The following is a 71,169-nucleotide window of genomic DNA, read 5'->3' on the forward strand; positions in this document are numbered from 1 at the left end:
CCTTGGTCAAATCCACCTTTGCTCTTTAAGAAAATAATCAGTCCAGGGGTGCCTGGGTGGCTCAGTCGGTTAAGCTCCGACTTCAGCTCAGGTCGTGATCTCACAGTTTGTGAGTTTGAGCCCCATGTCAGGCTCTGTGCTGACAGCTCAGATCCCGGAGTCTGGTTTGGATTCTGTGTCTCTCCCTGCCCCTCCCCTTCTCATGCTCACTCTCTTTCTGTCTCAAAAAATATATAAATAAACATTTTTTTAAAAAAAAATGCTCATACACATTTATAAAAATAAAATCACTCCAAGGATTGGTTCCATTTCTGATGTCTACCTTCTATGAGAACAATAAAAACCACGGGCTCATTTCTCCTAACATGACGTCATTTCAGAGTCCTCCGTGTAGTGTTCTCCCTCACTGCAGGAGACTCAGTTTGCTTGTGTCATTATAGGTTACTTTTCAGTGAGGAAGCTTCTCATGAGCTATGTTGGATCTGTTTTAATATCTTACACATATTACCAATATCAGGCCTAGAGTCCTCTGAGAAAATTCACATTAGGTATTCTTAGAGCAGAAACACATTTGACTTTCCTTTGGAAAAGAGTTACTTGTATCCTGATAGAGGCCCAGCATGCATGCCCTTGTTCACTCATTAAATGATCCATCTAGTTATTCAACAACCATTTTGGGTACTTGTGATGTGCAAGACCCCATGCTAGGTGGCAGGAATGCCAGCAGTGAGTAGGACAGATGTGAGGCCACTTTTGGGGAGCTCGCAGAGGTGTTTCTTGAAGGCACAGGCAGTATTTGGCTTCCTTCACCGGTTCAGCCGGCTTTGCCCCGCTCATGGCCCAAGGTTGAGGGGAGTCCCAAGGATTACCCAAGGCAGGACAGTTTCCTTGCTATAGAGCAGCTGCAGCGAGTTTGGGTGCCCAGAATGCCTTTCATGTTATATAACTAAAGAGCTGGAAGGGACCTTGGACGTGGTTCCCCGACCTTTTATTATGTAAATTATATACATTATATTTACTACATAAATTAGTAAACTGAGGCCCAGAGATACTGAGAAACTTGTCCAGGATTACAGTGTGTGTGTGTGTGTGTGTGTGTGTGTGTGTTATTGTCTTAAAAAAGGGACATAAACATCATATGTTTAAATAAAATGAGTCAGAATCAAGATCATTTAAAAATGGGCTTTCTGGGGCACCTCAGTCAGTTAAATGGCCGACTTCGGCTCAGGTCATGATCTCACAGTTTGTGGGTTCGAGCCCTGCTTGGGCTCTGTGGTGACAGCTCAGAGCCTGGAACTTGCTTCAGATTCTGTGTCTCCTTCTCTCTCTGACCCTCCCCTGCTCATGCTGTCTCTCTCTCTCTCAGAAATAAATAAAACATTAAGAAAAAAAAAAAAAGCAGCAGGGCTTTCTGTAGGGCGCCTGGGTGGCTCAGTCGGTTGAGCAGCTGACTTCGGCTCGGGTCATGATCTCACAGTTCATGGGTTCGAGCCCTGCTTGGGCTCTGTGCTGACAACTCAGAGCCTGAATCCTGCTTCAGATTCTGTGTCTCCCTTTCTCTCTGACCTTCCCCTGCTCACTGTGTGTGTGTGTGTCTCTCTCTCTCAAAAATAAATAAACATTTAAAAAAAAGGGAGGGGAGCTTTCTGAGAGAAACTTAATTGGTTATGAACTCTAAGAACTTAATTTTAAAAGTAAAAGATTGTTCTGGGGCGCCTAGGTGGCTCAGCTGGTTAAGTGTCTGACTCTTGGTTTCTGCTCAGGTCATGATCTTGCAGTTTGTGGGTTTGAACCTCGAGTCGGGTTCCACGCTGACAGCTCGGAGCTTGCTTGGGATTCTCTCTCTCTCTCTCTGAGCTGTCCCTCCCCTGCTCATGCTCTCTCTCTCTCAAAATAAATAAATGTAAAAAAAAATAAATAAAAGATCATTCTGTTTGAATATTGAAGCATCAGTGTTTCCTTTGCTTTGGAACATTAAGATTTTTAAAACTTCAATTTAAAAATACATTGCTCAAAAATGGCTCATCCACTCTTTACATAAACAGTCCTGTCACTGTGGTATCACTAGAAATGGTACCTTTCAGCCCAAATCTGATTTCTGGGGTCAGGGGAGTAAGACCCTTTTGAGAGACGGCAGGGCTATTTTCCCGGGAAGTCAGGCAGTTCTGAGCCAGAGGGTCACTCAGAGACCCAGGCCCCTCGGCCACCTCTTCTGTGTGGAGTTGGGCCCTGTCCTGCCAGACGTGCTGACCTCAGAGTGACCCTTCCAAATCCACATAATCCTGTAAAGGTCAGCCCGCAAACCCATCACCAGCAGCTCCATCACAGCCTGAAAATGTCCTGGGCTGGGATGAGGGGAAGCCGGGGCCCTTTGAAACTGTCCCCACTCCTTGCCAGTAGAGATGGTCTCTTAGGTCCCGTGTGAGGGTCCGGCAGTGGTGCCTGGGGCCAGATCCTTTCCTTCCCAAGCAGGATCGTTGCAGGAAGAGGGAGTAAATTTAGAACCAGCCTGGACCAAGATTTGCTTTGTTTTCTTCTGGGGTCTACTGTGCTCCGCAAAGACGCTCCGAAGGGGTTGCTGAGCATGGTGCGCGGGGAGCGGGGAGCGCAAAGGGAATGGCAGGGAGCGAGGGGATAAACCCTAGGGGGTCTGAAGCTGGTTCCCAGACAGGAGAGTTGACCGAAGGGGGGATCAACAGAGACAAGCTTAATCCCTGTCCTCAGAGAGATCTGCCCACTGGGCTTTAGCAAAAACCTCTGTGCTTTTTTTTTTTTTTTTTTTTTTCCTGCAGAATTTAGACAAAATAGCCCTGAGCGCCATGAGGCAGGGCAGCAAAGGCCCTCCCTGAGCTGGATTGGGGCCTCCGTGGGTCTGATGAGGTCTGTGTCTGCAGGGACTGAGTGGGGCTGGCAATTGGGAACAGAGCCTAGTGTGGGAGGGAGACTTTAGTGTTTTCAGAGCTGGGGAGACTCTTAGAGATCATCTAATTCAACCTCTTCTTTTGGGGGATGGACAATAAGTAACAGAGAGAGAGCAAGACCTGCCACATTTCAAATGCAGAACTCCAGACTCCTAGATTAACCCTCTTCCCAGATCCCCAGCCTGAATGGGAGTTTAGGATTGATTTGCTTGTTCATTTGTTCATTCATTCATTTATTCATTTACTCATTCATTCATTCAGTTTTGTGCCTTGCCCTGTGTAAGATCTATGGAAGAGTCAGAGGAAACTCACCACGTTATTTTTGCACCCCAGGAACTTGAACTATAAACACACGTGCACATACACATTCGTGCATACATGTGCACATGCATGCACATGCAAACACAAGAACAATTAAATGGTGAAGAGAGCAGTACATGCTCCCGTAATGAACCATATGGACAGAGTTATAGGAGATCAAAGCATGAGGAATCAGTGTGTGCTGAGGTGAGGTCACTCTAATTCTTATTTTTTTAAATGTTTATTTATTTATTTATTTTTTTTGAGAGAGAGAGAGTACCAGCAGAGGAAGGGCAGAGAGAGGGGGAAAGAGAGAATCTGTGCTGTCAGCACAGAACCCGATTCGGGGCTTGATCCCACGGCCCTGGGATCATGACCTGAGCTGAAATCAAGAGTTGGATGCTTAACTAACCAAGCTACTCAGGTACCCTGAGGCCACTCTAATTCTTTTATTTTCTTTTTATTTATGTTTGAGAGAGAGAGAGACAGCATGAGCAGGTGAGGGTCAGAGAGAGAGGGAGAACAGAATCTGAAGCAGGCTCCAGGCTCTGAGCTGTCAGCACAGAGCCCAACGCAGGGCTCGAACCCATGAACCGCGAGATCATGACCTGAGCCAAAGCCAGAAGCTCAACCGACTGAGCCACCCAGACGCCCCTCAAAACTTAAAGAGCACTTCTTACCCTGTACCTCTGTGACTGGGTGCCCATCTTGCCCTGGCATTCACAGTGCCACAGTTGCTGGGATGGAATTGAATTGATTTGAATTGAATTGAAATGGATCTTATTTTGGGCAGAACTTGTTCCCTTGTAAGTAGGGGGTGATGGCAATAGGGGCTGAAGGAGGAAACTCAGGGGCCCTCTCTGCCTTGTGTCCTGGAGTTCAGGTCTGCCCGGAAGGCCTAGGACTTCCTCCAGGCCTTCCGCCCACTGGTGAGCTTCTGGAGGCCCCAAAGGATACAGACACAACACCGCCAGTTTCTGGACCGCCCCCATGATGGCGGGTGTCTCACGATGGGCTGCTCCAGAGCAGAGCAGTGGAAGCAATGGGAAGATACTTCCCAGCCACCTACAAGGTTCCTGTGTCAAGAGAGGAGGAGCACCCTTCGTCCCTCCCCTGCCAAATCCTTCCTGAGCGCCGGGTCAGGCACAGAGCCATGAATGGACAAGACACAGCTCTTTCTCAGTTGAAAAGACAAGGAAGTAGTATCTGGCAGGGAGAGAACAAGTGAGAGATCAATCGTGAAATGAACTTTGGCTCAGGGCAGGGGCTGGGCCGAAGGTCAGCCACAGCTGGACTTTTCTGCCCCAACAAGTCATCTGTTTAGACTGGCCATGGGGGAGCCACGTGTGGCGCTGCCATCTCTCTAAACATTTTGGGACTCATCTTGGAGACTTGCCTTTTGAGGCTCAGCACATTCTCTTAATTAGCCCCAAGGGGCAAAACTCAACCTTTTGTGGATGAGTGGGAGTTTGGGAAATAACCAAACGTCATTCATAGCATAATATAGAGAGAAGTGGAACCCCCATGTTGTACACCTGGAATTAATGTCAGCTATAACCGTTATGTGTCAATGCAAATAAAACCAATGAAAAAGAAAAAAGCCGTTCATAGCCAAAGGCAGGCCATTCGACTCAGTTTCGTTCAATTCAACAAATGTTTCTTGAGTGTCTGCAGTCTGCAAGGCTCTGTACTAGGCTCTGGGAATTAGACAAATTTCAACTCTGTTCTCCTCTACCCTGCCCTTCGTGGGCAAGATAGACACTAAATTTAAGGACAGTGAGTGCATCAAAAAGATGGGTGGGGGGGAGAAGGAGTAGCATCCTAGGCTGAAGGAACAGCATAAAGGATAATAATATTAGCCATCATTTATTGAGCACTGACTACTCATCAGACATTATTCAAAGTAGTTTATATAGATTTTCTCATTTAATTCCTCCCACAAAGATATGTGGTAGGTGCCATTATTATCCCCAAAGTATAGATGTGAAAACAAGTAGATTTCCCAATTAGTAAATAGCAAAATGGGATTTCAAACCCAGGCATTCTGGCTCCAGAGCCTACACTCTGAACCATTAAGCGAGAGAGCTTGTGTGTGCTTAAATGGGCTGGCATCATTTGAATAAAAATAACTACTTCTCAAGAGTATGGGAGGGGAGACCTTTGGAAGTGTAAATGAGTATAATCTCAGCAAAATGATGTGGCAACATGTGTGTAAAGAGTGTTAAGGGTGTGAGTGTCTCTGCACTTTGTCTTCTGGAAACTTATTCAAAGGAAATAATCAGGACTGTGCATAAAGGTACACCAAGGGGAAATGACCGAAATGTTCTTCAATAGGGATCAGTTAAATAAATTATAGCGCGGTTATGGAACAACATATTACACAGCCTTCGAAAATTAAAAATTGTCTTGTTCCTCATGGTCTGTGTCTTCAGGGTGCTTTGAGGAAGCAGCAGGATAGAAGTCTGCCAAAAGAAAGATGGGGTGGGCCCCTCCGTAGCTGGGACCCCCGGGTAGCTGTGGAGGAGGCTGGGAGGCCAGGGTGAGGTGAGGCTTGCAGGGGGGAAGTGAGACTTGGCTCCAAGTAATCCTGACCCAGGGGAGGGGCTGTGGCCAGCCAGTGGCCTGCCTGGGCCCTGGCCCTGGCTCCAGGATCTGGGTTTAAAGAGCTTTAAAAGCTTATTAAAAAGGTTCCTTAGACATCAAATGGCTCTTAAAAATCAATATTTTGGTGATTTAAGTGCAAGAGAATCAGAAACATATGGATTAAATTGCCCTCAAATTATACACATTTAAAAAAAAAAAAGTGTTGGTCTTTAGCAAGCCCCAAATATTTGAAAAACAGATAGAGATGTTTTCCTCATCTTCAGACAGAGCTCTGCTAGGTCAGCTTGAAGAGTCCCAAGAGGAGGTAAGAGGGAATGGGGCAGGGCTCAGAGGCGGACGGAGGGACACTTCTGTAGCTGGAGTCTTCCTGCGGGGGGGTGGGGGGAGGTGTGGGCAACTGTGTGTGCATGCCTGTGTGTGCGTGCCCGTGTGTGGGCATGCATGCAGGGGCACATAGGCATGTAAGGGTGAACACGGGTGCACATTCTGGGTCTGCCTGGGCCTTCCTGAGCCCGCTTCCCACAGCCAGCCTTGTCCCTCTGTGCCCTGGACACATGTATTAGTGTGTCCAGCACTGTACTCAACTTAAGGTTTGAGGTGGGTGTCCTTTTGGTTAGTCCTTCCTTGGCCTGTCCTCTCTCCCCCAGCAGCCTGGGCCCTCCTGCTTCGAATACAGGGCTGCCCATCTCTGGAAAGTTGGAGCTAGGAGGGACCCAGGCATCCCCCAGCCCAGAGGCGATCAAGCTTTTCTGGGCTGTGGGCTTGGTCTGCAGGTGAAATCTTGGGAATAAAGCCCAGTGTAACTGGTAAGACCAAAGCTTCTCTGGCCCTGATTCTCCCCCAGAGGATGCCTGGAGCTCTGAGAGCAGAGTTTGAAGACCACACACCCCATCCCAACCTCTCATTTTGCAGAGATGGAAACTGAGGCCCAAAGCAGTAGGGCTGGTGCCCCAGCAGGAGCAGAGGAAAAGCTGTCACCCACATCAGTTTAGTTTATCCCAATTGAAACCAGTAAACATTTACTGCACCCACCCCTTCTCCAGTCCCGCACGAGGTCCTGCTTGGGGAGGTGGGTGGCAGAGCCCTTGGGGCCTCGGCTTCCCAGATGGCTCTGGCTATGCAGGGCCCCCTCTGTGCTCGGCCCCACCTCTGGGAGAAGGCAGTGCATTTCAGAGTGGGCAGCCCCCACACTTGAACTCTGTGGATGGAGCTTTGAGAAGGAGATGGGCCACACCTGGAGGCCTGGGATGAGGACAGTGTGGCTCCCAAGGGATAGGATGGGGCCAGCTGGTTCCCCACCTCTAGCCCCTCCAGCCTCTATTTAGCTTTAGGCCCTTCAGGCACTGCCCCCCCAGCCCCTCCCCCACAACACTGTCTGTGGCAGAATCTGGGTTTGCTGTGTGTAGGGCAGGGTGAGAGATCAGGGCTTTGGAAGGGATGGTTGTGACTCAGCAGGCCCCTAGGGGCATCCCTTGGGGACCTTACCTCCTTGACTAGACCCAATTCTGGGCTGGGAGTTGACCCCCCACCCCATGCCCTCGTTTCTCTCTCCAAAGAACATGTTGGGTCCCCGTCACCTCTGAAGGACAACGGGCTAGTTCTCTGTTTCAGCCCCAAGAACAGCTTGGGGCTCACTGTTCTCCAGGGGCCTCAATGGTCCATTGGGCAGGCTCTGTTGTCTGTCTCCTGCACCTCTTCATGCCCTCCAGTGTCCTCTAAGGAGGCTTGTTAATTATCACAATGATTTCCACCTCAATGGGCAAGTCTCATTGGCCAGAATCAAGCTCAGGGCCCTCTCCCTCCCCTCCCCCCCCCCCCCCCCCACACACAGGGGCAGGGGAAGGAGTGTCAGAAACAGGAATGAGGGCAGGATGGATGGGGTGGGCAAAGGTCTCAGAGGGAATGGGGCCATCTGCTGGCACCGGAGATTGGGCCCCAAGGGACAGAGTGGACCACTAGTAGCTGGCCACTGGCAATGTCACTGTCATTAGGAGAGCCAAAGGAAATACACTGGCATGTCTGTTGGTCTTAGATATTCTTCACAGCCCTGTCCTCTGGGCCTTCTTCTGTGAGAGTCTGGGCCAGAGTGGGGAGACCAGGTAAAAAGTGGGGATGCACTTGGACCTGGGTAGGGGGAGGAAGCAGGGAGTGAGCTGGGGTCCCAAGGTGTCACCTGACGTCAGGGCAAGGGGTTGAGAGCTAATGATGGATTCCTGAGGACCACAGCCACCTTGGCTGGGATCAGCTGGCAGGCAGCCTGTGAAATGCAAAGCGGAAAATGAGAGGGGAAGTGAAACCCTCTCTTCAACGCCACAGAAAGGAAAGGGAGCGGAAAATGACGCCCAGCTCAAGGTTCCTATTTCCGGACACGCTTCTCCCTGTCACCTCAGCATTTGGCCCCTGGAGACACCATGCAGACAGAAGCAAGAGACTGGAGATCAGCTCCCTGGGTTGGAGCAGGCAGGCCCTGGGCTAACAGCACTCTGGCTGGGGGCTGCCTGCCCTCCACGGCACCTGACCACTGTGTCAGGTTGGGCTGGGGTCTGTCACCCCCAGAACCAAGGGAGACCATTCTAAGCATCCAGCCCATGCACCCAGGACTCCCAGTGGGGTGCTAGCCCTTGGCTGGGCTAGGGCGACCCCTGCAGCTCTGGAACATGGCCCTCACTCACCCTGCCTCCGCACCTTGGCTTCCCTACCATCCATCTTTCCTAATCTCCGCCTTCTCTCTCAGCCTATTCCCCGCCAGCTCTCTCACACACTGGATGGGTGGGAAGATAGGAAGTAGGTCTGGAAGGACACTGAGGTCTGATCTGGCACAGAGGCAGCGGTAAATCTCTCTTTGGTCCTCTTTTCTTATTTAACTCAATCTCCTTGCCTCATCCTCTCCCTGAACTACACTGATGTCTGAGTTCAGAAAGCTCCAGAGCTCTAGGCCAACACCTTCCCCCGGAGAGCCAGTCCCTTCTAGTGGCCAACTGGACATGTGGCCAAGGCCAATACACCATCCTCTCCTTGGATCACTGCCTGCCCCTTCCACTCAGCTGAGCAGACCAGAATCCTGGGGCTCACCCTTGGCAACCCTCATCCTCATCCCCCCAAGTCAGTTCATCATAATCCTCTCCTACTCCCTCCCAAATACCTCTCACATCTGTCCCCTTACCTCCATCCCTGAAGCCACAAGTCCAAGCCACTATTGTTCACCTGGATGGTGGTCACAGCCCCTCGACCTGTTCAGGCTTACTTCCCACCAGCCCTTTCCACCTGTCCAGTAGAGCGAGCTTTCTAAAATGCAAGGCCTCTCATGTCTTTCCCCTCTTAGAAGACCTGGGGGGCTCCCCATTGCCTACCCAGTGAAGCTTTGGCTTCCTGGGCCAGTAGACTTTGCCCTCGGTGACCTGGCCCATTCCTCTCCCAGCCCCTTCTCTGGCTTCTCCCTGCCTGAACCTTCTGATCCAGGCCTAGGGAACTCCTTGCTTGTCCTGGGTCCACTAGGCACTCCCTTACCTCTGTGCCTTTGCAGATGCTGTTCCCTGTGTCTGGTATGCACATCCTGGTCAGCCTGTCTCTCAGCCTCCAGCTGACCTCCTTATAACCTTGTGCCTGACTCTCCAGCACAATTGTGGCTCCCAGGACATCTCACACTACGCTGGGTCTGAGTACCACACACCAGTATTGTTCTTTGACAGTCTGAAAATTCTAGATACTCTGATACATGTGTAAGAACCCAGCTTAGTGCCTGTTAGAAGTCCATGGACCAAATGAGTGAACGAGCATGTCCAAATGGAATGCCACAGCCAACCCCTGTCTGGCCCTCCCTCCAGGAGAGGCCCCATGGGGGACAGGCTTCTGGGACACTCTATGTGCCAGATATCTACATCTGCAGAAGCAACATGTAGCCCAGCTATGGAATCTGATTTTTTTTTTTTTTTTTTAGCTTTAGGCTGTTCTAGCTTAGCCCAGATGTGGAGTGGAGAGGTTTGTGCATCCTGCTCACCTCCAACCTTGAGGGAGTTGGAGAAGAAGAGAGCAGCACCAATCTGAATGCGGGCCTCGAAGTTGATCTGGTTCCACCTATCTGAGCTATGCTGCTACTCATTTCTGTATTCATTCTACAACCATTTATTGAGTACTTACTGTGTGCGCAGCACTTTCCTGGGTGCTGGGAATGCACGGTAAACAAAATAGACCCAGGCCCTCCCTCCAGGGGTTGACAGTCCGGTAAGGGAGACTTCAAGTAGACACACGTGAAACTGACAAGTTCCCCAGGAGGAAGAGACCAGCACAGTGATGAGAAACAAACGACTTCAGACAGGGGGTGAGACAGGCCCTCTCAGAGGGGCAACATTTAAGCAGAAACCTCAGTGGAAATGAGTAACTCAGAGAGCTGAGGAGAAAGAGAGAGATGTAGGGAGGAGGCAGTCAATGTAATGGCTTGAGTGAGGCCCTGAAGCCTTCTTCAAGCCTCAGTTTGGCGGTGGGGGGAACCTGCCTCCTCACAGGGCTTAGGTGGGAATCAAAGGAGAAGGACGTGTTCAGACAGAGTCAGAGGCCATTTGATTCTGTTCCTGTGTTTATGACAAGATGGCTGCCTCCTCCTGTTCTTCCTCAGGGAGGCTCCACCTCCTTCGCCCTCCTTACAAAGCGCATCACACTGGCAAGATCTCCTTCCAGCCTTATCAGCTGCCTACGGCTCAGTATGAATAAGATAATCAGAGTCTACCAGGAGACAGCGTTTTTATAGACAGAAGAGAGGGCTGGGATTGGAGACTGAAATGTCCGTGGGAGACGAGGGCTTCCTGACGACGAATCCCTCAAGTACAAGCCCAGTGCCTGGCATGGTGCTTGGAACGGAGCAGGGACTCCATCCGGGTTTGCTGAGTGAATCAACAAATGTCTCCACAACCTCATCTGCAGAATGGAGCCTCCCGGGGAACGAGTTCTCTGGGTGGCATTCTCTATCCCGTTCCCCTTGCTTTCTCTGATTCTTCTTTCCAGCTTCCCTTGCTTGTCTTGCAGGCTTTGGGGGGTATTAATGTTCTCACTTTCCCAGTGGACATTTGGCAGAGCCAGTGGGACCGCGTGTGCGTGTGTGGGGGCACGCGGGCCGGGAGGGGGCTGGAGACAAAGGCCTTGGAGTGAGATTCAGGGCACAGCTGAACTGCCCTGAACTTTCCTTTTTGTTTTCAAGGAAACGAATAATCCAAGAACCACCCACGGGCCTGGCGGCCCTGCTAAGCAGGGCTGGAATGTGCTGCCTTTCCCGTTAGTGATTGTTTTTTCTGGTTAGCCTGTAACCCTTCCCCTGCCATTCCCCTGCTGCTGGGGCGGGGCCCTGGAGAGCCTCAGCAAGGCTGGGATCGACACCTAGACTGCCCTCCCCAAGGTCTCCCCAAATGTTCCCACACGACTCTGGCAGGGCGTGGCCAGTGGGCTTCAGGGTCTGACCTTGGCTTTGCATCACAGTCTGCCTGAATCATGATTCTTACCCCACTCGGCTGTCTGCCTCTGCTGCCACGAGAGGCACTGGAGGCCGCCGAGGACTCGGGGACCCCAAAAGGCATCCTGGTCTTGCATGGGACCTATAGGTCTTTGTTAGGATGTCCATGTCTGACTGACTGTGTCTGTGATTGTGAATGGGTGTCGGCACCAGTGGACATTAGCGGAATGTGAGCTTGGGTGGGGACACTGAGGACCCGTTTGCGGCCTCAGAGTGTTTGTGTTTGTGTGTGTGTGTGTGTGTGTGTGTGTGCATGCACGGGCACACATACACTAAAGTGTGTCCTGGGAGGGAATGGCTTGATCCTGAGCTGACTCAGCACCTCTCTCTTCCACCCACCCAGCTGAGGGCTTAAGCCTTTGCTCCAGTGAGGAGGCAGCACCCTCTGCCCCCCTGTTTCTGTCATTGGCTGCTCCATCCCCAGCAACAGGAGGGGCCAGCATGGCACCCTGGGCCCCAAGCCAGTTAAAGCTCTTGTCTTTAATCCATCGGGATTCAAGAGGTCAGAGGTTTGTGCCATTTCCTGACCCTCCCAGCTAGGCCCTGTATTCTCTGGTTTTAGGGGAATAGTCTGGAGCCCTCTGGCTACAATTCCTGAGGTGACTGCAGCTCCAGGGCAGGCTTTGGCTCAGAAGGCGGTGACTTCAGCAGAGTAAGAAGAAGCACTGGGAGTGTCTCTCACTGTCCCTCAGCACCACCCTCCCTCCATGTTGACCGCAGCTGCCTCATCCTCAGATAGAGGCCTGATATACGGCCTTTAGTTCTTAGAGTGAGCACTGCCACCCTGATCAGAGAGTGGGTGCTGGGTGGGCCGGGGGCCCCCCGTCTCTGAGGGAAGGGCCAGGAAGTCAGGAGGCAGGGAGAGCCCGGCCCGCTGCACCAGCCTGGGAGGACAAAGCCTCGGGTCCCAGGCCATGGGGCAGAGGCCCGCCCGGGCCCCGAGCAGCTGGCAGAGAAGGCAGTGCCAAGGCCCAGTCCAGTGTGGCCACTAAACATTTGGTGTGAATCAAAGGCTTTTCCAGCCAGGAGAGGAATGCTGCCGAGTGGGGTTTGGGAAGGGGCCTGGCAGCGCAAACACTGCCCTAATTGAGGCCCTTCTAGACTTTTAATTACAAGCAGTGTTTTCCCAAGCTTCCTAAATTGACCGTGGAGACCTGCTGGTGTTATTACCCGTGCCAGGGACAGGGAAAAAAAAATGTTGTTAAAGCCTTTTCAGCAAGGTTTATTTTAGCCATGTTTTGGGGTGGAAGAGCTCACGGTGGAGGCCGGAGCCATTTTCCTCCGAGGGCCTCCCACAGACACAGATGTGATCAGACACTCAGCTCGAACACGCAAACACACAGACAGACAGCTTTAGAGAAAGACACACGTACAATCAGACGTGGTCGTGGACGCGGCTGCAGATGCTGTAAACGCCAGGCTGGAAATCCATCCCAAAGCGCCTGGAGTGTTTCAGAAAGAAAAACATTGCTCCTGGCTCTGCCTTTCCACACCTCCACGGCTGCTGCCCCTGCAGACTGGCTGGGCCTGGGCCTGCTTCGGAGCCCCTGTCCCCTTCGCGAGGCCTGTTTACAAGGCCCAGGACAGATTTCAAACCTCCAGCAGGGTGTTCCTTACGCCAGAAACCTTTGTTCCGTTCTTGTCCTAATCCCTCCGAGACGTGACTCTCCAGGGAAGAAGGCCATGCTCTTGTCTGTGGAGAAACAGGACACCATGTCAGCACCCTAGCCGAATCCTTGGGGTGCTTTCCAAAAGAAACATCCATAGGGTTCTGGCGAGCAGCCCGTCTAGGGTACAGATGCAGAAACCTGAGAAGTCTCTGGACACTCGAGCCCTGAGCCCTGCCGGTACGTGAGAATCACCTGGATTCCAGGAGGCCCTCGGAGTGACAAAATCTGTATCTCCCTGGCTTGGGCCTGGGAGTCTGTATTTTACACCACTGCTCACCGCTGTATTTTGAACACCAGAAGTGCTCAGGACATGTTTGTTGAATCAGTGAACGGTTAATGCTGGGCTCTGGGGGTCCCCTGACACTTCTGAAAGACTGTAGTTTCCCCTGACAAGGGTGACCTGGGAGAGAAGCCCCAGAGGAGCCCCCCCCACCATCTTTTCCTCTTTCTCTTCCCCTCTCGCTCTGTGCCTGGGGGTCCTGACCCACGGTGTCCAGAATCCCTCCCTAGCGTCCATCTGTGATCCCAGAAATGGTGCACAGTGGAAATGGACAGGAGGGAGGCCAGAGGCAACTATGCCTGCTCGGCCATTTTGCCAAGGGTCCCCTGGGTCTGTCCCTGCCCAGACGTGGGACAGGAGGAGAGGCCCAGAGGCCAGGGGCAGAGACAGGCCTTCTAGCCGCAGCTTGGGCAGGGTGTGCTTTGGTGGCTGTTTTAGGCCGTTGCTATCATCCCTTATCTGGGGCTCCTGGCTCTTACACCACGTCCCCAACGGCCCCTGGAATTGGGGCCTCTGCTGCTCCCCTCCCCAAACGGACCGTTACTGGGTTTCCGTTGTGTGGGGAAGGCGTGAGGGGCTGTCTGCTTAATTAATCATTTCAGGCCACCCTGGGAAACTCATTAAGCCACCTCTCTGGGGCTGGGAGCAGGATGCTGCTCTCAAAGTTGGAACTTTCTGGTCTGCCACACTGGGGTCCATTTTCCCCTCCACCCATGCGCGCACACGTGCATGAGAATGTGTGTCTGTGCATGTGTGAGTGTGTGTGTGGGGGAGAGAGAGTGCGCGTCGGTGTGCCCTCATGTCTACGGTTGTGTGTGTGTGTTTGCGTTTCCTAGATTCTGCTAGGAACTTCCCCTGATTCTTCTTAATTACCAGCCTAGAAGAAATTCAAGATGCTCAGAGCAAAGGTCAAACTCCACCTGTTTTCCCTGCACTTCATTTTCTGGCAGTTCCCACAATAGTACAGATAAGTACAAGATTCAGGCAATCTTTTCTAATTAAAGTAATTAAAAACCGGCGATGATTGCACCTTTCATCTGAACGGGGAAAATATTTACTCATCCAAACTGCAGGCCCTTCAAAGCATTCAGGAGGTCTATTTTGACAAACAGAGCCTCCCCTCCCCCAGTCCATTCTCTCTCCTCTGGGACACACACACACACACAAAGGCTGGTTTATTTAGCAAGAGGCAGCTTGACTGACGGGCACCCTGAAAGCTGGGCGGGAGGGTGGGAGTGTGATTCCGGGCAAGTGGACACTCCAGCCCGGTCCCCGGCAGGCCCTGGAGAGAGGGTTTCTGGGGCCGCCGGGATTTTGATTTGACGAATCGATGCTTTCTTTGCTGTTGCTCCTTTGCCTTCCCGCAGGGGCCTGCTTTGCTGGGACAGCCTGCTCTCTTTAGGCCTTGCCCTCTGACCCGGCTGGCACGGAACTTCAAACGAAGAGCCTGTTGGAAGCTCAGATACAGTCTGTCCTGCTGCCCATCTTGTCGTCCTTTTCCCCAACACACACGTATTAAGTTGCGATTGTGCACGAGCCTGTGCGTTTGACACGGCAGTGCTTTGTCGGTGCTGAAGGGCATTCTGGGTGCGTGTGGTACGTTCCTCGCCCTCCAGAAACGCAGTCCCACAACCTGTTGAACGAACTCCCTGGGCTTCCCCGGGAGAATCAAACAGAATGCAGGCGCGGTATTTCACTTTGAGGATTTGAGGCAAGTATGACCACCCAGTTTCCTGGTGAATGGGGTTGAGTCTCACAAACTACAGCTTTTCCCTAACTAGGAAGTTCCTCGGGGAGTGACCCTTTCCAGCGGGGACAGAGGTGCCCTGACATTCCAAGGTCAGGACTCTAGGGGCTGGGGTCTTTTAAGAGTGGGAGGTGCGAAGGGGCAGAAGCACAAATGCCCATTCGCATGGCCTGGGGGTGACCTGATCGCCCCCCTCCCTGTCCCCACTACCAGGAGACAGGACATGCATTGGAGCTGGTGGAGGGAGAGCTTGAAGCGATCTCAATGGGATAATCCCATTTAGAGGCTGTTCCCAAATCCGCAGAATATGACATGAAGGAAAATTCTGGGAAACAGTTCCAGGAACACCATGGCCCAGCTGTCCCCCGAGAAGGGCCTGCTTGCCTCTGCCCGCCCAGGCCAGGCTGGACGGTGTCCTCAGCATGACCCAGAGCCCTCAGCTGTCCTCCCTGCAGAGCTGCAGCTTCAAAGAGCCAGCGTGGGCAGATGGGTTTCTGTAGGAAGGCTACTGTTGAGAAGCGCTGGGTGAGGAAGAGGGACACGTGCCTGGCCTGTCTGTAGATGGGCTTACTTTGCACCCAGAGCAGCCTCATCGGAGACCGGGGTGAAGCCCGTCCACAGGGTTCTCCCGTCCACAGGCTCACTCGGAGTCAACCATCTTTGGACTCTGGACTCTGGCAAAGCCATCCCCAAACCTTGCTCTTTCCCAGCCTTGCCTGGGCTCTTAAAGTGACACCTGTCATTTGGGCCACTTCTCTCCCTCCTCACTCCTGGAAACACACTCACTGGCACACCTAAAGCACACACTGCGGCCCACCTCCCATCTGGGGACTTTGACTCCGGCTTGGCCCCATCTGGACTCTTCCTGCTAGTCCCGAAAACCACAGGAGGCCTGTGCGAAGCCTTGGAAGCTGGGGATTGTCTTCCAGGAATGCGGTCAACTTGTGTGCACACGGGGCCGGTCACACAAAGGTGCAAGCAGCGCCGGGGTCCTGGGGCCCTGGAAGCCCCCACCCAGAGCCCAGCTGGGGAGCTTCTGTCCCCCAGGCCAAGCTTCTGGTTTGTCTCCAGGTCACTCCCACGCTGCCCTCCTTCCAAACTCAGTCTAACCCTCCTGCCCCAGAGGCCTGAGCTGGCAGGTGGCCCTCACCGGGCCTGGGCTCCCTCCTGGTGGACTCAGGGAATTGTGTCTGATCAAACCTAAGCACTGGGTGATTAACTTGCTTGGTGGAAACAGTCCCCAGGGGACTGGAATCCTTGTTGCAAAAATAAAATTTCCCCCTGGACCTAGCTAGTTTTGTAATCTTGCTTTCTCTTGCATTCTGGCTTTTTTTTTTTTTTTTTTTTTTTNCTTTTATCTTCTTCTTTTCCTCCCACCACGACCCAAACAAACCTCCCGGTAAACAAACTTTCTGGCCAGGCTCTTAAAGAGACAGTGCATGCTTATTGTCAGCTGGATGCCCATTCTTGCTTGCCTGGGCTTGGGGGTGTCAAAGATCATTATGGGGCACTCACAGCCTGATGTTGGCTTAACGCAGTTTACCAAAAAATTTCTCTAGGAGACGTGTCTCCTTTCCCACACCTCATTAGAAAACACCTCCTTCCCATTAGGAGGGAACACTGTGAGGTTTCACTATAGCAGAGATCTCTGAGTGGTACCGGTGAGGTTTGCCTATGAGACGATTATTTTCTTTTGTCCGTATAATCCGAAAAGATTCTCTCTTTCCAACTGTGATTCAAAAAAAGCATTTTCCTGTCAAACTTCCTGCTGCCCACCCCCCCTTCCCCACTACTAAGCAAACACATCTCTGAAGTGATAATCTCGAACAAAGGGAAAATATGAGACAGATCGAGTTTGCACACAACTTTCCTGGAACTTGGCGACTCGCGTCTTGGAAAGGCTCTGGTCTTCATTTGTGTTGTTTGTGCCCTGCTGGGATGGCGTGCTGAAGTCACCGTGGGGTGGGGGGAAGAGCGTGCCTGTGTGCGCATGGGCGTGTGTGCGAGTCTGCTGGCGTGCCGGGCTGCTGCCTTGGGGGTTCTCTGCCGTGAACAGGGGTCCCCACAGCACTGAGTACCTGGACAAGATGAGGACACCCGTCACTTCCCACTGAGTCGTCTGGATAGGAAAGATTGACACCCATCGCAGTGGCGGGGGCAGGACGGCCGGTCGGGGGGAGAGGGCTCTGCTCATTTCCATCCACCAAGCGGCCCAGGCCAGCAGGGAAGATGTCCAGGCCAGGATCCCAGGCACCGAGATTCTGCTCCCTGCCTGGCAAGGCTGAGCTGCGGGTCCCAGCCCACGGGAGGGGGCTGTGGTCCTGCCGCCACCATGAAGACAGGGCCCCTTGAGCCCCTTCCTTGTGCCCTGCTTAGAGGGCTGGCCTCCACCCGGCACAGGCACCTCTGCTGACACCCCTAAACCACAGACTGCTGTGGAACAAAGCCTGATTGAGGTGGCTTTTCCCCTTTAAGAGAATACATTCCTCAGCGGGACAGTTGCCCCCAGGGCTCTCTCCCACTCCCACTTGGAAGCCAGGCAGAAAAATTGCCTGGTGGGCAGGATTATGGGATTAGTCAACTTTCCCAAAACAGGCCCAGAGGCTCTGGGTCCGAAATGAGTTTTGGTCTGAGCCTTTCCCTGTGATTAGTGACAGATGTGTCAGTGGGCCCTCCCTCCTCCTCTCCCAGCCTCGCTTCTTCCCTGAGTGCTAGTAACTAACTGTGTTACCCTAATCACGGGCTCCAGAAATTTGGGGAAAGCAGGTTCCAGTGAAAATGAGCCCCATGGCTCTGTGGCTCCGGGGCCCAGGGAGGAAAGGCTCTCTGATTGGACCCATGGTCTGTTTTTGCCAATCCCCGCTGGCGAGCGGCCGTCCTGAGGCCACCCTGTTGCTAGAGGAGCCAAGGGGGCCCGCTTGGGCCATGATGGCCTGTAGCCTGTCCAGCCCCTCCCTCTGATTCCTGCCAGCCCTCTGTCCCCAGCAGGTCTCTGGGGTGGAGACAGGCTGGCCACCCCGGGCCCTCCTTGACCTAGGCCTGCCCTGCAGCCTGTGAGCTGGCCAGTGCTAGTTCCGGAGCTGGTGTTTCCCCGGAAACAGGCTCCTCAAGACCAGTCAGGGGAGGCCACCATGCTGGGATAAGGGGATGTCCAAAGAAGGGTGTTCCTGTGGCAGAAGCAGGGCCTGGGTCTAAGCAGGGAGGGATGCTCATAACTCTCCACATGGGCCCAGTGGCCTTGCTTGCATGTAGAAATTCCTTCCAGAGAAACTATACACTCACAGCTGGTGTCCCTATAAGGGGTGCTCTCCTTGGGGGCTTTTATCTCTGTAAAGGCTGGAAGTAAGGAAATACGATTTTGGTTCTTTCACTGATGCCGACAATCTCTGGAGCCAGCATGGTGCTCTTTTTAGCTTTTCGGCTCCTCAAAAATCTCCTGGTGGCATCAACCTGGTGATCTGGAAGTGAGGTTTTCTGGCCATGTGCCGGCCACAGGGGTGGAGGTGAGGCTGCCTGGACTTGGCCCCTCTGCGCTGCCATCTTCCAGGCCACACCCAGAATCCAGAGTTCTGAGCCTGGGGCAGATTCCAGAATACAAAAGGACCAAGGGCAGAGTTCCAATGGAGCTCAGAGCTTGGGTGATGCCCACCCTCTACCAGATGAGAATGGGAGACAAGTTCCGGCTCTCAACCTTTCTCGAAGGAAAGGCTGGCCTTTCTTTTAAGGGTATAATATAATTTGTGAGGTAAATAGTTCTTACGAGTAAAAGAAGTAAGGCTCATTAAAATGCTAAAACCAGGGGCGCCTGGGTGGTTCAGTCGGTTAAGTGTCCGACTTCGGCTCAGGTCATGATCTTGCGGTTCGGGGGCTCGAGCCCTGCGTTGGGCTCTGTGCTGATAGCTCAGAGTCTGGAGCCTGCTTCAGATTCTGTGTCTCCCTCTCTCTCTGCCTATCCCCTCATGCTCTGTCTTTGTCTCTCTCTCTCTCAAAAAGAAACAAACATTAAAAAAAAAAAATTAGAGGGGCGCCCGGGTGGCTTAGTCGGTTGAGCGTCCGACTTTCGCTCAGGTCATGATCTCGCGGTTTGTGGGTTCGAGCCCCGCGTCGGGTTCTGTGCTGCCAGCTCAGAGCCTGGAGCCTGTTTCAGAGTCTGTGACTCTCTCTCTGACCCTCCCCTGCTCACGCTGTCTCTCTCTCTCTCTCTGCTAAAAACAAATAAAACATTAAAAAAACAAAATTAGAGCCAGACAGACATCTGTAGATCTCCTAACGTTATCTGGGAGCAGATAAACCCAGGGGGTTTGTTAAACACAGATTTCTGGGTCCTACCTGAGAGGTTCTGACCCAGCGGGGTGGGGCCTGACAATTTGTATTTCCAGCAGCTTCTGAAGCGATGCTGTTGCTGGAGGGAACACACTTTCAGAACTGTGGTATTAGTCCTTCTCTTCCATTTTACAGATGGAGAAACCAAGGCCCGTGGGAAGAATCAGCTTGAGGGAGGTCACCAGGGGTGCTGGTGCAGGCGGGGAGTGAGGGTCTCCTGTCTCCCTGGTGGGAAAACTTCCCTGCCCAGCCCTGCCGCCTCATGATTGTAAGCCCAGAGTCACACAACTGGTAGCCAGCCCTCCCAGCTGGCTGCCGTGGCCCACTAGGCATGATTTAGTGCTGGCTGTGACTTAGAAGATGGGTTTGTGCCTGTGGCACCCAGTCGGTGCTGGAATTGGAAGTGGCATGTTTGGGCGTGTCCTGGCCTCCAGGCCGAACACTGTTTATTTGGACTATTAAGAACATGGCTTCGGCTGAACCACAGAATCAGACGGAAACCTTTATCTTGGGTGGCACGCTCTGGGTTGCTTGCCGAGTGGGGCCACACGGGACAAGGGGCATCTGCGAATGATTTCAGTGGCTCTGGCCTCTGCCCTGGAGAGATCAGTCAGGTGTACCGGGAACAGGTCTCGGTCGCCTCTGTGCTGATGAGGGGAATGGGGGTAGTAGGAGGGGACCCAGACTTTTTAATCAGAGACCCTAGGGCATCTGAAGTCTCTTGCGGTGAGAGTGGGGCTTCTTCCACAATTGGCTGAGACAGATCTTCTGGATATTCTTCTGCTACCCCAGTGATCACTGTCCCAAATTCCCTCTTTGTCCTCCTCGAGCCAAGACATGGGTGAGTTGACGTCACCCACACCACTCCAGCACACTGGAGATGTGAGGGGGCCTGGCTCTGGTACCCCCCATCCCTCTTCAGTCCTCACCTCCCTCCCCCCCACCCCCCACTGTTGTTCTTCGGCCTCCACCACAGCGAGGGTCCATAAGTCAGGTGTTTGCTTGTAACCCTCCTTGCAAAACAAAACCCCAAGTCTCAACCTCTTCAAGTAGCTCCAAGAGGAGGCAGCCCACTTGGCCACAGCTGGTCATGTTGGTCACTGTGTTGAGACATATTCTCATGACTGGGTGCTTTGGGGCTCTGTGCCGGGTAACCAAGGTGGCTTCTTTCCTCGTCAAGCTGCTCTCCCTCAGCCGCTCCCTCCCACGGCACTCAAATGTTCCAGGGCTCTACCAGGCACCCACTGGGTCCCTGCAAACAATGATAAGACTAATTTTCTAGAACCTCAGATTTAAAAATTCGACATCTTATTTTGTTTCTAGTTAATTCCCATTGGCAATCTTGTTTCCCTGGCTACGGTAGAAACTTCTTGGGGTAGGAACTGAGACTCCTGCCAATCACCAGCCTCCCACCCCCACCCCTGCCCCTATGACCCACCAGGGGTCTGGGTTGCAGCTGATGAGTGAATTTGGCATTTACTGCGTTGGCTAATGACTTTGTCACAGTGTGTGTGTGTGTGTGTGTGTGTGTGTGTGTGTGTGAGGGCTGGGGGATGAGAGGCACTGGGACATATCTGACCTCTCTTTATCTGCCTTACCAGCTACCTTGGGATGCACCCCTAACCTCAGTGCGCCCCCCAACATGCACTGGAAATGGGATGCAAGGGCCAAATGCCTGGGAGGCAAGAGGGTCTCCCCTTGGGAAGTGCCTTCTCACATTCTGCCTAGCGTGGATTTCAGCAAAGGGGGTAGAGGACCAGAGTGCCAATGGAAACAGTCAAGTACCCAATCTGTTTCTCCAACCTGGCTGCATCCTGATTTTTTTTTTTTTTTAAAGGAGTGCAACAAAGAAAATAAACCTGCCTGGGGCTGAGCTCAGATGGGAGAGGTGGGCAGTTTGGGGAGGTAAAAATTAGGCAAGAGCATGAAGAATTCTGCATTGCTTCACAACTGGTCCATTGCTGCCATATTGGTACAGACTGGGAAGGATGACGTGGGGTTATCACGATACAGAAGTGCAGCAAAACACAGTGTGAACCTGGGAAGGACACCGTGAGTTACCTGTCAGCCTGCCGGGCCAACAGCTCAACAGCCTGTTCCCTCGCAGGCCTGCTGGTCCAGCCCACCTGCCTCCACCTCTCCCTGGAGAGCTGGAAGATTCTGACTGTGAAGGCCGGGCCCTCGCCACACCCCATTTCCTGGAGATGCCGGGGCAGCTTTCTAAGTTGCTAGTTGGAGGGGCTGGGGAAGTGGGGGAGGCCTGCCTGAGAGTGGAGGCTGCAGCTTCGAGGCTGGAGAAGGAGGGCCAGGCGTCTGAGGAAGGAGACAAAGTGGGGGAGGTGGCTTAGCGGTTCCGGTCCTGTGACTTCACCTTCCAGGGACATTCCTTTGCCCTCTTCATGCTTTGGGGCAAGGGACAGACTGCAAGACAGTTGGTGAGAACAATCACTCTGATTTACTGAGTAAGGGCCACTTCCCAGGCTCTGGGCTGCATGCTTCACACAAGTGATTGAATCACCACGACCGCCTGGCAAGGGGAGGATTTTTTTCCCACCTGTGGAAGAGGAAACAATCCCAGACCAAGGAGCTTGGTCAAGGTCACACGGTTCTTATTTGGCAGATCTGGGGCTTGATGCCAACTCCTTGCTCCCCAGTCCTCTGTTACCCCACTTGGCCACAGCCCTCCTGGGGAATGCGGCCTGCCCCACGGAGCTCAGGACAGGCTGGGGCATGGGAATGCCCGAGGCCTTGCTTGCATCTCCTGGGGCAGTGCAGATGGGGTGGCCCTGGCTCCGAAGTCCGCCTAGCCTCCTTTAGGAGGGCAGTGCTGCTTCCCACAAGGCCGAGCCCACACACTAATCATTTGGGCAGGCCCGACTCCTCATCCGAGGTGTGAACATGCCAGGTGTTGGGACCAGAATGAAGCACTTTAACGGACAAGTTGGAATCCGTTTGTGAGCAATAAACTGCCTGAGTCCCCGGGGCCATTTTCCATCATAAATCCGAATGATCTGACTCTGCAGATCCCCAGTGCCAGAGCCATTTCCAGGGCAACACAAAGGCTTGTGGGGGCTCTAATGGGGCAGGGCCAGCAGTGAGCCGAACCCTCAGTGGAGGCCACAAGCCTTCACCTACCTCCTGCCCTCCTCCCCCCACCATTTTTGACACCGGGGGTCCTTCCTTCCTTTTGAGAGCTTGCTCTGGTCTTCTAGGGTGTGCCGCTGCCTGGTCATCCTCAGCTCATGAAGCTAACTGCTTCCTATCTCCTAGCTGCCCGCTGTGCTAGCAGGTTCTGGTCAAGGGTCTCCCCTCGGGGCATTATCTGTGCCCACAGCTTCAGGGAACATGCTGTGTATCTGAGCTGAGAGCCGCGTTTCTAGTCCATACTTCTTTTCTGCGTTTGTGCCTGAAAGATGCCCCACCAGGGTCTCCCACTGGCACCTCAAACTCATGCCATTCAATGAGTATTCACCATCCCCACGATCCCCACTCCACCTTGCCGGTGGGCATAGAATCCCTATGGAATTGCCTTTGGTGCCTCTCTCTCCCTAGTATCCCAGGCACCCCCAAGTTCTGCTCCTTGACCCCAAGAGATTACATCTTCATCTTCTCTTCTCCATCCCTCTTGGAATCCCATATACTGGATTATTTATTATAGGAGCCTCCTGACTGTCGTTCCCCTTTCATCCCGTAGCTCATAGTCCTGAGCACTCATCCCAAAGCCAGGCCCAGAGCGTGTTACTTCCTGACCCCAGCCCTCTCGATGGCTCCCCAGGGCCTCCAAAGTTATCCCCAACTCTTTAGCATAGATGCCCAGCCCCCACCTTGAATTGACTCCCAATCCTGATTTCCAGTCTGGTTGCCTGCTCTTTCTCCTCAGAACCTGTGTGCTGCAGCTGTGCCAGACCTCTCAAATCAGCCTTGCACTTACTGAATCCATGACGTGCCTCCCACATGCCTTTTGCTCGGTGTGGACAGTCCTGCTGCCTCTGTCCAGCACAGTCTTACCCTTTGTTCAAGACTCAGCCCAGACACCAAACACCCAAACCCAAATGATGGTTAAGACCATGGAAACCAGACCCAGACTGACTGGGGGGAAAAAAGACCCATTTCTATTTATTCTATTCTGTGACCTTTTGTTACTTAACATTTCTGTGCCTTGGTTTACTCATCTGTAAAATGAGTATAGTAACAGTAGGACCTGCCTCATTGGGTATTTGAGGATTAAGTGAGACTATGTACAAAGTGGAAGAGTGTCTCTCATGTGGTCAGCACTTTCTGTGTCTAATCGTAGCTGTACTACCCCGGATTACGAAGCTTCCTCTAACCCCCTAGGCCAGACTTCCATATGCCCATAACATTTCTTTGGCACTGATAGCACGCTTACCACATTTGCCTGGTTGTGGGGTACGAATCCTTTGATGGCAGTTGGGTAACTGTCAGGGACCCACTGAGGCAAACAAGAGGGTTTTTATCACAAGCTTATGGGTGGGTGTTATAGCACCCAAGGGCAGGAATGCAGCAGGACCTTAGGTAACCCTGGCACCGGCCGCCGGAAGCACGGCTTGGGCAGCGTTTTCACTCAGAACATCCACTTAATTATTTTCTTTGAAGACTACAGCCCGGAAGACCTGACTGAAATCTGCTGCCCTCAGCACTCGAGAGTGTATGCCACTGTCCAACATGAAGAGAAGGGTCTCTCTCTTAGTCCCAGTCAGGAGCTCTGCGTGGGAGGCTGGGGGCAGGGGACAGGTCATGTTATACAGCGTTACTGCTGGAGCGCCCCACTTTGGGAGAGGGGATGAAATGGGGGAGGTCCATACCACAGACAGCAAATTGGTCCCCCAAATCTGTCTCTCCATCTTTCTTAGTAATAGAACTCGCAGTTTTTGCTGTCCTGAATAAAGACTACATTTCCCAGCCTCCCTTGCAGCTGGATATGACCATGTGACCAAGCCCTGGCACAAGGGTCATTAAAGGGTCGGGGAATGCCCTTCCTTGCTTCTTCTTCTGACTCTGGAGCCAGACTGAGTTGAAATCCTGGCCCTGCCACCTAGTTGGGCAAGTTACTTAATCCTCTTGTGCCATAGGTTTCTTAGCAATAAAATAGGAGGGAAATTAATATTGACCTAATAGGGCTATTGTGAGGACTCTATGAAATAATATTTGAGGAGTGATTAGAACAGTTCCTGGCACCTGGTGTGTGCTCTCTAAGTGTGGCTCTGGTGAAGAAGGGTGATGTTGATGAAGAGGAAGATGGCCAGGCTGGTGCTCAAGTACCAGGAGGGCGGGTTGAGGTAGATCCCTACACCGAGGGTGCCCTTAACACTCGTTGAGTTGCAAAACCTGCCTGGACTGCTTGCCTTCTGACCAGGTTTACAGAAGAGAAAGATAAACTTGTGCCTTGGTGAAGCCACTGTCATTTGGGATAATTTGATTACTCATAGCCTAACTGAATCTTAAATGATATGGGGCCTACACACCTGTCCACTGCATTGTGTTGAAGTCCCTTGACACTGTGACTCATTGTGCTAAGTTTGTACATTCCTTCAAGACAGGGTAGATTTCTGCACTGACCCTTGCGTTGTTTATATTTCTTATAAAATCCTGCTCACAATAGGTGCTCACTAAGGAAGTATTGAATGATGGGGGAAATGACGCTAAAAAGTATCATTCTGGCTAGTCAGACCCTGTCATTGTCTGAAACAGCCAAGAGATTCCTTGTTGGCTCGTTGTAGGAAGATTGGTGATAATAAAGAACAGCATCTACCCAGCATAATGCCTGGTGTTCTAAGTTCAAGTGCATTATATTGCTTAACCCGCACAACTATCCTATGGAATAAGTATTCCCATCAACCTCATTTTACAAACAAGGAAAATGGGCTTCAGAGACATGGGGGTCAAGGTCTTAGATCCAACGGTAGAGCCAGATGCAAACTCAGGGAATCTGACTCCAGAGCCTGGGATCTTAACAATTTTGCTATGAAAGCTTCTCCAGGGCTTTTCTCCTGTGAGCCCTTTGGAAAGAAGGTTGAGATCATAAAGAAGCCCTTGCTTCTCTTTCTACTTTGGAGGTTTGTCTGGAGGGCTGAGCTTCAAGGAGACTGAAAGGAAAATGTCAGGGTTTTCCTAAGGTCAGTGGGGGTGGAGATTCTGATGCCCTGCAAGAACCCAACCTCTCTCTTCCCTGTACTGGCATCACATTTTTGTGGACATGACCAGCAGCTGGTCCGACTGGCTAATATTTGGCAGCTCCTGTTGCTTGGCTTTCAGCATCTTAATTCCTAGTAGGGCCTTCGTATGTTGTGTCAGCAAGAAGGGCTTAAATATTTTTTAATGTTTTATTTCTGAGAGAGACAGCGTGAGCAGGGGAGGGTCAGAGAGAGAGGGAGACACAGAATCTGAAACAGGCTCCAGGCTCTGAGCTAGCTGTCAGCACGGAGCCCGACGTGGGGCTCGAACCCATGAACTGCGAGATCATGACCTGAGCGAAGTCGGACGCTTAGATGACTCAGCCACCCAGGCGCCCCCAGAAGGGCTTCATTTTGAAAGATGAAAATAAAGAATGAAAGACGGTCCTTCCAAATGAAAATTTCCTAGTGAGATTTTAGGCAACAGAGATTCTGTTGCCTTGAATCACTCCTCTTTCACTTTGTCTTCTTTTTAAAGAGTTTTTAAATGTTTATCTATTTTTGAGAGACAGAGCATAAGTAGGGGAGGGGCAGAGAGAGGAGGAGACATAGAATCCAAAGCAGGCTCCAGGCTCTGAACTGTCAGCACAGAGCCTGACGTGGGGCTTGAACTCACAAACTGTGAGATCATGACCTGAGCCAAAGTCGGATGCTTAATAGACTGAGCTGCCCAGGAGCCCCCTTCTTCTCCTTTTCTTTCTTCTACTCTTCCTTCTTCTTCTTCCCCTTCCTAGTCCTCATTTCCCCTCCTCTCCTTTCCTCCTCCTTCTTCTCCTCCATCTCCCTCTTCTAACCATTTTCACATCCCCTTCTCTTTTTCGTGACCCCAGAGCCCCCGTGTCCTTCATGGACACTTGGACACTTCAGGCCCCTTGTCTAGGAGGACCTCTCTCCCTGTTCCCTTGCCCACTGTCCATTCCTGGCTCAGGCTCCCCCATCACTTACAGTCTGGGCTGCACACTTCTTCATGCACTGGGCCAGACTGCCAAAGGCTGCTATGTCTTTTAGCAGAGGACCAAGTCCACATCAAATTGCCAGAAATGTTGCTGCAAGAATTTCTTCTTTGGGGAATCTTTTTTGGCCTCCATGACCTCTTCAATTTCTTCCTGCTCTGAATTTTAAAGATTCCCTACTCTTCCTTGCATTTCCCCCATGTGCCTGGTTCAGTGGTGGGTAACAGGTGCTTAGGAAGGATTTATTGAGCTAAGTCTTCCCTTTTCCTGGAAGCTAACATGAAGGGCCATTGAGCAATGGTAGAAAAGCTCTCCTGTTTTCTTTTTTCTTTCTTAATGTTTTTAATTTATTTCTGAGCGAGAGAGCGAGAGTAGGGGAGGGTCAGAGAGAGAGGGAGACACAGAATCTAAAGCAGGCTCCAGGCTCTGAGCTGTCAGCACAGAGCCCAATGTGGGGCTCAAACCCACAAACCGTGAGATCATGACCTGAGCCAAAGTTGGATGCTTAACTGACTGAGCCACCCAGCCGCCCCAGCTCTCCTGTTTTCAAAGATCTCCCAACAAGGAGGCTTCGCACTTTAGAGTTTGGGGAATCAGTGCCTTTTTTTTGAGATCACCTCTACCAGCTGGGTTGTGCTCCAGTGGGTGCTCTGGCGCCCCCTCTGGCCTGACTGACCTGGACCGACACCCGTCTGGTCCAGTCTCTGGGCTGGCTCTTTCTGAAATGATGGAAAGCATCCATCTTGGACTCAGCTCCAGCGCCCTCCCTGCCGACTCCAGGCAGTCAGTCCCAAAGGACCAGGCCAGGATCACTGGAGGTCCCAGGTTTTCTCAGAAAGAACCCACTGCCAATCAGACAGAGCCATGCTAAAAATTTAGCATAATGCAAGCACATGCACTTTCAAGCCACGGCTTCGTGTTTCCTGTCCCTATGACTCCTTCTGCCACACTTCGTGATGCCCAGACGGAGGGAGTTCATCTCAGACAGAAATACGTGTTTTCCCCCGTGACATTTTCCAGGACTCAGGTCTATAGCCACCAGGAACCTACTTGGAATGGGGCTAAGGGAGGGCACGTCCTACCCTGCTGGAGCCTAGACCCCTGAGTCCAGCCCCCCTGGAAATGTGGCCCCACAACGAGCCTGTTCTAGACGAAGCCAGAGGAGGTGTTCGGGCCTGGGTTTGAGTTTGCACTGCGACCTGGTCTTCAAAGGCCCTCTGGCACCCTTGGACATGGCACCCATGCTCCGGGCATCCTACTCGGTGCCTTCTTGTCTGCCTCTTCCCCTCCCACAACATGGGGCCACAGGGGAGAATGAATGGAGTCGTGACTGACGGCACAAGTGGAAACAACTAGCCGTTCCTTCCCATCTGCTAGAGACTCCCAGACCTTGGCCAAGCCTGACTTATTCCTCCCTTAGGACATTGTCCCCACTCCTGGAATGGTCTCTGTGCCCTCACCCCAGCCACAGACTCCCCAACCTTCAGGGTGTGATTCAGTTCTGCCTTCACCACCTTTCTTCCCACTCCGGAGCCCCGAGGGACCTCTTTTTCTCCTTTGAGCTCTTACCTCTTGACCTCTTGATGTTTGCAGGACTCCCGAGTGCCATTCAACATTGTGACATTGTCTGTTGTCTCCTGTGGCCATGAGTGTTTTGTGTGTTTATTTTCTATCCATTTTCTGCGCACTTTGAACCGGCTCTGTCCAACAGAAATATAATGTGAGCTACATATGTAATTTTAAATTTTCCACTAATCACATTAAAAAAGTACAAAGAAACAGGCAAAACAGTTTTTAATAATGTATTTATTAAATACATTTAATACATTAAATACATGTATGTATTAAATACATTTAATAATGTATTTTATTTAGCCCAACTTATCAAAAATAAGTGTAACCAACATTTTAAAAATATTTATGAGATATTTTACCTTTTCTGGTACAAAATCTCCAAAATCTATGTATGTATTTTACACTTGTAGTACGTGTTCATTTAGCTGCTAAATTTTCACAGAAAACTCTTCATCTGTATGTAGATGTAACGGTAACCTCTCTTTCTCGTCCATCTGCCCAATATGGAACCAGAGCCTCTCCTTGGCAGTTCCAAGATGGAACCATCCGACCAAGGGAATTCTGGGAATTGTGATTCCCAGCCTCTCTTGGTGCCACAGAGGAGAAGGTAGAAAGGGATGGTGGTGATACTGAACTGACAAAGTTAATCTGGCTCATTATTCCCTTGGATGAGCACTCCTAGGAGTAAGTAGGAGGAGTTGCCCGGCAGGAGGGGCAAATACAGGGGGAGAAGGTGGCAGGCACAGCTGGGATCCTGACTAGGCCTAGAGGAGAGGAGTCTCTGGTAGTGGTAGGGGAAGCAGAGAAAGATAACAATGGAAGGAGAACAATGGGACTCTGTGGGGCCTTAAAACGTTCTGGGCTCCCAGATGCTCCAGTGTCACAAGGTGGTCAGGGTTATATCTCAATGACATCACGCGGGAGGGTGCTCATAGCTGTCTCTCTCCCTGACTCTGGGTGCTAAGATCTGCTGGGACAAGGTGTGCTCCCCTCAGATACTCTAGGAACTCAGAGGCCATAGGAATCCCACCCCCTCCAGGAAGGCTTCCCAGTCAACGATCCCTTCAGCCCGAACCCCTTATTTTGATGCTTGGCTCACACATACACTGTGATGGCTTGTTTGCTATTTTGCATGTGCTATGTCCCTCCATGTAGCCCTGTGGGGACAGAGACTCACCTTATATCCCCCAAATCCTGGAATGTGCTCCACACAGCTGGGCTGGACTGAGCTGGGCCAGAGGCCATCAGGGAAGAACTCTGGCATCGCCAGAGCCACCAAAGCTGCTCCTGTCACCAATGGCCAAGGGTCTGGAGGAAGGGACAAAGTCCAGTGAGAGCCACTTCCCCTCATCCCGGGGCAACCAACCCAATGAGGGAATTGGAGGAGCAAACTAGACTAAAGGAAATCAGAGATCAACTGGAATCAACCCTCAGGCTATCGAAAGGAGTAAAGCAAACAAAACCTGTGAGTGTTGGGGGTGGGACATGGTTGCCATGACACTAATGGCACTAGTCTGCACCCAGCAAGGCTGCGCCAAGCGGGGGTAAGGCTCTGTGAGGGAAATTCCGGTAAGCAGCCACGTCCTCTAGGAGAGGCCGGCACCACATTAGAACAGTTCCCTATTAAAGAGGAAACCCCTCAAGTGAGGACACCAGCTTCTGACCAGTAAATGAGCCACTTACTTCTCTTCCTAGACATTAACTCTAGATGTTGGAAGCATAGTAACTATGACCTTTCTGTTTCTTCATAAGGACTTTAGGGCTCGGCTAAATTTATGGGCTAGAGCCCATCTAGTCAATGCTTTCATATTGCAGATGAGGAAACCAGAGTGAACTAGAGATCAGGTTGGAGGTGGAGTCTAGTCTCCTGGCTCCTCCCCAAATGCTTTTCCTTCTTCCCTTGGTCCTTTTTTACCTGTCTCATCTCATATATTCTCTCCTTCATCCTCTTTCAGGACGGGGATCTTTTTTCTGATACTTCATCTTCTGAAGATACAGCATTCTCCATGTGTTTATTGATTTCAGCAGCATCAGAACGAGCTTTGAATTCCAGGGCATTTAAGGATGTTGGAAATGGTTAGTCAGGTCTCATCTAGTGATCAGATCCATGAACAGAAAGTCAGATCCCACTGGGCTGTTGAGACATCCAAACTGCCAAAGTCAGCTCGTGGTGCTCTAAGCAATGAAGTAGGGCTGATTTGACAAGACTTATCTCCAGAGATTCCCCCTCCCAATCATATTTTGTGCTTGCAATTCAAGTGTCTGGCACCAGATGGCAGTGTTGTTCTGTTATGAATTTTAGACACCTTGCTATTCTAAGAAAGGTTTTAAATTTTATTCATTCATTCATTCACTCATTTGACATATATTTACTGAGCGCTTACAATAGGCCAAGTACTTTCTAGGTCCTGGGGATACAGCAGTGAACTAAACACAAAAAGCTGTGACTTCTTGGCACTTAGATTCCTTTATACTGAGAAGATGAATAAATGAGAAAAGCATTGGTATATCATAGGTGTTACAAAGAAAGACAAAGCAGAGAAGGAGAAAGGAGGGCTTGGATGGCGGGATGTTGTGAAGTTAAAGGGGAGGTCAGAGATGATGGAGCATAGAAACTGATAGCTTGGAAAGGCCATGGGGCCTTTAGGCAGTGGGTGAGGCACAGAAGCAGAAAATGTTGCATAGGAAGAGGCTTTAGTGGGGGTATGTTATATTTGACAGATGAGTAGACTGAGGTTCAGAGAGGGACAGTGACCTGCCCAAGTTGAACAATCTGAAGGGCAGAGGCTGGCATCCTTGAGTTCCAGGCACAAGAGCACCCTTCCCTGCCTCCCCCACCTCCTCTCAAAACACATCTTGGTCCTGTGGGGGCCTGCCTTCAATTTGGCAGAGATGAGGAACTCATGAACTCACCAAACGCTGTTTGCTTTTCTTCCTGGGAACATTTTCCAGGCCACCTTGCTGTTAGCAAGTGCAGGTCAATGGATGTTGGGCAGGAGTGATATGCATCAATTTCCTACAGACTTCCTGCATGACTTTCCATGTGTTTCCCCTTTCCCCATCTATGTGCAAGTAGATGCACAGGACTCCAGAGCCTTGGAGGATGAGGAAGTCACTAAAATGAGGGAGATAGGGTCGCTGGATGACTCCATAAAGCCATGGCTGGATGACTTTTGGACTGTGACATGAGTGAGTCCCATGTGGACAGTGCCAGGGACAACCACGGATTGGCAATGAAGGCATTGAGATTTGGGGGTCGTTTGTTACAGCAGCTAGCTCACCCTAACTATTGCACCTTCATCACTGAACCTAACTGAATATATGTCCACCAGCCATTCACTCCCTACATTGTCCATAAGGGACACCCTGCTCTTTCTGTCTGCCTGTGCAGAACTCTTTTCTCTTTGCTAGGTCATAGCTTCCATTTTTATTAGAGGAGTCATCCCTCTTCTTGGTGAAGCTCTTTCTTTCTTTTTTTAAAAATATTTTAAAGAAAATTTTTGAGAGACAGAGTGTGAGCAGGGGAAGGGCAGAGAGAGATGGAAACACAGAATCCAAAGCAGACTCCAGGCTCTGAGCTGTCAGTACAGAGCCCAATGCGAGGCTCAAACTCACAAACTGTGAGATCGTGACGTGAGCTGATGTTGGACACTTAACCAACTGAGCCACCTAGGCGCCCCTTGGTGAAGCTGTTTCTGATAGGGCCTCCTGCCACCATCCAGAAGGCAACATGTGGCCCAAGTGGCCATTCCAAGTACAAAATCCTCTTGACCAACTGATTGGTTCAGGGGCAGATACACAATATGATAAGAGTCTTGCTTGAGATTCAGGCTATGAATGCTGGAAAAAGAGTCTCTCTCCCTCTAAGATACTGAGTGATGAGGACCAAGGGAGCCTGATGCTGCTGGAGCCATTGCCCAAGGACACAAGAAAGAAGCCAATGAAAGAGTGAAACCTACACAGAGAGGAAAGTAGGCCAAAGAGCCAGAGAGAAAATCTGACTGACTCTACCACATCATTCCAGTCTTCCTGAGGCTCTACCAACCTTCTGTTTTCCTGGTTACAAGAGCCAATTACCTTTAAAAAAAAAAAAAAATTGATCCAGTTTGGATTTCTGTCGCTTAGCACCAAAGGAGTTCTGATCAATAAGTAATTCTAGAACTAAGATGTCTTGGTTCAGACAGGTTCTATGGCAAAGCAAATTAAACATTAGCCATTAGGACCTTCTGCTTCCATGTACAGATATATGTGGCAGGGCTCGATGCCAGTGTGAAGTAGAAGAAGCTGTTGAGAAGTAGGGTCTCATTTTTCCTCATTTTTAGGTTGCTGGCTTATCAGGATACAAGAGGAAATATGCACCTTTTCCTTTACCGTTCTGGAAAAGCTTGCTTTTGAGTTCTTGAGGTTTGAGCTTTCCTTATCACTGTGAGGGAAGTTAACAGTCTTTGGTCTGTGTTTCCGGCCAAATGGAGAAGTTGCCAGGCAGGGGTGGGCTGCCCTGAGATTTGTAGGGCCTGCACTCATCTGGTGGTTAAAGGGAGAGTCTGTCAGGAGGGCCAGGAGAGGAGCATGGCCTTTAGGGGTCATAGGATATCTTGGACCAAAGAAGAGAAGTGTTGGGAGATTCTGTGGGACCAGGGGCATGGACACCAGGGGTTGGCCCCCATAGAATTGCTGAGGTGGTGCAGCCCTGGACAGGGCGGGTACAGCTCTGTGCCTGTGAGAGCCCCAAGTGCCCAAGGGAACCTTGAGGCAGGTCCTCAGGTCGAGTCTGGCTCAGAGTGGAGGCTGCCCCTCAGTATGCAGCACGTGGGCAGCACCAAGGTCAACCATGGATTCACAGTGAAGGCCCTGCTATCTATTTTCATGGGTGAGCAAATCCTAGAGTCCTTCTATAACCTTCTTCACCAACTTTCTATAACCCTGACAAATACAGTTTTAGCTAGATTTCATTTGGGAAAATTTTAAATGCAACATGTCTTGAATCCTAAATTTCGTGGACTAAGTAGTATCTCTATATATTTGATTACAAAGTGTTACAAACTATGAAGGGAAATGAGTGAACCCCATGAATCCATATAATAGGGAATCTGATCAATTCAGTGGGGATCAATGATATTGTGTTTTTGCTCATTGGGGAACTTGTTCTAGAAAACCTCCTTAGATACAGTTTAGTCTTAGGCCAGATGGAACTGGGGACTCTCACAGTTCCTGAAATTTACTTTTTATCAAGACAAATAATGATCACTTATTATGTGCAAGAGCTTCAGGCTCTCTTGATTCCCATTGCTCAATATTTTAAAAGAACAGAGGCTCCATCAACCAAATCTTAAACAAAATTCTGTATCATCAGATTGTGCATCCGTCCCTGAACCAATCAGTTGACAGAGAGAATTGTGTACTTGGAACAGCCTGTCTGTTCAATCCCTACAACAACTTCTTAAAGTGAATATCATGATCCCCACTTTATAGATGAGTAAATTGATATGGAAATGGGTTACTTTCTAAAGTTGTAGAGGACAGTATTATTGTTCCAGAATCTCATTCCCCTTTCTTTACGGGGATATGGTGGATGGTACTTGCCAGCCATCTGGAAGTTAGATGAGGTCATGTGACTTTCAGTGACCAATGAAATGTGAGTGGACACAATATAGGTCACTTTTCAGTGGAAGCATTTAATTACTGACATTTTCCCTCAGTTTTCTCCCCTCTCCACAGTGACTAGGGAAGGCTGTGTCGATATGGGGGCACACCACCAGTCTTCACAGAGGGCGGCTGCACAGAGTCAGACACTCGGGGTGCCTGGGTGGCTCAGTGGGTTAAGTGTCCGAATTCAGATCAGGTCATGATCTCACTGTTCGTGGGTTTGAGCCGTTTCCAGCTTTCTGCTGACAGCTCAGAGCCTGAAGCCTCCTTCAGATTCTGTGTCTCCCTCTCTCTCTCTCTCTCTCTGCCCCTTCATGCTCTGTCTCTCTCTCTCTCAAAAATAAATAAACATAAAAAAAAAAGTCAGACGCTCAACCAACTGAGCCACCCAAGCGCCCCTACCTCTGTGAGTTTTAATCTCCAAGGGATCTCCCTCAACTTTCATATACTTCCTGGGTAGCCATGTTTTCCCTCATTGCCATCAAGTGAAGTTAGGCAAAAAAGGAAGGGACTTGCCTCCAGGAGCAGCCAGCAAGCTTCACGTTGAGTGCGAGCTGCGTTTCTCTTCTATTCTCCTCCAACCAGTCTCTGCCCCTCACCATGATCCCCTCTCAGGGGCCAGATTCCTGCTAGAAGCCCTTGGAGGAAAGATCCAGTTGGGAGCCAAGGGCTGTCACCAGTGTGCTGTGGAAGGAAGGAGCTGGGAACCACACAGCTTGTTACAATTCTGTCAGCTGGAGAGGAGTAGAAGGTAGGACAGCCATTGGACTAACAGAGTCCAAGAGTCCCCGAAATGCTAGTTTTTAGTTTTTAGGGCAATTTCAGATTTACATAAAATTGAGGATATAGTATACATCCCTTGTTGCTCATATACAGTCCCACTATCAGTAGCCATGTGCATTAATAAGGCACATTAATTACAATTAATAAACCCAAATTGATAGATCACGACTAAGCCCATGCTTTATTCAGCATCTCTTTGTTTTTACCTAAATTCTCTTTCTGTCCCAGAGATCCATCCAGGATGCACCACATTACCTTTAGTCATTGTGTCTCCGTAGAGACATGACAGTTTCTCCAACTTTCCTTGCTTCTGCTGGTCAGTTGATCTGCTATACTGCTGGATGCCTCTCTACAGGAATTTGTTGACTACCAGTTCTCTCAAGATTAGATGGGGGAGGGGGGGTTAGGTCTTTTGAGCAGGGGGATGTTGAAAGCATTTTCCAGGCCATTCTAATAGGCTGCCAGTTACCCAGATGATTAGCTCACAAGGGGCAGGTTCCTGCTTCCCCCAGGGCTGGGCACAGAGACCAGTAAAACTTGCTGATTGTCTGTGACAAGGCTCAGCTCTTCTCATCCTGGAATCTCTGACTTGCGACTGCTTTAGCTGAGGAGGCTGAGGGTTCAGTTCCCACTCAGCATGGGGATAGCCTTGTCATTCCAGAGGGGGGGTGAGCGGACCCTAGGGAAGGGGGATGTTCCCACAACCCCAGGGTGAACAGTCAGAGGGCAGAACAAGGGTCTGGGAGATAGTGAGCTCTCATAACTACAGAGAAAACATACACGGCCATCTTGTCTGATCTCCAGCTACCCTCTAAAGCACCATGTTAATTTACCACTCAACGGCCATTCTCAGCTCCCTTCTCTCTTGCCCTCTTCTGATCATAGAGGCTGAGAAAGTGATACTTCGCCAGCCTCCTTGGTGACTCACAATATTCTTATAATTCAGTTTTTTAGATACAAGAAAAGTTTGCCTGGAGTTATGGGGACTATGGGAGTCTGAGGGAACAGGGAAAGCTTCTGAGAAAGATTTTTTTTCACTCCTGATCAAATAAGAAAAGCACATGAAAGCAAAAAAAAAAAAAAAAAGAAAGAAAGAAAAGAAAAGCACATGAAGATAGATTCTTCCACTTTGACCTTCACCCTACATCCTGACTTTGGAGGGAGACTTAAGAAGGTGTGCTAGCTGGCGCTATGGCAGCCATCTTGCCGCCATAAGGAGGGAAACAAAGAATTTGGACACTGACCCAGAGCCCCGGGATCTTGGAGTCGCAAAGCCAGTTCGATAACTGTCCACCTCTAGGCTTCTTCGTAAGCAATACTTCTTCTGTTTTAAGTTCCTATTAGTCAGAGTTGCTATCTCTTGCAGAAAAACACAAGGGCTGCTACAGGCCGTGAGAGGTTAGAGACGCGCCTGAGGCGTCCTGATGTGGAAAGGTGTGCTTTCTGGGGCAGCTGAACAAAGAAAGGGCATGGCTGTGGGGGAGACTGAGGATGACCTGGGGCGGGGACAGGGCATCTGCAACCCCCGAGAGGAGCAGGAAGCTTGAGGGAGGGGGTAGGTGGAGGAGCATAGGGCAGGTTGGGCGCACGTTTGCCACGAAGCCCGCGTGCAGACTCACAGGTGCAACGACAAAAGGCAGCTCGCCTTCCAGCAGGGCCTTGTGCTGTCTCCGGACAGCCTGCAGGAAGGAAGGAAAGGCAGTGGCTGGGATTCAGCGTAGACTAAAAGAACCTAAATTTAGATCAGATATCCAGGGAGAGACGCTAAGAAAGCCCGTCGAGATTTTCTCTCACTCTGCGGCACGGCCCTCCAGAAGCACCTTCAGTGACAGCTTCTTACTGACCCCCTCCCCCCCCGCAGTCCTTGGTGATAGGCAGGGGTGAGAACATTTCATCGACAGGGGAAGCAACCAGGGTGCAAAGCCATTTGTGGAGTGAAGTCTAGAGCCCTAGTCTCCGAGGCCCTGGTCTCGGCCGTCTCTGTGAGGAGGGGAAAGAGAAGTAGCATTTGCAGGTTTCCAGGTGTGGCTGCTTCCACTGTGGCTGATTTTGCCACAGCCCCCGGGCCCTGCTCCCCACCCACCGACTTGGTTCAGGCCCACAGGCCCCTCTTTCTGCTGGCAGACTGGTCCCTGTGCTGTCCTCGATGCCACCCATGTGCGTGTCCCTGACCTCACCACTGGTTTACCACCTGTACTTCCCCCTAATCCTGACCCCAAATTCCTGCCCCTGGTCCCTTGTGGTGACTTGCTGGATGGCTTGCCGTGGGGACCCTTCCCTCCTGCTTCAGCCCCGGCTCCCCCTTGTCATTGCCAGCCTGCCTGGATTGGCCCTGTGGCCTCATACGGGGGATAACGATCAACCCCATGAGTTGGAAGTGGGTGCCTGGATGGTGGCAGATGGAAAGACCCTGGAAGCTCACTCAGTTTCTTTCATTTTCCAAATGTCACACTTTGCCCTCACAGAGCTCAGAGACTCTCTTAAAGCCTGGATTCCCTCCTGTCCTCCTAAATGCAGCCTTCTCCCCTGCCTGCATTCATTTTCTCTCCTTCATGGAGCGATCCCACACGTCACAAGCTCACGACTCCTCCAGCTGTGTCCTTCCAACCATACCCCTGGATCCTGGAGATCCGGCCATGTGATCTGTCTGTCCTGGAGATCTGTCCATCTGCTGATCTGTGCCTAAAACCTACTCCTCCGTACCCTCTCTCTGCCTCTTATTAACATCACCATTCCGCGACGCAACCCTAACCACCGCTACCCAGCCTAGGTCAAGGCTCACCACCACCTCCGCTCTCGCCCCTGAAGTCTCACCGCACTTCCAGCTGTGCTCCTCAGCATGCGCAAGAATCACTTCCTCCAAGAAGCCTTCCCTGATCTCCTCTCCCCTTCTCTCAGGGCTGGCTGTCTTACTGTTCCGCATCCCTAGCAAAGTTGGGTTGTAACTCTCCTCTCACTGTGATATACCTGCTTACTTGCTGGTCACTTCATTAGGCAGTGGTTTTGGGGAGCAAAGGAAAGATGTCACTCTGCCCTGGAGCCTCACACAGTGCCCGGCATGGGGCAGGTACCCATAAACCTGGGTTGTTTTGATGAGTTCTGTGACCGTTTCTCCTGTAGCGTTTTAAAAGCACTTCTGTTGGGGTGTCTCTCAGCTCCTCTACTAGACAGGAAATTTCTTAAGGCCAGAAACTTGTCCTGTTTCTTGGGGTCCCTCCCAACTGGAGCTTCAAGCAGGTCCTGGGGCCGGGGGCGCAGTGGATATGCAGAGGAGGATGGCCCGCAGAACAAGGGGTGTGCCTCAGGCACACCCGGCTGTTGACTGATGTGTCTCCAGAGACAATTCAGTTTAAGAGAAAGACTTTTTACACGTTTGCAAGTCCTATCTGATTACAAAGACCTTGGAAGGGGNCAGGAGAGCCACTGTGAACCCAGGCAGAGGGACTCTGTGCTGGGCAGGTCCGTTTCCAAATGGCCCATCCCCTGTCCCAGAAAGTCCAGAGAGTGTCTGAATCCATCTGGGGGACTGGAGATGGTCCCTGAGGGTGGGACAAGCCCTCTATTCCACCCCTCTACCCACTGCCAGCCTCCTGAGCAGGGAATATGGACTCCGGCCCCCAGCTGGAACCCCATAAGCAGAAATGTTCTTTTGGTTTTTCTGTTGGAATCCATGGAGCGGGAATGTTCTCGTGGGTTTCCTATTGGAATTCCATGAAATGCGCTTTCATTCTTCCAGCCTCATGCCCTTCAAGTTCCAGGGGCATGGGGTCTTGAGGGATTCCCAAACCCGGCCCTTCGAAGGCTTTGCCCATGGGCTCTGGGCCTCTAATTAGCATGGAAATCTTCTTCATCCACAAACGATGCTGCCGCTGAGCTTTCAGAGCTGAGCTGCAGCCATTTCTGTTCCACGAATGAACAGAGTCCATGCTGGGTGGCCAGCCCTGATGTGGGGTGGTGATCCAGAGTGGAACTGTACCCCGATAGAGCCACACGGCCTGGGTCTAGATCCTGGATGCTCAGGAGCTGGCTAGAGAATTATCCCAAACTCTCTGGGCCTCAGTTTCCTCATCTGGATGGTATTCGAATCTGTCATGGAGTTACTATTGGGGGAATAAATGAGACAGCTCCCCCTCTTTCCTTTCACAGAGCCTGGGACCGGGTCACACTTGCTACACCCTTAGCCTGGCCCAGCCACCCCCTACCTTTTCAGGGCAGAATCTCTCCTTTTCCTCTGCCCCGTGTCATCCATCTCACAGGCCTGTGTTCCCAGGTCCCCTTCCTGCTCCCAGTAGCTCTGGCCAGGTGTCAGAGGTCACATACAGGTCCCTGTGGACCCCACTCTTGGCCCCACCCATTTGTAGCCACCTCCCCCTGGAATCTTAAGCAGGCTGAGGGGTCTCCTTTGCACCATGGATGTGTGAGGAGAGAGTCCGGTGTGCTCACCTTTACTGAGGCTCAGCTCCTGGGACAATGGCTCTGCCGTTTTCCCACTGGGCACACCCCCGTCCACCTCCCCGCTTGCTTCTGCTTCCTCCTCCTCCTCCTCCTCCGCCTCATCCCATCCCCTTTCTGCTTCAAGATGTTTGCATGTTCACTTTCCCTCTGAATCCCTACACCTCCTAGTTAGGCCGGTGGAACGTGGACCCTATTTCTTATTTAGAAAAGAAACAGAAGCTCAGAATGATAGTAGTAGTGGCTCACATTTCTTATGTTGATTGATCATTTTTTGGAATAAGTAGTTCACTCACCTGGTTGATACATCAGAATTGTAAGCAACGCGTACAGTCAAAAGCCTTGCCCCACCCCATCCCCTCTTACCTTCCCCCTACAAAATCACCCTTTTTTACCAGTTTCTTAGGTATCCTTCTAGAATATCCTTATGTCAATCCAAGCCAACAGAGCGCCTCGTCTGACTTCTCCACTCCCTGCCCAGATCATGGATCTTGGCAATCCCTCCCCCTCGGTCCCAGGATGCTTTTCCCATTGCCCAGCCCCCCACACCAAGCATTCACTGTAGCCAGGCGTTGTGCTAGAGGATCGGCATGGGTCACTTAATTCAATCATCACGTTGCACTAAATGCCTGGTGTCCTTTTATCATCCCCTGTTACAGATGAGAAATTGAGGGTGTGGGGAGTTAACCTAGTCCATCTGGTTCCAGAAACAGCCCTCTCATTCACTGTGCTGACTCGAGCTTCTAGAAAGGCCATCTTCTTGATTTTATCCACCCCACCCCCCACCCCTCCTGGTGAGTGCTTGGAATGCAAACACTCACCAGTTCTGCTGAAAACCACAGGCTAGACTGCCAACAGACACACACTCAATTGTGTTCTTTTCCCACCTACGAAGGGAACAGAGCCGAATGTCTTCTAAGCGGTTATATATGTGCCATTGTCTTGCTGAACCCCCACAGGTACAAATTAGTATTCCCATTTTCTGGATGAGGAAAATGACGGTGACTTTTGTAAACCAGGATTATGGCTCCAGTCTCTGGACTTCCTCCCAACAGCCCATAAGGTCCAAGGCCCCTTGCTGGGGGGGAGATGGGGGCTACGGCTGGCCCCCAAGATGGCAACTGCTGAGGCAGAGCAGTGGGTCAGCCCAGAGGACAGGAAGGAGATGCTTCTTGAAGGCTGGTGAAAGGAATGAAACCCTGTCCCCCCTGTCCAACCTGAGACTCTAGGGACAGAAGGACAAGCCCCCGGCCAGGCGTCCCATGGCTGCAGAGAACAACTCTGCAAGGAACCAGCTTTTCTGAGGCCCCCAGGATGATGGACTCTCCTCGGTTTCCTGCTTGCCCCCTAAAAGTGTTGCGGGGTGAGGGCAGACTAAGTCCCGACTCCCAGAATGTTGGCCTATCTGGGTGCTTCTGCTCCATGGCCCTGGGCTTTCCAAAATGTCCCAACCAAAGACGTCCCAGGGCAGGGAGGTTAGGGCTTGGTGGGAGGCCGACCTGCACTCACAGGGGGAGCCCTGGAAGCAAGGACATGTAGCCATCAGCAGCTCCCCTTGCAGGCCCTTCATGGTGTCCTTGGTGGGATCTATCCCACAAGGTGCCACTGATGGGCCAGGGTCTCAAGGCCCATCCCGCTGTGGGACTACAGTTCTGTGAACAACAGACCCTGCTTCTCAGCTGCATGCCACATGCATCGGAGCTGCCACTTATCAAGCCCTCACCATGTGCCAGCCATGTGCACAGCATTTTGCAACACAATCGATTAATCCCCCCAATCAATACCCAAGTGAGGAAGGTATGATTATGACCTCTTATTTATTTATTTATAAATATTTCATTTTTTTAAGTAATGTCTATACCCAACACGGGGCTCAAACTCACGACTCCAAGATCAAGAGTCGCGCACTCCACTGTCTGAGCCAGCCAGGCGCCCCTCCATTTCCTTTAGATGAGAGAACAGAGGAAGAGACCCATCCAAGGTCACTGGGCCAGCCCAGCAAGTGCAGGCAAGCACTGTGTGGCTCGAGGCTGGCTCTCGTGGTGTGGACTGAGCTGGGAGCCTCAGGTGTGGGAAAGGAGACGGGTTGCTAGGGCTGGTGTCCGGGCAGCTGGATGACCTCTGCGCTCTCTCCCCCACCTCCAGGCCCTGGGCAATGGGCTAATGGAGAAAGGGCGTTCTTCCATTCTGGTCCTCCTGAGCAGTTAGCCTTCCTTCTTTCCTGAGAGGTGTGGACTGGGGTCGGATCGACACCTTCTCAGCCCTCTTCCTCACTTACCTTTCCATCTCTCTGCATCTTTATGCTTCGGTCTCCCTCATCTCTGTCTCGCTCAGATCTCTCTCTCCATCCATTCATCCAGCCAGCCATCTTTCTTTATCTCTTTGTCCTGGCAGGAGGTGGAGGAGGTCTCTGGAGCCCAGGTGTGGCCACATCCTCACAGCCAAAAGCCCTTAGAAGCCTCCAGAACAGAAAAGCTCCTGTTTTTACATATTCTTGCAGCCCAGAGTCCAAAATCTGCCCAGCCTGGGCAGACCCACCTGGGGGCTCCCTCCTAGCCCCTGGTCACATCCATTGCACGCTTCCAAACCCATGGATTTAGGGAGTTGCCTGGCTACTGGAAAGCCAGTTCTTCTGTGTGTGACTTTTCACCCTTTTGTATTAGGGACTGCCCAGAGAAGGGGCCCCCACCCATCACACCAGTCCCCTAGGGCAGGCTTCCTGCTTCCCTCACCAGTGGGGACCCCTACGCCTCTCTGACCCTACATCTCCCTCTTTCCCTCTCCCTCCCCTGCTGCTTTCTGTTTCAATGGTTCTCCTTTCTCCTTTGGGATCTCTGGGCTTAATTCCATTCCCCTGGGCCCTGGAGGTGGGGGGTGGGGGGACCTGGGGGCATGGGCTGGCTCTTGGCCAGCACAGAGCCGTGGGGGACTGCTCTCCCAGACACACCTGAGAGAGCATTCCCTGCAGGGCAGAAGGGCAAGCTGAGCAAGAGTTCACCCTTGGAGAGTGTTGCTTTTTTGGCTTTTCTGAAAGTTTAAAAAATGTGGCTTTGTCTGAGCAAGTTAGGAAAAAAAAATCAATGCCACCTCCCACAAACGATACCATTTCTCAGGCCCGTGGAGCTGCCGTTGGTAGACAAATAAGACATTAAAAATAGCCTTGTGTTTCCCAATCTTACAGCCTCTGGGGGCTGCAGGGAGAGGCCCATTGTCTGCCTGCCCTGGGTTAGGGGTGGGCGTGGGGGCTGTTTGTCCCGGAGGTAATTCCCGGTCAGAGCAGGGAGGAGAGGCAGTTCTTGGCGGGGATGAGCAAGATAACGCACACTTGAATGGAGTAGCTGTTTGGTGTTTATTTTTCCTTTCCCAGGCCAAGAAATAGAGCACACTCCATTTTGAACTTTGGTTTCCACCAGCTTTTTTTACCCTTCCTCCCTCTGCTTTTGCTTTTTTTCAGAAGTGTGCAGGGGAGACTGAGATACAAGGTCTTATTTCCATCTGGGCTCCGGCCCAAGAGCCTCGACCAAAAAGTTACTTAAGTCATATTTCCATCATCTGCAGCTGGCTGTGTACTTATTTCTCACCAAAGTAAAATCCCAAGTGGACTGCAGATATTTGCACGAGTCAAAACTGCTTCCTCCTGGCAGGGTCGGGATGAGGCTTTGATCCTTCTGAGAAAACAGAAATGTTGGCCCAGCCCAGCAACCAGGGTGCCTTGGCTTTACCACAAGTACCCAGAGCTGGGCCTTGAGGGGGTGGGATGGAGACCTCAGGGGTCCCAAAGGGCCTCATCCCGGAGACGGGCGCAGAGGTTTTGAGAAGCAAAGAGGGCAGAAGTCAAAGCAGGTAGGGTCACTGAGCAGGTGACTGGCCCGGAAAAGCCCTCTGGGGGATGGCAGCCACCATCTGAACTCTGTGAGCACGACTTTGTGCAGAGGGAAAGGCAAACTGTGGAAAATTACTTGGGGAGAAACTGCCACCCTTGGAACACAGAGCTCTGCTGTTAGGCCTGTGTCTCCCGCCCCCTGTCTCTTTCTTTGCTCCCTCACCCCCAGCAGCTGAGCCTGGCCTGGAGAGCCAGCCCCCCGCCTCAGGGCCCTGCGGGTTCAGCCCTGGGTCAGGAGGGGCAGCTTGGGTTGCTGTGAAGACAGGGCCCCCCTCTGCCACCAGGGGGCGTTCTCATCGCCAGGTGGAAATGCCCTAGGTGCCCTGTCTCCCTCCCTAGAACCTGGGGGGAGGGAGGGCCTGCATGAGGATGGTGGGGGGCTCTCCAAGCTGGGGGCTGAGGGGGTGGCCATGAAGGAACCAGAGAAACAGGGAGAACGGTAAAAGGCAGAACGCCCAACAGCTTGCTTTCTAATCTTTCTCATCTCTCCCCTTTCTGTTCCTCATTTTCCCTGAGGTCCAGTGTGTATTTACACGGCCCCCTCTGTCTCTTGGCTTTTGTTTTCCTCCTTTTTGGCTCCAGGTACCTTGCAACAGTGCTGGCTGCTATGAAGGGACTCCTGGGCTGCCACTGTCATCCATTATAAAACCGCAGCTGTGACCCCATGGCCGGGGTAGGTGGGCTACAAGCCCCAGGTGGGAGGCGAAGGCTTTGTAGAGGAACAGCGCTTACCCTCGAAGGAGGCAGAAGACTGCCAGTGCCTTTGTACCATTTCCAGAACTTTCCCGGCTTCCTCGGAGCTGTCCTTCGCTCCACCCTTTGTCTAGCCCCACAACAAAGGGTGTCATAGCCTCAGCCTTCTTGGCACCACACAGTGCAGAGCCTGAGCAGGGACCCTGGGCGCTAGGCGCTGGCCTTCTGGGTACATTCAGCACCCCTGCTGGGGGAGGTGGGCCTCGGGCCTCTAGTTTGGTTGTTCCCAGTCTGTCTCTCTGGGTCTCCTGGGCTCCTTTCAATCCCGGTCAGTCAGCAGGCCCATCCCCCTCCCCAGCCCTCCTTTCTCCCCCCCAGCTTGGCTCGGCACTCTGTTTTCCTTTGAGACTTTCTTTCAACAGAGCGCAGAGTTGGCCACCAGTGTCTCTGGCCGGGCCCACCTCGAAGCCTGACCCTGACTCATAGCCCTGGGTCCCGACAGGACGTGGTTCACACCGGTTTAAAAAACTCTGGACGGCAAAGTCACAAACCATCTGCACCCTCTTCTTCCGCTGGAGACGTTATTTATGTGTGCGGCTTTGTACTCGTTGCTAAATGCAGCCTGTGTGAAGGCTGTTAATTAACCCTTCGAGAAATGGGTTTCCCATCAGGGCAGGGACAGGAACCAGGAACCTGTTTGTAATCAGGTAGTTAAAGGCCAAAGATTTATCCCGCTTCAGATTAATGAAACCAGAGGAAGGGGTAGAGGAGATGCCCTCCGAAGTGGTTTAAATAAAGCCCGTTTTGTGCACACAGATTGTCAGAAGGGCAGGAAATCCTAAATCAACTGCGCTCCTGGGCCGTGGGGAGGAGACAGGAGGTGTGCATGGGAAGGACTGTGGGTGGCAGCTGCCAGAGCCCGCCTGTGCGAGGTGTGGTGGCAGAGGCTGGCCATCAGGAGATGGGGAGGAGTTGTGTGGTCCCTTCGTCTCTTTGGCCATCTGTGAAATGGGAGCAAGTCTTGCTTTGCTTGTCTCACGAGGCACTTGCGGAAGAGCGGGTGGAGAAGAGACTGAGGTGCTACCCAAATATAAGCGGCCATCAAAAGGGCCATTATGTCGTGGAGGCTTGCTGGGGGAGTGGGGGGGTGGTGACCAAGTAGGAGGTGGGACTTGTGTTCATAGCTGGGGGGGGAGGGTGTGGGAAGAGGATGTTCGAAAGTTTTCCACAGGGGGCCTCTATTCCCTCGTCTGTGAAACGAGGGTCATTCTAGAATCTTCACAGCTGGCTATGTGATTATGGTTACCCGATGCTGAAAACAGTTCTTCTCCTGAAAATAGGAGAGGCCAGGTTTTGGGTTTCGCTGATCCTTCGTTTCCCGACTCAGGGTCCGTAGTTCCCCACCCTTCCCAGATGAGCGAGGGTGGTGCTGGCTGGGGGTGGGGGGAGGTGGGAAGTCCCACCACGTCCCGGCTGGGTGTGGGGCTCTGGGACCGAGAGGGCCGCCAGGGCTTGCCAATATTCATAACCGCGACTCTTTACATTCTGTGTAAAGGCGTGCCTAAAAAGCACCATTGAAAGCCGGAGCGCAACCTCCCGCACTCAGCCCAGCTTCCTGTCAAAGCCCAGGGAGCCCAGAACACAAAAAAATGTATTCATAGCTCTGAGCCTTCCCCACTTCCCAGGCTTATTTCATTTGAAAATATTCAAAGTTGGAGAGAGGGAAGGAAAGGGAAGTGGAGTCCAGCCTGATTCTTTAGTGGCCCTGTGTCTGCTGTGGGGTTCTGTAAGCTCTTGGAGCCGCACATTTCAGGCTATAAGGGCATTGTGGGGAGTAGAAGAGATAATCGTAGAAAGACCTTCAGTAGGAGAAGCCCCCCAAAATGCTCCCTGGGCCCCTCCCTCCTCTGCTTCCTCCCTCTCCCACCCCTTTCCCTCCTCCCCCTCCCCATCCATTCTTTCTTGAGGTTTGCTTTGCCACCCTTCTGCTGCATCCTTTACTCATGTGCCCACCTTAAACCAACCCGGTATCTGTCAACGATCTGACGCAGACAGACCCAAATGATAACGAACGCTCAGGTGAACAGAACCCAAATACCTGTATTTCAACCTGACTTATAAACAAAGTGAACATGTACATGTTTAGAGTTTTCACTTAGCTGTGCTTTAGCAAGCTGCCAGGTGATTCTGGGGCAGGCTCGTTTGAGATCCATTCTTCTAGAGCGTGCAAGAACTCCCCAACCCTGGACGTGGGGTGGGCGGGAGGGGAGACATTTCCCATTTGGATCCCGGAGCCCTGTGCTAGGAAGGGCACCTGTGTTGACCACCGCCTCCCTCTCTGGGGACCAGAAGCCCGTGCTCCACTCCAGGAGGGCTGCTTGCTCTGTGGAGTTTGGCTACTGACTCCCCTATATGGCGGGCCCACCGTACTCACGAGGCCTGGTGAAGACTGAGAATGCTTCTCAAATGTTCTTCGTCCATGGCCCTCTCCCCCACCTCCCTATCTGGGAGTCAATAAAGTTACCAGTGTTCCCCGAACTGTGGCTTTCCCACCTGGCAGGCACATCTCAACAGACCTTTCTGTGTTGATGTAAATGTTCTATATTGGTGCTATCCAATATGGCAGCCACAAGCCCCATGTTGCTGTTGAGCACGGGAGATGTGGCTAGAGTAGCTGAGGAACCAAAATGTTTATTTTATTTCTTAAATTAATTTAGATTTAAATAGCCACACATAGGGGCGCCTGGGTGGCTTAGTCGGTTAAGCGTCCGACTTTCGCTTAGGTCACGATCTCGAGGTCTGTGGGTTCGAGCCCCGCGTCGGGCTCTGTGCTGACTGCCAGCTCAGAGCCTGGAGCCTGTTTCCGAGTCTGTGACTCCCTCTCTCTGTGACCCTCCCCTGCTCATGCTGTCTCTCTCTCTCTCTCCTAGAAATAAATAAAACATTAAAAAAAAAAATTTTAAATAGCCACACATAGCTCATGGCTACTGTACTGGTCAGTGAAGTTCTACAATCTCTTTCAGTGATTCAGTCGGTCTCTGACATCTGCCTTCCCTGCACTCTTGTCCTCTGTGCCAGCCTTACAGAATCCTGTCCCATTACACAGAGGGGAAACTGAGGCCCGAGAGAGAGAGGTTACTCCCTGGGGTGCATAGGAAGCTAGGGGGGCTGGAATCCATTCTCAGCCTGCCTTCCAGCCCAGGCCTTTGGCCAGCAGCCCCATTGGACCCTGGCCTCTGGCCGAGGTGTGGGAGGTTGAATGTGATGAAGCCTAAGCCCCCTTGGCGGGCACCCAGCTGTGGTTTCACACTTGAGCTGCTCAGTTGGGCGGAGGCGGCTGGAGAGGATTGTCAGAGGATGGGAATTTGAGTGGCCCAGCCAGCAGGCCCTGTGAGCAGGAGCTGTCCCCAAGGGGGTTTCCAGCCCAAGCAGGCTTCCAGATTCCATTGGTGCATCCTGGTGGCCAAGGGCCCTTTCAGACCCACACTATCCTGGATGTCCCATTATGGGCAGCGACAGAGAGGGAACCACGGAGGGAGTGAATAAGCATGAAGTATGTATGACCGTGGGTAGTGAGTGGGGGCGGGGGTGGGGGTACCAACCTTTTTAGGGAGAAGCCCACTACCTTCCCCATCATCAGCCCTGGCTGTATGATTTGCAGGGCCCTGTGCAAAATGAAAATGCAGGGCCCCCGAACGAAATTTATTAAGGACTGCAAGAGGTGACATCAGAGCGTTCAACCAAGTGCAGGGCCTTTCTGAGCACCAGGCCTTGAGTGGCTGCACAGGTTGCAAACTCCTGAAGCTGGCCTTGCCGCCAGCGCCTGAGACAGATCTGTAACGTTCTCAGAAGAACAGGGGATCTAGCTTCTCGGCCAGGATGAAGGCAAGGGCTGACCCACTGCTCTGTTCCCAGCCTTGTCAGGGCTTCTGGAAGCAGACGGAAGATTTTGAGTCCCCTCTAGGGCAGTAGCACATTTTCTCGTTTCCTCGTAGGCAGGCTGATGTCCTCAGGCTTCAGAGAGACCATCTCCTGACCGGCACCTGTCCTGGTCCATCCTCAGCCCCCAGGAGGGGACAGGGAGCCAAGATGCTACAGGAGGTCATGAAAGCAACACATTTTCTCCTCTTTATCAAGTGCTTACTTCATGCCAGGTGCCTTGCTGAGTCTCTTGCTGGTATTATCTCATTCGATTTTCCTAACACACCAGGAGGCAGGAATTCTTGTTTTCTCCTCATATAGGTGGGAAAACCAAGCACAGAAGGAGGAGCTTCCTGTGGCGAAGGAATGTTCTAGCCTCTTGATTGTGTGCTTGCTACATGCATGTATGCTTTTACCCAAATTCATCAGTTTAGCGCTTCACCTGTGCATTTATTGCATGTAAATTATCCCTCCACAAAATTTTTTAAAAAATTTAAAAACTGAGGCACAGAGACTTTGAGACTTGCCCAAGGTCACATTCCTAGTAAGTGACAGAACTAGAATTTTTCCACGAGGGATTCCAGAGCAGTGCCATGCTGGTGCAGGGATCATGGGCTCAGGAATGTGAGGTTTCAGACCTACTTGGCTTGGTCTTGAGCATGGTGCAGAGCATGTGCAAGGTGAAGGTGGCAGGGACGCAGCAGGGGGTTGGCGTGGCATGGGAGGTGTCGTACTGCCCCTGCGAGTCACTGAAGAGCTCCCACAGGGGGAACTGATTGGGGACTTAGAAATGGGGGAAACAGGAGACGATGTCGAGAGGGTGTGTGCGAAGGTCCTTTCCTTTGTTGGAAGGAAGACGGAATTTGTTGTAGATTTTGTTAGGAAAAAAGTATCAAGTTAAGAACGCCTTAAAAATTGGGGCACCTGGATGGCTCAGTCAGTTAAGCGGCTGACTTCAGCTCAGGTCATGATCTCACATCATCAGTTTGTGAGTTCGAGTCCCGCGTTGGGCTCTGTGCTGACAGCTCAGAGCCTGGAGCCTGTTCTCGGATTCTGTGTCTCCTCTCTCTCTCTGCCCCTCTCCTGCTCACACTGTCTCTGTCTCTCTGTCTCAAAAATAAGTAAACATTAAAAAAAAGAAAAACCTTAAGAATGCCTTAAAAATCAAGGGTCTCTGCTAAAAGGCTAGAAATAGAATGTGTTACTTCTAGTCTCTGGCTTCACTCTGTCTACACCCCATTCCACTCTGCTGGGCTGGACTGTATTTATTTATTTACCTGTGGGATAAGGAGCTTAAGTCGTGTTTATCACTTTGGTCTCCTGACCCCTGCTGGGGTCCTGACACACACTAGGTGCTTAATAAATGCTTGGAGATGAAGGACTGAGAACAAGGCTAAGACCCAGCCACATGAGGACTGAGGCCTAAATTCTACCAGACTAAAGAGGGGAGGTTTCCACCCATTGCTCAAGGAGAAAAGTGGCCCTGAGCCCCCACCAGCTTCCTGACATAGGCCAATTCCTTCTCAGTTCTGTTTTTAGGAAAATTCTGTTGTTTCTGTCCCCAAAGAGCCACCTTAGTCCCCAAATCCTAACAATGTCTCCATCAATAGAGTAATACATTCCATTTATTACTCAAGAGAAAGCTAAGGAAAGAAAGAAAGAAAGAAAGAAAGAAAGAAAGAAAGAAAGAAAGAAAGAAAGAAAGAAAGAAAGAAAGAAAAAGAAAGAAAGAAAGAAAGAAAGAAAGAAAGAAAGAAAGAAAGAAAGCAAGCTGAGAAAGCTGAGGCTCAGAGAGGTTAGGGACTCCCCCAAGGACACACAGCGAGGTTTTTTGACCAGGGCCAGCCCAAGCACGCAGGCCTCTTGGCCCTGGTCCAGCTCCACAATATACCCTGTTGCCTCTAACGCTCTCTCAGCCCCCACACCTACCCAAGTAATGGAAGCCGGCTGGGTGGGGCTGGCCACTGAGAGGCTCCAAGCTTGGCTTGGGCCAGCGGCTCATGGAAATTGGGCCATTTTCCTGGGCCGGAAATGAGAAGCAGATGTGGTTCAGGAGCTGGGGTGCAGACTCCTGCGGCGTGAGGGGGCTCAGGTTACATGAAGGAACACGTGACTGTGGTTACAAAAACAGCCTGAAACACCCAAGGCCTACATCGGGGGTCCAGCCCGGGTCTGGGGAGCTAAGCTCTACCCCCACCCCTCACCTCCTGGGGAGGCCCCTGAGATTCTGGAAGGGACAGGGTGAGCTGGGAGGAGCTGGGGGAGAGCAGGTCCTCGGCTGCTATGCCTTCCCCCTTGCACAAGAAGTGTGTGGAATTTAGTTTCTGCTCTCAGCTCAGAGCCCTGCTCTTAAGAGGACGCCCAGGCAGGGCAAGGTACCTTTTTTGGAGGCTGCGGCAGACTTTGGCCCAGGGTTGGCTTGATGCCCCGGCCCAGGCCTGCAAATATCTTTTACAGCCTCAGGCCGCACCTGATTTTCATCACTTTGCTTCGGTCCTTTGCGTTAGGGGACTGGGCCCTGATGGCCATGCACACCTTGTCTTGGAAAGCACCAGTTTCACACAGTGGCAGTGTTCACACAGCCTCACCTGAGTGGAGATTCGTCCATCAACTCCTTCTAAACAGACTGCCTCTGGAGGGAGTGAGGTCCAGGCACAGACGAGGGGTCCAGGGACAGTTTGAAAGTGGTAATGATTGTGTGTGGGGTTTCTGATCTGTTCAGGTCCCTGAGTGTACCTGAGCCAAAGGGGCAGGACCCCATTCATTCATTCATTCATTCATTCGTAATGGTTCTTGCCCACCCACTGTGAGCCCAGAGCAAGGTAGCGGGCTTCCCTGAGGAGGTGAGCCTGGAGGAGAGACTTGAAGGTGTTGAGGAAGATGAGAATGTGAGTCTGGGGGACATGCAGAGGCCCAGAGGCGGGGAGGGGGGGCGCGGGGNTGGGCTAAGAAGGTCACAGAGACCTCTGTAGGTCTGTAGCATTTCCTGTGAGTGAGATGGGCAGGGCTGGAAGGTTTTGAGCAGACACATGTGTTATGAGCAGCATTTTCAGATGACCGCTGGGCCACTGTGTCCATAGTGGCCTGAAAGGGGCAAGGGCAAGGGGGCCGGGCAGGTGACACATACCTCTGTCCAGGTGAGGGGCCCCTCAGTGGCGGTGGACACGGGGAGAAGCGCCCAGGGAGAAACCTGCATGAGGAACGACGGTGACGCGGAGCATGGAGTGATTAACTATGACTAAGGACGCTTCTTCCCGGGGGAAGTGACTCGGGCAGGATCTCAAACAAATGAGCAGTTCGGCAGGCCCTGGAGAGGTGGAGTATTCCAGCACCCTGTGTGACAGGGGCCAAGTGAGCGGTCCAGGCCGTCTGGGGAGCTGGGAGGGAGCTGGTGGCCGCGGAGCAGAAGGGCCAAGATGGCCAGGCTGGATCAGGAAGGAGCTTGGCACTCTGCCAAAGGGTGTCACCCTGGGGCCACTGGGGGGCTCTGAAGGCTTTTCAGCCAGGGCTGGGAGCTCGTAAGCTCCAATTTCTGGTTACAAGGGGGCCTATGGTGACCGGGTGGGGTTGGAGGGAGGTGGAGAGAGGAGGCCCAGGTGGGAAGTGGAGGCTGGTGCCCTGATGCCATGGGAGAGGCAGGAAGGGGTGAGAAATGTTCAGGGAGTATGGATGGCAGTGTAGGGAAGGGGGAGCAGGCGGTTGGGAGGAGGAAGAGTCAGTCTAGGGCNATCTGAGAGCCCTCCAGGGGCAGGAGGCAATTTAAACTGTGGAAATCCACCAGCCAAGGTGTGTCTTCAGATTTGCATCCTGGGGAAGACCTGAGTAGGGAAGACGCCTTTCCCAAGGCCTTGGGGGGATAGGGGTGAAAAATAGCCTGCAGGGGGAAGAGGGAGGAGCCAGCAGGGGTGGGCTCCCAAGGTAAATGCTGGGAAATCACAGAGCAGTGCTCCCTGAGCCCAGCTCAGTGCTCCCCCAGGGCATCTGTGGTGAGTGCCCGGACGTGCAGGGGTCTTGGTGTCAGTCTGTGTGTGCATCTCTGCACAAGCATGCTTCATGCATGCACGTACACGGTAAGGAGTGTTCTTCTCCCATTAAGTCTAAGGGGCAGCGTATGGCCGAAGGGCGGGTGCAAGCAGGGCATCAAGTAGGGACTGAAGCAGGATGTGATGCCGAGAGCCTGCTGCTGGGGCAGTGGGGCCAGAACGGGGGACTCACGGAAGAGGCTAGACGAAAACCAAAAAGGCAGCTCCACCCTCCACCCAGAGGGGAACCTGGGCAGGCCGTGTGGGGAAGCCCCCCTCAGGTCTGAGGGAAAACCTCACAGCGATGGGGCAAGTGGGGCTTGACTCTCAGACTGCAGCTACGGGAAATTTTAGCAAATCCCCTCAGCAAAGCAGCCATTCAGGGCGGTCCCCATGCAATAAGGTGCCGGCCAGGAGTAGTTTGGCGTGCCTGAGGAAGGGGGTCCGGAAGTGGCTTCGTGGAACCCTGACGCTTCTGGGGTGCCTGGGGAGAATGTGGCTGGGTGGTCCCAGGGACCACAGGGGTAAGATCTGCCCCAGCAGCCACGGTGAGAACCACATACTTCAGCAGCACCGCCACCCCCACTCCAGGGAGCCTCAGGGGACGGGCTGTCAGCCTGTCCCAGCCACGTGTGTCAAAGAATGCAGGGACTTCCACACAAACCTTGGACCCCCTCTTCCCACTACCACAAGGTCACATGCATGTGTCACCACACCAGGAGATTATCTTGACGAGGAGGAGGGGCAGGGGGTGAGAAAACACTGGAAAGCTAAGCATTTTGCTCTAGGGAGATGAAGTTGAACATACAGAAATGGAGATCTCTCTAATGGGGGAGTTAAGATTTGTTTGTCTTTTCTCCCCTCCCTTCCCCTCCCCTCCTCTCTCTCCCCTCCTCTCCTCTCCTCTCTTCTTTCTGTCTGTCCTGCTAATAGCAGAAGCAGTCTCATCAGACCTAGATGAGAACAAGACCAGAACAATTCAGAAAGATGCTGGTCTCATCCATCTGCTTGGAGGTGTGATTTTCAACCCCGGCACATTCGTGTCTGCACAAGTCTGCCTGGGCAGCTGTGTACTTTCAAGTCCAGTTGTCAGACCTTGCTGTGAGACTCACTGTGTGTTTCACTTTGGCCAGGAGTTGAGAATCAAAAAAAAAAAAAAAAATCATTGAACCTATATTAATTATCTATTGCTGCATAATAAATTACTCCACAACTTAGCAGCTAAAAACACATATCATTTCACTCTCTTTCTAAGGGTCAAAAATTTGGAAACAGCTTAGCAGGGAGGTTCTGGCTCTGGGTAAGCTCATAAGGTCAGTGTCAGATGGGGCCGCAGGCATCTGAAGACTCGACTGGGGCTGGCTGTTCTGATCCCAAGACATGTCTGCCAGTTGGTGCTGGCTATTTGCAGGAGGCCATCACTTCATGGATCTCTCTACCACTTGAGTGTCCTCCAGAGTAAGTCATGAAACAGCAATGTTTTTATGATGACCTAGTCTCAGAAATCACTCTTTCCCGGGTGGCCCCTGCTCTCAAAAAAGGTACGGTATCACAGGGTAGATGAAACGTCCCTACCACAAAACACAATGTTTAAGCACAATGATACAGGTTTTCCGAGGACAGAGTGAGTGGCCTAGTCTGGCAGCAGGAGGATTCCTGTGGATGAGCAGAATAACCCTGCCCCGAGTGGCTCCTCCCTGCGGAGAGAGACCTGGTGCCTGTGGACTGGTCAGGTGGGAAAGTCTTCAGAGGCCCAGCCAAGTGGGGGTCCTGCCCACTGCACAAACAGGGGTATGTGGACGAGGCACTCTGATACCGGGGAGAGGCTGCTAGGGCACTCCCGCGGGGCAGGCAGGCTAGGGCCCCTGAAGGACTTAGAGGTGAGGCAAGGAACAGGGTGGTCAAGTGAGGGGCAGGGGTGGGAGAGAGGGCAGCAACCCCAGGGCTGGGCCACACAGTCCTCTTCCTGGCTGTCATCCCTGGTCACGGATTGACTGATTCACTCCTTCATTCATTTTTACCTGCGGGCCTTCCTGCGACAAAGGTCAGGTCCCTGTGCTCTGCGAGTTGGCAGTTTAGGGGCCATGTGCGCATGAGGAGCACACCTTCCTGGGAGAGTGCTGGGGGTGGTCAGAAAAGGCTTCTCACAGGAGGTGAGGTCTGAGCTGCTGCTTGAAGGGGAGGAGAAAGAAGCCAAGCAAGGGAAGACATTCTAGGCTGGGAAACCGGGGAACGCACAGGCCCAGGTGCGACCGAGCACGAGGTATCCCTGGCTTTGGTGGGGACGTCTGGGAGAGTCGAGGGGCCAGGAGAGGTGTGGCCCTGCTATCCAGGAGGGGTGGTTTGGGTTTCCTCTGGAACACAACAGGGAGATTGTGTGCAGCTGAAGCAGAGGCACGAAGGGATAATTCATGGCAATTGAGAAAGAGGATGCTGCAGACAGGGGAGCCCAGGAGAAGAGGGCACTAACCCAGGCTAGGCATGCATGAGTGGAGGCAGGAATGGAAAGGAGAGAACCACGCTGAGAAGTCTGTAGAAGGCCGAGCATTCCCACCTAAGCCCTGGAGACTGAGTGATAACCCAGACCACAGAATGAACCCCCACAGCCCATCTCAGGCAAAGTGACGACTTCAGGTCTTGCACTGAGCCCAGCTCCCTGCTTTGAAAGACCTCTTGGCTCCAGCAGCCTGGCCCTGCGCGGGTCCAGCCAACCCCTGCCCCAGGCTGCTGCCCTCATCCCAGGGGGATGCTCAGTGTGGTAAGAAGCAGGCCTTTACCTGAAGGTGGCAAGGACCCCATGTAGTCCTGTGAATTGGGAAGCGCTGGGCAAAACTGGCAGCCGGTGGGGAGGCCGTCCAGGGGGCCTGGGACCACATGGCAGCCTGAGGAAAGGAGGCTCCGAGAGGGAGGTAGCATTGGAGAGAAGAGACCTGGCTGGCCAGGGTTCAGGGCCCCTGGGGGTGGCCCTGCCTAGCCGTGGGGGCATCTGGGAAATGAGCAAAAAGAGAGAATGTGGCCACCTGTGAGGGGCCTGGGAGTGAGAGATAGAGCCCCATACTGAAGTCTACGTCCTACAGCCTCAAACATAGCCTGTGATCCTTGAGGGAGAGTTACCCCCACCCCTGCCCACACCCAAAATTCCCAACCCCCTTGGTGAAATTCAGCTGCGCTGCTCTCTCCCCACAGCAGGTGGCGCCATCGTGCTGGGATTGGTGACAGAGGCGCCAGAAACCCAGCCTGGGAGTGGGAGAGGCCAGGAGCCTGGAGAGAAGCTGTTGGGGGTGGGGTCGCCTGGGTTCTACATTCCGGAGGGCCCTGGGCCTCTCCCTCAGGCCTCCCTGTTCCATTCCCTCCTCCGCAGCCTCATCCCAGGCTCTTCCTGCCTCTCCCCTCTGTCCCTGCTCCCCTCGCCGCTCCCTCCCCTCCATTCCTGCTTTCAGCTAGGGTCCACTCTGAGGCATCATCACAGGATAAGGGAACTCCAGGCCCAGGTCAGGGAGGGGTGTTTGGCAATGGGACTGTCCCTGTGGACAGTCCAGGTCTAGTCCCTGGGTCTAGCCTGAGTGTCTCCCAAAGGCTCGCCTACCTCATAGACCCTCCATGCCCCCTGCTAGGGGTGGGAGTTCCAGGAGCATTTGTTAGTGGCGGGAGGGGCAGAGCAGAGGGAGTATTTGCTCTGGATGAGTGAATGACAACAGAAATTGCAGCAGCTTCCAGGATGGTGAGAACCCTTCCCTCCTAATCTGAGGACTTCAGTCAACCAGAAAAACCAGAGGAGCCCCTTCTTCCCTGACTTCTTCCTTGCCTGTCCTTGGGGCAGGCAGCCCATTCATGGCAGGGCGGGTGTCGGNCCAGACGGTACACAGAGTCAGATGGGGCCTGCGGCAGCGGGACGCAGAAGCGGGACTCCCTTCTGGAGGGAGCCGGTGAGGGCAGGCGAGTCCCCCAGTGAAGCTTCCAAAGGGACCCAGAGTCCCTAGGCTGAGGGCGTAGGGGCATAAGGGCCTCGTGGGAGAAGAGCAGGAAGAAGGAGGCCCCCAACCTGTCACTCCGTCAGCCTAGCTCCCTATGGATGGCCGCCGTGTGTTTTACGCTCCACACTGGTGTCATTGATTTGGCAAGGATGAAGACCCCTGGAGACAGCAGGGTAGAATATGTTACGGAAGAGCTGCCTGGTAGCAAGAGGTGCCTGCTCCACTCCCTGAGCTCAGCTAGGACACCACCAGGGCCCTGCCATCGCCCGTGTCCTTACCTCAGCTGGGGGTCCCTATGTCCGGTTCCTTTTCAGCCTCAAAAACAAAAAGCCAGTTTGCCCATCTTCGGGCTTCCTACGGATGGGGTGCCCTCTCTGGTCACTTCTGGTTCACCTTGAACTTTCAGGCCATCGTGTAGCGTAGGCAGTGGTGTGTCTGCGTGTTACGTGTGAACTCTTGTTTCCAAGCACACCTGGACAGGGATAGCTGGGTTGGGGCTGAGGAGGCTGGGAGGGAGGAGGTGTGAACAGAGGAGAGAGATGGCCCGGAAGCCGCGGGACTGCGCTAGTGGCTGCATCAGGTGGGCAGCCGCAGGGGTCAGCCAGAAGTGTCCTCATCTGCTCCAGGACCAGGGAGCAAGCTGATTGGACTGGAAGTGAGGGAGGAAGGGGGAGATGATGGGCTTCTCAGACACCACGGGCAGCGGCTGGGGGAGGTCTGGGCTGGCAAGGCCAACTTTGGGAATTCAGCCATGTGTCTGGAACTTTCCAAGTGATAATAGAAGTTGTCTCCTGCCTTGTTGCTCTGCAAGAAAGTAACTTCTTACTTGAATTGTGGCGCTGAGGGTGGTATTGCTGTTAAGCCTACAAATTTTGCTCATTGCCCAAGTCGGGAGGAGCGGGCAAGTCATGGCTCCCGGCCCCCAAGGACCTTACAGCGCAGCTGGTGAGATAAGAAGGAACAGAGGAGCATCAGTGTAGGAGGGACCTGGAGGTTGAGATCAGGGCGGGCTCAAGGAGGACTTCTTGGAGGAGGAAGGAGATTCAGATGGGGAGGAGGGAAGGGTTCCTGAGTATGTGACTATACAAAGGCACTGAGAAGGGATGAGAGTTTGGGAGGGTGGGGAGGGAGGAGGGACACTAAAGAAAGATCTGGCATGCAGTGACCCTCAGCAGATTTTCTAAAGGAATGGAAGGTAGGTTGTGGGGGAAGGAGGGAGAACAGAGGGGCTGAGAGCTGCTCTCAGAGGCAGGTCACCCACCCCCATCAGCCCTGTGGCCGACGGCTGCAGAAGCACCCTACTTGGAGCACCCAACAGCAGACCCTGGTCTGGTCAGCTCCGCTCCTGGGTTTGCTCAGACCATGAAGCAGAGGCTTAAGAATAGGCGAGTGGCCAAGCCCCACCCAGGCCTCCTCCAGCGATATCTATCCTACTTCATTTCTTGCTGAGCAGCAGCGACTCTAGTGTCCTGCTGGAGACGGAGGTGTTTGTCACCCCAGGGTGACTGACCGGCCAGTAACCCCCTACCAAGATGGCAGCTTAGCAAGACAGCAAACCCTTTGTCTGGTCCTGACCCTGCTGGGAGGCCCGGCCAGCCTGAGTTTGCTCAGTGTTAATTATTGACCAGGTGCCCAGGGACAGTGCCCCTCTGGCCAGCTGGATGGAGGGCACTGGGGCCTGGGGCCTTGGCCTCCCACGGCATCAGGTGAGGCTCTCCTGGGCCCAGGGGAGGAGAGGATCCCGGCCTTGGGTAAAGATCAAGGAAGCCGGAATGTTTCCCCCACTGCTCCCAAGCCCAGTATTTTTTTTTTTAATTTTTTTTTAATGTTTTATTTATTTCTAGGAGAGACAGAGAGAGAGCGTGAGCAGGGGAGAGTCAGAGAGAAAGGGAGTGACAGACTCTGAAACAGGCTCCAGGCTCTGAGCTGGCAGTCAGCACAGAGCCCGTTGTGGGGCTCGAACCCACAAACTGCGAGATCATGACCCATGCGAAAGTCGGACGCTAACCGACTAAGCCACCCAGGCGCCCCCCAATCCCAGTATTAAGTGAAGAGCAGAAAGTGCCCAGTGCAGAGTGGCTGAAAACACTGCTTGGGGAACTTCCTTGTTCTGACCCTCCAGAAGAACAGGAAGGTGCGAGAGAAACACCTTTACCTCTAAAAGGAAGGAGATGAAGGACGGACAGAGGGTGAAGGTGTGAGTTCTCTGAGGAGGACATAGCTGGACTCTTAGACCCAGTGGCCCCACCCAGAGCAGCATGTGACCACAGACCCTCCGATGGAAAACACCAGCCCCCACAGAGTGGGGGTTGATTCGTTCTGGGCTAGAGAGAGAAAGCATCCCAGCCCTGGCCTCACCAACCCTGCCTCCTGGTTTCTGGTAATTCTGGCACGGACCACCCCAAAGCCACCTCTGGAGGCTTCAGCCAGGGGCAGGGGGGAAGGTGCATAAAGCAATGTACACATCGAGAGACAGGAGGTTAAGGAGGAGAGGAGAGGGCGGGAGCCATGCTTTTAATGGGACCGCCTACTCCTGGTGCCTCTTAGAGGTGTGAGCGACCCCATTTAATCATCCTAAACAGCCCTGAGAGCTGGGCCCTATTACTACTCTCTCCTGATAGACGAGGAAACTGAGGCTCAAGGTGGTCACCTGCCGAAATCCCAGAGTTGAGGCAGAGCAGAGGCAGTCTGACTGCAGACCCATGATCGGTGCAGTTGTCTTATCTGTGGGGGCACAGAGGGGAGAGGCTCCCCAGGAGGAGTGAGAAAGAAAGGCCCCGGGGGCCTGGGCCCCTGGCTGAGGAGCCTCTGGGGTGGAGGTGGTGGAAATCTGGCTTTTCTCCCCAGGGAAGGAGGCCTGGTGAGCTGGCCCTGTGGGTGTCAGGCAAGTGTGCCTCAGGCCTTGAAAGGAAAGGGCGGCCAGCCTCGCCACCACCCACCCCTTCCCCTTTGGTTTCACCTGTGAGAAGTCAATATTGATGTTTTATGACCCAGGATAAACACACAGTTTTTCCTCCCATGGAGGGGTTATCTGGTCCGGAGGGTTAATCAGTGACCACTGCGGGTGGGGGAAGCACCTTTCCTCTCTGAGAAGAAAGCACCCATTCAATTCAATCCCTTCAGCCTGGCCCCTTCCCTCCTCCCCTCTCCTTCCCCCCCACCCAACCTCCCACCCATTCTCCATCTTTGGGGACTGACCTGGCCCAGCCAGTGGGTGGGGACAGGGCTTTTGGGAATCTGAGGCTGGAGTCTGAGCTTGGGGGGACTGTTACATAGGAAGCATCCAAGGAGAGCATCCCTGAAGCAGTTTGCCCTGTGGTTTTCACGGCCGTTTCAATCTGTTGGTGGGACAGGTGGCATCTCAACGTGGCTGCCATGGGCCCTAATGGGTGGGGCCTTGTGAGAGGGAGTGAGCACTGTCCCTTGGGGGCTGTACTCAGAGGACATAAGACCCATGTTACAGGGCGCATAGAGACGACCCAAGTCTGGGTCAAATGGCTGCCCCCCCCCGCACGCAGGCCAGCCCCGACTCCTCTGCTGTGTGGATGGTGGCTTCACACCTCTGGGCCTCAGGTGCCTCACCTCTCCTCCTCAAGGATGGGATGAGATCTTGTACTTAGAGAGCAGATAGAATCAAGTGACTATTGACAATTCAAGTGGATTGTATTCTCTGGCTTTTATGTTCCCTCAAGGGAGTAATTCACCTCTGGGTTTGATGGCCCTTTTGCTTAGAGAAAGGCCCCCCCTTGATGGGCCTTTTGGGTTACTGGGTGCCCCTGAACATAGGCCGAGGGGCAGACTGAGAAGAAGCAAGACTGAACCGGCTGGTGAAAAAGTGAGGAGAACGGGGTCGCTGAGCCACAGGACATCCAAGTGCCCCGGGACCCAGGCAAGAGCAGAGACAGCTGGCAGCTGAGAGGAGGCTGAGAGGTGGAAAATAGCAGGTGGGGCAGAGCAGGAATGACAGAGGAACACACCTCTGAGGAGACATTTCTTGTGGTGGGGAATGACCAACACACGCTGAGGAGGCACTGTGTGACCTTGAATTTGAAGCCGTTTTCCACCCTGCGCTGTCATCACCATCCATTACTCCTGAACTTGAATAACACCTGCCATACACCCGAGCCTTGGTTCTTAGTCCATTGGGAAGGATGGAGGAGGAGACACGTCAACTCAGCAAGGGACACTTCTGAGAGGAGACGGTAGGCACAGGGCTGAGGGCCACCACGAGGCGCAAAAAGACCTTGGAGAAGCACACGCAGTCGGGAGCGACGAATTGCCCACTTGGAAAGCCCTCAGGAATATCGGGCACAGGAGGTGATCCCACAAGGCTGGAGAACCTGAAGACACACAGGCTAGGCACACCTGGGTTGCACTGGTAAAGGCGACTTTGAAACATGAGTCATGCCTCAAAGGTCCCTTAGGATGGCACAGGCTTATGGTCTGGGAAAAGCCAAGCTGAACATATATAGTCACTGATCTGGGGCTCAGCACTTGGCTGGGCCTGTGGATGATGATGGTGGAAAGACAAGGTGCTTGCCTGTCAAAGTTCTCTCAAATGCAGACAGGCTGTGACAGAGGTGACTAATTGGCCCCCTCCATCACTTCCTCCTCTTCTCCCTCACTGTGATAGAACTCCCAAGTTTTTAGCAGGGCACATGGAAGCCCAAAATAAAGACAGCATTTCTCAGGCTCCCTTGTAACTAGGTATGACCATGTGACAACAGAGAAGCAAACAGACTTCTAGATTGCACATTGCCCAAGCCCGTTCCCTCTTCCTGGTCACTGGAATGATCCATGCTGGACTGTGCAGATGGGGACACCCTCCCAGGATGCTGGAACAAGACAAAAGAAGACCAGCGCCCTGATGACTTCCCAGAGCAGAGCCATCATACCCTTCTGGGCCTCTCTCATGAGAGAAAAATGTACTTCCATTTTGGCGAAGCTGCTGTTATGTTCGGTCTCCCAAGTATAGCTGCCAAAACCCACTTCTTAATTAATTTAGGCTACAGGAAGGAGTATCCTGTCATAGAAAACCTTACATGTGTGGCATCAGCTGCAGTCAGGTGGAGTGGACACAGGTAGGCAGACAAGAACACTGGTGTCCCTTGTTACACTCTGGCTGAAGATCTGGTAAAACTGTCATCTATGAGTGATGGCGTGATAGGAAGAGCACATGCCTTCTGAGCCTCTAACTCTGGAAGGACTTAAAAATCACCGAGGACTGGGGCGCCTGGGTGGCTTAGTCGGTTAAGCGTCTGACTTTCGCTTAGGTCATGACCTCGCGGTTCGTGGGTTCGAGCCCCGCGTCGGGCTCTGTGCTGCCAGCTCAGAGCCTGGAGCCTGTTTCAGAGTCTGTATCTCCCTCTCTCTCTCACCCTCCCCTGTTCACGCGGTCTCTCTCTATCCTAGAAATAAGTAAAAATATTAAAAAAAAAAAAAATCACCGAGGACTGATTGCTTCTTGCTTCGTTCAGCAGATTCCCAGAAAAGAGAGACAAGATCAGGGTGGCTTAGTCACTTTGCAAGTAGAGATGGAAGGTAGTGCAGTTCTGCTATGGGAGCGCCTTTGCCAGCTGCCTGCAATCTAGGTTGGCCAGGAATTTGGTAATTTGGAGCCTTGAAAGTTCTGAAAACCATTTGCTTCTCTACCCCAAATGGAAGTGGTGACCTAAATTGGCTTTGAAAAGACAGTCTTAGTAGGAGTTAAGACTATGGCCCTGAGCCTTTCCCAAGCTTTCCCGGTTAAGAACTCCCTCTCTGCCAGGCAAAGGGAGCCAGCCCAGCAGCCAAGATCAGATTAAGGGTGTTCCCTTCCACCCAAGCCTATTGTCTCAGATGGCCTGAAGATAGCAACCATTAAGCTAAGAGAGGGGTCTGGGCAGAGCACAGAAGCCAGTAAAAATACAGCCGAGGTTTTCAGCCTGACAAACTCTGTCGGAACAAGATCTTTGGCTGGAGTTACCTGCGCATGGAACTGACTAGAAGCAAATAGTCTGGAAGCCTGAGAGAGGCATATTCTTTAATGCCCAGTTCAGATGCGGTTATGGGAAATAATGACACAAGTAAGAGCCTCCCAAAGGGCACAGCCAGGGGCCAAGGAGGACAGTGGCCAAAGGGGTTACTTCTAGAAAACAGAAGGGTGAGAAGTCTTTATAACTTCTAACTGGCATCATTTGGGAATTGCTCTGGACTGAGGCCATCTATGTACTTTCCATTGTTTTCTTTTCCGAGTAAGAGTTGTTGTTTTTTAATTGTAGTATGTGGGTCTTGTATCATCCTTGTGTATTGCAGGAAGTGGGAGGGCGGGGAACTGTCTTTTAGTGTATAGGTCTCCAGGCTGCAAGTAACCACATCCAGACCTGACTGAGGTGTTGGGTGCAGGACAGCATGGCACTTGGGATCATTTGCCTTGAAAGGCGGGCTTTGAGTTTTATGCGTACAAGAGAGGGTATTTATAGATAGTTGGGTTGCTAAAGGGGTGGACTGTGGCAGAGGTTGCTAATTTAGCTCAACACCCATTTTCCCCTTCTCTTGCATGATCAGTCATATAACCCCAGACTTTCAGGGATGAACTTTGCCATCCAGGATAAAACTGTTTCCCAGGCTCATTTGAAGTTACATGGGACTGAGTAAGTCTTGGCCAATGGGATATGAATAAAGTATTGGTACAAGTTCTGGATCATACTGTAAGAAGCAGAAGATACTCCCTTCCCTTTCACCTGTTCCAATGGCTGGAAGGCAGAGATGTTAGACAGCCATGTAGGCCCACGCACATGAGGGCTAAGCTTTAAGGAGGGTGGAACAAAACAGAAGAGGCTTGGATCCCAACACCACAGAGCTGAGCCAGCATGCCAGTTAGGACTTTTATGTGAAAGAGAAACAAACTGACTCAAACCACTGGTATTTGGGGGTTTTTGTTTGTTTCTGTTTGTTTTTGTGAGAGCAGTGGAGCCTCTAAGCTACTATTGATATGCTCAGTCACTGCAGTGCAATGGAGTACGTGATCAGTGGAGGGACATGAAAGGTGCTGTGGCAGTGCAGTGGAAACACTGGCTCATTCTGTTTGGGGAAAATCTGGGAAGACTCCCAAGAAGGGATTCTTGAAATGAGTCTTGAAGGATGACAGATTTTTCCAGATGCACACGTTAGGTGAAAGGAAAGGACATACCTGATTGTTGGATACTTTGAGCAAAGGCTCAAAGTTGTGAAGGCATCTGACAAGTGGTTCTGATGAATAAAGGGAGGGGAGGTCCAGGGAGATGGACCTAGTGAGGTACATGGGCTAGTAGTGAAGGACCTTGAACGTCATGACATGGAGTTTAGACTTTGCCATTTGGAACCACTGAGGGGTTTCACGGGCTAACAACATGATCTAACTTTTGTTTTGCTTTCAGAAAAGATAAATCTGGCAACAGTATGTAAGATGGATTTAGAAGAGAGAGCCTGGGGGCAGAGGGAAGGAACTTTATAAATATAATATAAGTCAATTCTGATTTTCCCACAGAAACAGTATTATAAGAGAGGATTATGTTCCTGGCCAAGGGCCTGATATACACATTTTTATAGAACTGACTACAAACCCAAACTCAAGTAGCTATGATGGTGTGCCCATAATCTGTACATTACAAAGTTTCTGAATAGCATATGAATAATTAAATAGGGCCACACAGTAATTAACCACATGGCTGTGTATGTATAATATAATACAACATCCTTAGTCTCGTACTTCTGCCTTTTAAGAAATTTATTGTATCACAGGAGCAATCTTTGTTTATTTTTTAATAGCTTTATTGAGGTATAATTGACCTGTAATAAACTGCACATTTTTAAAGTGTATGATACGATACATTTTGACATGTTTATACCCCCCTTGAAATCATTGCCACAGTCAAGAAAACAAACATTTCCATCACTCTAAAAGTTTCCTCCCATCTAATTCCTTCCTCCCACCCTTCCTTATCTCCTCCACCCCCAGGCAATCACCCATCTGCTTTCTGTCACTACTGATTAGCTTGAATTTTCTATAATTTTATATAAATGGAATCATACAACATGTACTTTTTTTGGTCTGTCTCCGTTCTTTGAACATAATTATTTTTGAGACTCATCCATGTTACAGTATATATCAACAGTAAATTTCTTCTTAATGCTGAGTCATATTCCATTGTATAGATATACCACAGTCTATCCATTCACCTGGCGATGGACATTTGGGCTGTTTCCAGTATTTGACTATTATAAATAAAGCTGCTATGTGCATTCATGAATAAGCCTTTGTATGGACATAGGCTTTCATTCCTCTGGGCAAATACCTAGGGGTGGAACGGCTGAATCACACAATAGGTGTATGTGTAACTTCTTAAGAAACTGCCAACAAGTTCTCCTGGGTGGCTGTACCTTTCTATATTCCCCACCGGCAAGGTATGAAAGTTCCAGTGGCTTTCCATCTTCCTTAGGTCTTTGTGTTAACCGTTTCTTAAATTGCAGCCATTCTAACTGGTACATAGTGGTGTCTTTTCGGGGGGTTTCATTTGCATTTCCCTAGTAACTAATGAGACTGAGCATCTTTTGTGAGTTTACTTTTTATCCATGTATCTCCTTTGATGAAGTGTTCGATTTGTTGAGCTCTTTTTAAATTGGGTTCTTTATCTCCTTGCTATGGAGTTGTAAAAGTTCTCTGTATACTTTACCAGGTACTCTTTTAAGTACCGCTGTAATATTTGCTTTGCAAATGTTGACTAATTTAACCTTCTTAACACCCAGATGATACTGGGTGTTTTCCTTCACTTGCAGAGGAGAAAACTGGCACAAGAAAGTTTAATAACTAGGGCTCCTGGGTAGCTCAGCCTGTTAAGCGTCTGACTTTGGCTCAGGTCATGATCTCGCAGTTTGTGGGTTCAAGCCCCACATTGGGCTCTGTTGAAAACTTGGAGCCTGGAGCCTGCTTCAGATTCTGTGTCTTCCTCTCTCTCTGTCCCTAACCTGTTCATGCTCTGTTTCTCTCCCAAAAATAAATAAACATTAAAGAAGAAGAAGAAGGGGAAGGCTATGCACATATATTTTTCTTGCTTTGATCTTGCAGTGATTCATAAGGTAGCACACCGGAGTGGTGGTGTTTGGAAGTCCTCTTTTGGAGAGATTTTCGTGGGGAACTTTTGAAGAGACTCTGAGGCAGCAAGTTACCATTTGATGGTCCTTGGAGAAATGGACCAGGGGTATTTGTTCTCTTCAGGATGCCAATTTCCAAGGTTGGGACTCTGTATTCAAGTATGGGTGGATGATGTCATTACGGTTGTCACTGCCTGGCGGAATGAAGTCTGTGGGTTGCCATAAGTTTAGATGGATGACTGGAAATTTCTCTAAGCAGGGATTCGCTGTGAGTTAGAGATTGTCTCTCTATTATGAAGCATGAACACAGGGATCAGGGGCCAGGTGATTAAGAGTGACGGTCACAAGAGTGAGTGCCCTGCGACAAGACTGTCTGGGTCCAAACGCCAGCTCTATTGCTCACAAGCTCTCTGACTTTGGACAACTTCTCGATACCTTAGTGTCCTCACATGGGAACGGGGATAACACCAGTTTATTATAAGATTATCCTCAGATTATTAGAAGTTGAAACGACACAGGCAAAGCATGTAGAACAGACCCTAGCAAATAGTAAATGCTCAAGAAATACTAGCTATTTTATGTTATTTTTATTAGGTCATGGACTAGAGCAGTCTTAGAGGATTTCCTGTTGGGGCACCTGGGTGCCTCAGTCGGTTGGGTGTCCGACTTCGGCTCAGGTCATGATCTCACAGTTTGTGGGTTCAAGCCCCCGTCGGGCTCTGTGCTGACAGGACAGAGCCTGGAGCCTGCTTCAGATTCTGTGTCTCCTCCTCTCTCTGCCCCTCCCCTGCTGCTGCTGCTCCCTCTCTCTCAAAAACAAATATTTAAAAAGAAGAGGAAGAAGATATTCCTGTTTTCTCACAGAGCTGGTGGAGAGGGTGACTCCTGGCCACATGGAGATTGCTAACACTACTGCTGCCCAAACGCACAAACTGCCCTGGGAACCCCTCTTGACCCCAATCCAGTACCAGTGAAGGTCTTAGGCTGGAGACAACCTTAGTTCAGGAAGCTTTTGGCTGCTAGTAAGAGAAATCCTTACTCAGGCCAGCTCAAAGAATAAGGACATTTCTTATCTCATAGAGCAGGGAGTCCAGAGCTAGGGCAGACTCTTGCTGGGCTGGTCCACAGGCTCAGGGATGCTAGCAAGGTTCTTTCTATTAAAATACTCACTATTCTGTCTGATTGAATGCATTACATCTTAAATCTTTTTTATACTTTGTGATACAGCAATTTGAATGGCTGACTCGATTCATTTTGAGTCTTGGTATTCATAATGGCCATAGCTAAAAGAGATACCTACCAAATGATGGGCAGGCATCATCTGTCATGCCCATTAAATCATGACATTTATGTTTCACTCCCATCCATCCACTGTGCAATTTAATTGACATTTAGCTGGTAAATTTCCACTTTTCCTGATATTAAACAGTTACTCCTGCCAAATAATTGGAAGGTTTATATTTTCATATTTCTTATTGATTTTTTTGACAGGGGAGGGGCAGAAGAAGAGGGAAAGAGAAACTCAAGCAGGCTCCATACCCAGAGCAGAGCTCTGTCTCAGGAATGGTGAGATCATGACCTGAGCCAAAATCGAGAGTTGGACACTTAACCAAGTGAGCCACCTAGGCACCCCTTTTTACATTTTTATTTTATGTGTGTGTGTGTGTGTTTTCATTAAAATTATTTTTAATGTTTATTTTATTTTTGAAGGAGAGAGAGACTGAGTGTGAGCGGGGGAGGGGCAGAGAGAGAGGGAGACAGAATCTGAAGCAGGTTCCAGGCTCTGACAAGTCATCACAGAGCCCGACACAGGGCTCAAAATCATGAACTGTGAGATCATGACCTGAGCTGAAGTTGGACGCCCAACCAACTGAGCCACCCAGGCGCCCCAGTGTATGTTTTCATTTTTAACAAACTGATTCAAAAGTCTCTTGAACTCTTTATTTGAAAATTTTTCCGAGCTTATTTCTTTAACTGTGTAGATAGAGGCTTTAATAGGTGACACATTTTTCGGTAAAACTTATGATGGAAACCGTATGATGGAAACATTGCCAAATAGTTCTTTTCAAAATGCTCTCTCCTTAGCATACATTTTATTTGAAAAGCTGTTCCTCTCTTACTTATTGTTTCAACGTTCCCAACAGCTTGATAGGATGGATTGATTTTGTCTGAAATATCTGCTGGGCTCACCCACTACGACAGCCACTTACTTGCCATAGAAAAGGCTGGAAACACAGGAACCCACTCACATTTCTGTAAATGAAAAGTACACAAATCATCCTTCAGTTTGATTCCCTGAAGACCTGTGGGCTCAGGAAGAGTTTCCTGGTATACCCCTCTTGTGTACAAAGTATGCAGATCTTCTTGTTTAAGCCATCATTTTTATCAAACCAACCACGCTGACAACACACCTGAGCACGTACACGGTAATAAATGAAATCATTCGCTGCACGTGGGCCAAAGTGGAAAGGTGCCCCCAAACCACCACCCGCAGAGGAGCTGGCCTTCATCTTTAGGATTCCTAGAGAAACTTCCAGGATTCGGGGAAGGGCACAGTGTCAATCTATTTATTAAATATTTGATAGGTCTTAAATTTCTAGATTAAAAAAAACTGGCTCAATATTTATATGCCTCACCCAAAGGGTCATATCGCACACTTTGCTTTGGAGACCGAGGTATAGGCAGGGAGTTTCTGCAGGATAAGCTAAGAGACACCTACCTGGGGTTGGACGGGTTGGACGGTGAAGGCAGGAGGGTCCCCTTTGGGCGAGTAATAGCTTTTCCTTTGAACCCTAAGTAAAGCCCAGAGGGCCCTAAGCTCCTCAGCAACTGTACCATCTAATACGGACAGGGACCACCTTGTCCTCTGCTCCCTCCCGCTCTGGCTGCCCCTCAGAGGGGTCCTTTGAATGTTGGAAGGTGAGGAGAGGGCACCGGAGGTGGGAAGGGGCTGCCAGTGCGGTGGGGCATTCTCTCTGGGAGGCCCCTGGGTGTACCTATCATCGGGAGGGGCCCCTGTTAATGGCAGGTTGAGGGGTGGGGACTGCGCGGCAGGCAGCAGCTGTGGGTGTTGGTAGGGAGCACAGCCCTGGTGTGGGGCCTCATTGCCCCGCACTTGGAGTCATCCCAGGAGGCAGGACCTGGCGAAGAGCTTCTCTCCGCTGCTGCCAGTTTTACAGAGCCTTGCGCTTGGAAGATCCTCTGTAAATATTTGTCAGATTTGCTTGAATGGAGTCGAAATCTCATTTCCTGATTCCAGCAAGGTTGGAAGTGCAAGCTGGGTGGGCTGGGCTCTGATTCATGGGGGTGGGGGTGGGGTGGGACGAATGCAAGGTCCATTGGGCAGCTCAGCCCTGGGGGAATGTCTTGCGCCTGGAAAGCTTCATGCATTCCTGTCCTTTCACCTGCTGCTTCCTGTGTGAGGGTCCCCAACCCAGATGAGCGTCCTCGGTGACCTTGGATGCAGGGAACAGCAAGAGGGAGAGGCCAGAAGGAACAGGAAGGGGCCAAGTAAAGGGGACAGCCATGCCCAGAGTCCCAGGGAGTGTGCGTGCACGTGTGGGTTGATTTTGATGCTGAGTTTCAAGTGGACAGTGCCTTGGTCCCGATCTTCTAGTACTTTCCTCCCAAGGAAGCTTCACAGCCAGTTCTGCCCTCCTTGGCCCGGTGCTTGGGGAATGCGCCCTATTTTGGCAACGGAGAAGACCTAGGCACATGTGCTGCCACGTGCTCAGAAGCACTACCTGTCCTCAGTGCACTCCCACACACGTCTGCGCGAGCGCCTACTTGCAGACTCACCCCGCTGGCCCCAGGCACACGTGGACCGCCACATGCGGGCACACGAGCACACATGCCTGTCTGCGCTCAGTCAGACCTACCGGTGTGAACACATGTATGGGCACCTCCAGAAACTGCCAGGGACCCCCGGACACGTGCTGTCGCTCAGGCACAGAGAGCCTGCCCGCAGGTCCCACTTAGAGGGACATGCCACAGACGGGGTCCCCCAGGCCGCGTGCTTCTCCAAGGCTGGTGTCCACCACAGTTGGAGCCACGTACAGCTGCCAGCACGACACAGGCTCCCATTGTGCTGCGAGGCGCAGGGGGACAATGAGGGCCTGTTTCCCGCAGCTCCCCACTGCAGCGCCCGGCAGCCTGGGGCCTGGGAGCCCGGCCGCCTGTTCAGAGGGTTAGGGAAAGTCCCCAGAGGCCATGTTCTTCATGAGGAGTTCTTGGGGGAACACCGGGCTGAGGGAGGAGACGGAACTCCTGTCCTTGGGACCCAAAAAGTGGGGAAGGGAGATTCAGGGTGTGTACTTGCCCCGCCCAAGGCGAGCACAGACCCTGGAGATGTCTGGGAGGGAAGTTTTCTAGCTCATCCGATCAGGACATGGTCACTCTGTGAGTCCGAGTTTTGGGGCTGTGGAGGGTGCAGCCTGCAGGGCCACTTGGCCCCCGCAATGTCCCCATGACCAAAGCCACTGTCACACTGTCATCACCACACTCTCCGTTTTTGTATTGACATCTTCACTACTTTTTCTGGCATTTACTACCTGCTCCCCCCCCACCCCCCACTCCCAACCAACAGGTGTTCATTCATTGAGGCCCTCGCTGCTGATGGAGTACTTACTAGATACAAGGCTCTGAGCCCTGGAGCTCAAGGCTTCTCTTGTTTTATTCTCTGTGATGTATTTGCACAGGTCTTATGTCCCGGGAAAGCTGATTTTTCTTGCTTTCCTCCAAATACAATGCCTTTTCCTTTCTCTGTGCTTTTTGCTCATTCACCTATTAATGAATGTGACAAACACTTCTGAGCATAGGGTTACAGACTAAATAATGCAGGATTTCTATTCATTATTAGTAGTATTCATTGTGTATCTGAAATTCGACTCTAACTGGGCATTCTGAGTTTTTATTTGCTAAATTCCACAAGGAAGGGTGGAGCTCCTCTAGGGACATCTCAGCGCACCCTGGGTCCTCCGGGAAGTGGAGACCAATCTGGCCTAGGGAGGTCTAAGAAGGCTTCCTGGAAGAAGAGCACTTGAGTTAAGTCTATCTTAGCCTGTTCAGGCTGCTATAACAGGATACCGTAGACTGGGTAGCTTACACACAACAGATTTACTCCTCACAGTTCTGGAGGTGGGAAGTCCAAGGACAAAGCACCAGCAGATTCTGTGTCTGGTGAGAGCCCACCTCCTGGTTCATAGATGGCCATCTTCTTGCTGTGTGCTCAGGGGTGAGGGAATTCTCTGGAGTATCTTTCATTATAAATGGGTACTAACCTCTTTGGTGAAGGCTCTACCATTATGACCTAATCACCCACAAAATCCCCACCTCCTAATACCACCGCATTGATGGCTAGAATTTCAACACACACGAATTTTGGAGGGACACAAACATTCAATCCATGACAAGTCTTAAAAATTAATGGGGGAGAAAGCCACAGTGAGCACTGAAATGAGAAATGAGGTGGAAGTCTGTGCATTGGCACGGGCAGCCCCCCTTTTAATGGCTGCCTACTGGGTTTGGTCAACTAAGAAAGGACTGAAGGTGTTTGGAGGGGCCACAGTCAAGGCCAACGTGCAAGTGTGTGGAGCCCTGCTTTCCATAAAAGGCCGAGGCAAAAGAAGACACATGATTAACAGATCGAGTGCTTGGTGCTCAGGAGAAAGCACATGTGTCACTTTGATCTTATGTCGGGGACATCCTCCCTTCCACCGGCTGGTCCCTCAGCTGGGACCAAGGTAGCCAACTGGTGGCTCGATGTGAGGAAATGGGCTATGGCCAGGCACCAACCCGAGTGTACATACGTGTGAGTGCATATAGCTGCCAGAAGTGGCCAGGCACCCGGGTGCATGACACTTGTTATCGCCTGTCTCATTTGGGTTTGCAGGACTAGGGCATCAGCTTTAGAAACACCCGACTTTGAATCCTGACTCTTATCACTTACTTAGCTAGATAATCTTCACTGAGTTCCTTAACCTCTCTGAGCCTCAGCTTCCTTCTTTATAAGGGGAAAATTCCATCTAATCTTACCTTAAAATAAAACAAGGCAATGGATTAATGGGACGAGGCTAAATTTGCAAGGTTGGTAGGAAGATTAAATGACATGATGTATATAAAATAACAGGCACATGATAGCCTCCATAAAGGTTTAATTTTCCTCCGCTCCAAAGATCACACCTGCTATTCACAGGCAGTCATCACATGCATAACAACCACAACAACATTTATATAACGTAAACCAACCAGTGAAGATTTTCTTTTGTTTTGGGGTGCCCGAGTGGTTCAGTCGGTTAAGCCTCCAATCTCGCAGTTTGTGGGTTCAAGCCCCACGTCAGGCTCTGTGCTCACAGCTCAGAGCCTGGAGCTTGCTTCGGATTCTGTGTCTCCCTCTCTCTCTGTCCCTCCCCCACTCTCACCCGGTCTCTCTCTCTCTCTCAAAAATAAACATTAAAAAAAAGATTTTCCTTTGTTTATTCAGTGATGATTTTCTAAAGTATTCTTAATTAAAAGGTGGAACATAGCACTCTTTTTTTTTTTTTACTTTCTTTTAAATGTTTATTTATTTTTGAGAGAGAGAGACCGAGAGACAGAGCATGAGCAGGGGAGGGGCAGAGAGA

Source organism: Crocuta crocuta, unplaced genomic scaffold, assembly GCF_008692635.1.
Source record: "Crocuta crocuta isolate KB4526 unplaced genomic scaffold, BGI_CrCroc_1.0 scaffold118, whole genome shotgun sequence".
NCBI classification, from domain to species: domain Eukaryota; kingdom Metazoa; phylum Chordata; class Mammalia; order Carnivora; family Hyaenidae; genus Crocuta; species Crocuta crocuta.